The sequence below is a fragment of the Mesoplodon densirostris genome, chromosome 10 (genome assembly GCF_025265405.1).
Source record: "Mesoplodon densirostris isolate mMesDen1 chromosome 10, mMesDen1 primary haplotype, whole genome shotgun sequence".
In the NCBI taxonomy this organism is placed as follows: Eukaryota; Metazoa; Chordata; class Mammalia; order Artiodactyla; family Ziphiidae; genus Mesoplodon; species Mesoplodon densirostris.
This window is the reverse complement of record NC_082670.1, coordinates 49,851,850-49,923,938: the sequence shown is the minus strand read 5'-3', so window position 1 is coordinate 49,923,938 and position 72,089 is coordinate 49,851,850.

Sequence of the window (72,089 nt, the reverse complement as noted above, 5' to 3'; positions counted from 1 at the left end):
CACCAAAGACCTACAGAATGCCAAGAGAAGACTACTCAACATTCTGTCATAACGTACATGGGAAAAGGGTCCCAGGAAGAACAGACATATGTATATGTGTAAAAGAACCACATCTTGCACACCTACAACAAGCCAAACGTTGTAATCAAACTTGCTGTAATAGAAAATAAAAAATTAAATTAAAAACACGAACAAGAAGTAGTGAGACAAACTTGAGGGGCTTTCTCCTGGCACATTCCATTCTAAATTCCAATCTAGAACACGACTTCCATTGAGGTTCTGTTGCCTTAGTAACCAGATTTGCTAAGGGAGAACTGCTGCCACCTTGTGGCCGTTTCACACAACAGCAGCTTTAATCCCAGCGCTAATAGTCAGTGGATATTCCAAATCATTGCAGGCCTGTAAATGACACCTGCCCTGAAAACAAATCCTTGGGTCATATATCGACCAAATAGTTCAAAAGACGTCCTTATTTCAAAACGACAGTTTTAAGAGGCATATTTCACGCATATTAGTGTTCTGCTTCTTTTGCTTTCTTTCTTTTTTGGTTAAAAAAAACGGGAATGGAAAAAGGCAACCCTCAGAATGGGCGAAAACGTTTGCAAACGAATCAATGGACAAAGGTTTATTCTCCAATATATATAAACAGCTCACGCAGCTTAATATTAATAAAACAAACAACCCAATACAAAAATGGGCTGAAGATCTAAATAGACGTTTCTTCAAAGAAGTCACAGAGACGGCCAAGACGCACATGAAAAGCTGGTCAACACCACTAATTATTAGAGAAATGCAAATCAAAACGACAATGAGGTATCACCTCACAACTGTTAGCATCGGCGTCATCAGAAAATCTACAAACAACAAATTCTGGGGAGGGTGTGGACAAAAGGAACCCTCTTCCACTATTGGTTGGAATGTAAATTGATACAGTCACTATGGAGAACAGTATGGAGTTTCCTTAAAGAAACTAGAAATAGAATTACCATAGGATCCAGCAATCCCACTTCTGGGCATATACCCAGAGAAAACCATAAATCAAAAAGACACATTCACCACAATGTTCATTGCAGCACTATTTACAATAGCCAGGTAATGGAAGCAACCTAAATGCCCACAGACAGAAGAATGGATAAAGATGTGGTACATATATAAAATGGGATATGACTCAGCCATGAAAAGGAAGGAAACTATGTTATTTGTAGAGAAGTCGGTGGATCTAGAGACTGTCATACAGAATGAAGTAAGTCAGAAAGAGCAAAACAAATATTCTGTCTTAATGCATGTATGTGGAACCTAGATATATGGTACAGATGAACAGGTTTGCAGGGCAGAAATAGAGAAACAGAGGTAGAGAACAAACGTATGGACACCAAGTCGGGGAAGCCATGGGGTGTTGGTGGTCAGATGAGTTGAGAGATAGGTATTGACCTGTATATATGTATATGAATAAAATAGATAACTAATAATAACCTGCTGTATAGAAAAATAAATACAATTAAACTTCAAAATTTTAGAAATAAAATTTAAAAATAAAACAGAAAAAAGTTCTTCCCTTCACACAGATGTATTTATATGAATGAATTATTTCCATGCTTATATCAATAAATACATAAAAGATGAATAAATTATAACTTGAACCAAAAAAGAAAAAAAAACCTGAACCCAGCAGTTATACAGAGGAAAACCCTATCAGGGCACTTGCTCCAGCGGTAAACAATTCTGAAATTGGTCAGAGGTGGGGAATCATCTCCCATACAGCCAGCAGCCCTGCCCCGCCCACGCAAGGAGCGTCCTCATTGCAAAGCTGGGGGACCGTGCCGAGGCCTCTGTGAGTAAACGTGAGCTGAGCCCCAGGCCAGCTGCTGCTGAACTGTTCCCACCCTTCCCAGGAAAAACACCTCAATATGTACAAGGGCTTGAAAGCCTAGAGAAAGGGCCGTGGAGCCACACCAGTGACAGCACGCAGGCCAACTTGGTGCCTGCAGGCCAGCCAGGATGGTCCTGGCCCCGGGCGCTCTTCTGGAAGCTTTCCATTTCCCTGGCTGAGATACCCCTCCTGTCCCGGCCACCACTCCTTGTGTTCCTTCCTCAACTCAGCCCGGAGAGAAATTCCAGCGGAAGTTATGTGTGACACATCCTCTTCTTTACAGGTGGCAGCCTGGCAACTCCTGCAGAAAGTCCAGCAGAGCCCCACTCACACCGGGCCACCAACAAAGCCGTGGACCCTCACACCATCCCAGCAGCACAGCCCCGAGACTGCTGACGGGGCAGAGAATATGGAGTCAGGCACAGCTGCAGGGGCTATTGCTGCCTGGAGTGCTGTTTCTATTGACCTCAACCCAGGCACACCTGGGGAGAGCTTGCCAGCAGGGTCAGGCTGCCCAGGTCAGCTAATCCTCAGCCCTCAGGGAATCACATTGCAGAAAATGGACCTCGCTAAGACAGAATATTAGCCAAGGGAAAAAAGGGCACAATGCCATTTGCAGCACCGTAGATGAGTCTACAGGTAATCACGTGACTTGTAGTAAGTCAGAAAGTGAAAGACACATATCGTAGGATATCACTTATAGGTGTTACCTAAAAACGGATACCAGGGCAGATATTTCCACGGAGAAGGGCAATCACAGATTCATTAAACAAACTTATGGTTCACCAATGGAAAGGTGTGAGGATTGGATCATTACGATATTGGGGTTAAGAGACATATACAAACACAGGTGAAATATATAATCACCAAAGACCTACGGAATGCCAAGAGAAGACTACTCAACATTCTGTCATAACGTACATGGGAAAAGGGTCCCAGGAAGAACAGACATATGTATATGTGTAAAAGAACCACATCTTGCACACCTACAACAAGCCAAACGTTGTAATCAAACTTGCTGTAATAAAAAATTAAAAATTAAATTGAAAACACGAACAAGAAGTAGTGAGACAAACTTGAGGGGCTTTCTCCTGGCACATTCCATTCTAAATTCCAATCTAGAACACGGCTTCCATTGAGGCTCTGTTGCCCTAGTAAACAGATTTGCTAAGGGAGAACTTCTGCCACCTTGTGGCCGTTTCACACAACAGCAGCTTTAATCCCAGCGCTAATGGTCAGTGGATATTCCAAATCATTGAGGCCTGTAAATGACACCTGCCCTGAAAACAAATCCTGGGGTCATATATCGACCAAAAAGTTCAAAAGACGTCCATATTTCAAAACGACAGTTTCAAGAGGAATATTTCACGCACATTAGTGTTCTGCTTCTTTTGCTTTCTTTCTTTTTTGGTTAAAAAAAACGGGAATGGAAAAAGGCAACCCTCAGAATGGGCGAAAACATTCGCAAACGAATCAATGGACAAAGGTTTAATCTCCAATATATATAAACAGCTCACGCAGCTTAATATTAATAAAACAAACAACCCAATACAAAAATGGGCAGAAGATCTAAATAGACGTTTCTTCAAAGAAGTCACAGAGACGGCCAAGACGCACATGAAAAGCTGCTCAACACCACTAATTATTAGAGAAATGCAAATCAAAACGACAATGAGGTATCACCTCACACCTGTTAGAATCGGCGTCATCAGAAAATCTACAAACAACAAATTCTGGGGAGGGTGTGGACAAAAGGAACCCTCTTCCACTATTGGTGGGAAGGTAAATTGATACAGTCACTATGGAGAACAGTATGGAGTTTCCTTAAAGAAACTAGAAATAGAATTACCATAGAATCCAGCAATCCCACTTCTGGGCATATACCCAGAGAAAACCATAAATCAAAAACACACATTCACCACAATGTTCATTGCAGCACTATTTACAATAGCCAGGTAATGGTAGCAACCTAAATGCCCACAGACAGAAGAATGGATAAAGATGTGGTACATATATAAAATGGGATATGACTCAGCCATGAAAAGGAAGGAAACTATGTTATTTGTAGAGAAGTCGGTGGATCTAGAGACTGTCATACAGAATGAAGTAACTCAGAATGAGCAAAACAAATATTCTGTCTTAATGCATGTATGTGGAACCTAGATATATGGTACAGATGAACAGGTTTGCAGGGCAGAAATAGAGAAACAGAGGTAGAGAACAAACGTATGGACACCATGTCGGGGAAGCCATGGGGTGTTGGTGGTCAGATGAGTTGGGAGATAGGTATTGACCTGTATATATGTATATGAATAAAATAGATAACTAATAATAACCTGCTGTATAGAAAAATAAATATAATTAAACTTCAAAATTTTTAGAAGTAAAATTTAAAAATAAAACAGAAAAAAGTTCTTCCCTTCACACAGATGTATTTCTATGAATGAATTATTTCCATGCTTATATCAATAAATACATAAAAGATGAATAAATTCTAACTTGAACCATAAAAGAAAAAAAAAACCTGAACCCGGCAGTTATACAGAGGAAAACCCTATCAGGGCACTTGCTCCAGCGGTAAACAATTCTGAAATTGGTCAGAGGTGGGGAATCATCTCCCATACAGCCAGCAGCCCGGCCCCCCCACGCAAGGAGCGTCCTCATTGCAAAGCTGGGGGACCGTGCCGAGGCCTCTGTGAGTAAACGTGAGCTGAGCCCCAGGCCAGCTGCTGCTGAACTGTTCCCACCCTTCCCAGGTAAAACACCTGAATATGTACAAGGGCTTGAAAGCCTAGAGGAAGGGCCGTGGAGCCACACCAGTGACAGCACGCAGGCCAACTTGGTGCCTGCAGGCCAGCCAGGATGGTCCTGGCCCCGGGCGCTCTTCTGGAAGCTTTCCATTTCCCTGGCTGAGATACCCCTCCTGTCCCGGCCACCACTCCTTGTTTTCCTTCCTCACCTCAGCCCGGAGAGAAATTCCAGCGGAGGTTATGGGTGACACATCCTCTTCTTTACAGGTGGCAGCCTGGCAACTCCTGCAGAAAGTCCAGCAGAGCCCCACTCACACCGGGCCACCAACAAAGCCGTGGACCCTCACACCCTCCCACCAGCACAGCCCCGAGACTGCTGACGGGGCAGAGAATATGGAGTCAGGCACAGCTGCAGGGGCTATTGCTGCCTGGAGTGCTGTTTCTATTGACCTCAACCCAGGCACACCTGGGGAGGGCTTGCCGGCAGGGTCAGGCTGCCCAGGTCAGCTAATCCTCAGCCCTCAGGGAATCACATTGCAGAAAATGGACCTCGCTAAGACAGAATATTAGCCAAGGAAAAAAAGGGCACAATGCCATTTGCAGCACCGTAGATGAGTCTACAGGTAATCACGTGACTTGTAGTAAGTCAGAAAGTGAAAGACACATATCCTAGGATATAACTTATAGCTGTTACCTAAAAACGGATACCAGGGCAGATATTTCCACGGAGAAGGGCAATCACAGATTCATTAAACAAACTTATGGTTCACCAATGGAAAGGTGTGAGGATTGGATTCATTACGATATAGGGGTTAAGAGACATATACAAACACAGGTGAAATATATAATCACCAAAGACCTACGGAATGCCAAGAGAAGACTACTCAACATTCTGTCATAACGTACATGGGAAAAGGGTCCCAGAAAGAACAGACATATGTATATGTGTAAAAGAACCACATCTTGCACACCTACAACAAGCCAAACGTTGTAATCAAACTTGCTGTAATAAAAAATTAAAAATTAAATTGAAAACACGAACAAGAAGTAGTGAGACAAACTTGAGGGGCTTTCTCCTGGCACATTCCATTCTAAATTCCAATCTAGAACACGGCTTCCATTGAGGCTCTGTTGCCCTAGTAAACAGATTTGCTAAGGGAGAACTGCTGCCACCTTGTGGCCGTTTCACACAACAGCAGCTTTAATCCCAGCGCTAATGGTCAGTGGATATTCCAAATCATTGAGGCCTGTAAATGACACCTGCCCTGAAAACAAATCCTGGGGTCATATATCGACCAAAAAGTTCAAAAGAGGTCCATATTTCAAAACGACAGTTTCAAGAGGAATATTTCACGCACATTAGTGTTCTGCTTCTTTTGCTTTCTTTCTATTTTGGTTAAAAAAAAACGGGAATGGAAAAAGGCAACCCTCAGAATGGGCGAAAACATTCGCAAACGAATCAATGGACAAAGGTTTAATCTCCAATATATATAAACAGCTCACGCAGCTTAATATTAATAAAACAAACAACCCAATACAAAAATGGGCAGAAGATCTAAATAGACGTTTCTTCAAAGAAGTCACAGAGATGGCCAAGATGCACATGAAAAGCTGCGCAACACCACTAATTATTAGAGAAATGCAAATCAAAACGACAATGAGGTATCACCTCACACCTGTTAGAATCGGCGTCATCAGAAAATCTACAAACAACAAATTCTGGGGAGGGTGTGGACAAAAGGAACCCTCTTCCACTATTGGTGGGAAGGTAAATTGATACAGTCACTATGGAGAACAGTATGGAGTTTCCTTAAAGAAACTAGAAATAGAATTACCATAGAATCCAGCAATCCCACTTCTGGGCATATACCCAGAGAAAACCATAAATCAAAAACACACATTCACTACAATGTTCATTGCAGCACTATTTACAATAGCCAGGTAATGGAAGCAACCTAAATGCCCACAGACAGAAGAATGGATAAAGATGTGGTACATATATAAAATGGGATATGACTCAGCCATGAAAAGGAAGGAAACTATGTTATTTGTAGAAAAGTCGGTGGATCTAGAGACTGTCATACAGAATGAAGTAACTCAGAATGAGCAAAACAAATATTCTGTCTTAATGCATGTATGTGGAACCTAGATATATGGTACAGATGAACAGGTTTGCAGGGCAGAAATAGAGAAACAGAGGTAGAGAACAAACGTATGGACACCAAGTCGGGGAAGCCATGGGGTGTTGGTGGTCAGATGAGTTAGGAGATAGGTATTGACCTGTATATATGTATATGAATAAAATAGATAACTAATAATAACCTGCTGTATAGAAAAATAAATATAATTAAACTTCAAAATTTTTAGAAGTAAAATTTAAAAATAAAACAGAAAAAAGTTCTTCCCTTCACACAGATGTATTTCTATGAATGAATTATTTCCATGCTTATATCAATAAATACATAAAAGATGAATAAATTCTAACTTGAACCAAAAAAGAAAAAAAAAACCTGAACCCAGCAGTTATACAGAGGAAAACCCTATCAGGGCACTTGCTCCAGCGGTAAACAATTCTGAAATTGGTCAGAGGTGGGGAATCATCTCCATACAGCCAGCAGCCCTGCCCCCCCCACGCAAGTAGCGTCCTCATTGCAAAGCTGGGGGACCCTGCCGAGGCCTCTGTGAGTAAACGTGAGCTGAGCCCCAGGCCACCTGCTGCTGAACTGTTCCCACCCTTCCCAGGTAAAACACCTGAATATGTACAAGGGCTTGAAAGCCTAGAGGAAGGGCCGTGGAGCCACACCAGCGACAGCACGCAGGCCAACTTGGTGCCTGCAGGCCAGCCAGGATGGTCCTGGCCCCGGGAGCTCTTCTGGAAGTTTTCCATTTCCCTGGCTGAGATACCCCTCCTGTCCTGGCCCCCACTCCTTTTTTTCCTTCCTCACCTCAGCCCGGAGAGAAATTCCAGTGGAAGTTATGGGTGACACATCCTCTTCTTTACAGGTGGCAGCCTGGCAACTCCTGCAGAAAGTCCAGCAGAGCCCCACTCACACCGGGCCACCAACAAAGCCGTGGACCCTCACACCCTCCCTATAGCACAGCACCGAGACTGCTGACGGGGCAGAGAATATGGAGTCAGGCACAGCTGCAGGGGCTATTGCTGCCTGGAGTGCTGTTTCTATTGACCTCAACCCAGGCACACCTGGGGAGGGCTTGCCGGCAGGGTCAGGCTGCCCAGGTCAGCTAATCCTCAGCCCTCAGGGAATCACATTGCAGAAAATGGACCTCGCTAAGACAGAATATTAGCCAAGGAAAAAAAGGGCACAATGCCATTTGCAGCACCGTAGATGAGTCTACAGGTAATCACGTGACTTGTAGTAAGTCAGAAAGTGAAAGACACATATCCTAGGATATCACTTATAGGTGTTACCTAAAAACGGATACCAGGGCAGATATTTCCACGGAGAAGGGCAATCACAGATTCATTAAACAAACTTATGGTTCACCAATGGAAAGGTGTGAGGATTGGATTCATTACGATATTGGGGTTAAGAGACATATACAAACACAGGTGAAATATATAATCACCAAAGACCTACGGAATGCCAAGAGAAGACTACTCAACATTCTGTCATAACGTACATGGGAAAAGGGTCCCAGAAAGAACAGACATATGTATATGTGTAAAAGAACCACATCTTGCACACCTACAACAAGCCAAACGTTGTAATCAAACTTGCTGTAATAAAAAATTAAAAATTAAATTGAAAACACGAACAAGAAGTAGTGAGACAAACTTGAGGGGCTTTCTCCTGGCACATTCCATTCTAAATTCCAATCTAGAACACGGCTTCCATTGAGGCTCTGTTGCCCTAGTAAACAGATTTGCTAAGGGAGAACTGCTGCCACCTTGTGGCCGTTTCACACAACAGCAGCTTTAATCCCAGCGCTAATGGTCAGTGGATATTCCAAATCATTGAGGCCTGTAAATGACACCTGCCCTGAAAACAAATCCTGGGGTCATATATCGACCAAAAAGTTCAAAAGACGTCCATATTTCAAAACGACAGTTTCAAGAGGAATATTTCACGCACATTAGTGTTCTGCTTCTTTTGCTTTCTTTCTTTTTTGGTTAAAAAAAAAGGGGAATGGAAAAAGGCAACCCTCAGAATGGGCGAAAACATTCGCAAACGAATCAATGGACAAAGGTTTAATCTCCAATATATATAAACAGCTCACGCAGCTTAATATTAATAAAACAAACAACCCAATACAAAAATGGGCAGAAGATCTAAATAGACGTTTCTTCAAAGAAGTCACAGAGACGGCCAAGACGCACATGAAAAGCTGCTCAACACCACTAATTATTAGAGAAATGCAAATCAAAACGACAATGAGGTATCACCTCACACCTGTTAGAATCGGCGTCATCAGAAAATCTACAAACAACAAATTCTGGGGAGGGTGTGGACAAAAGGAACCCTCTTCCACTATTGGTGGGAAGGTAAATTGATACAGTCACTATGGAGAACAGTATGGAGTTTCCTTAAAGAAACTAGAAATAGAATTACCATAGAATCCAGCAATCCCACTTCTGGGCATATACCCAGAGAAAACCATAAATCAAAAACACACATTCACTACAATGTTCATTGCAGCACTATTTACAATAGCCAGGTAATGGAAGCAACCTAAATGCCCACAGACAGAAGAATGGATAAAGATGTGGTACATATATAAAATGGGATATGACTCAGCCATGAAAAGGAAGGAAACTATGTTATTTGTAGAGAAGTCGGTGGATCTAGAGACTGTCATACAGAATGAAGTAACTCAGAATGAGCAAAACAAATATTCTGTCTTAATGCATGTATGTGGAACCTAGATATATGGTACAGATGAACAGGTTTGCAGGGCAGAAATAGAGAAACAGAGGTAGAGAACAAACGTATGGACACCAAGTCGGGGAAGCCATGGGGTGTTGGTGGTCAGATGAGTTAGGAGATACGTATTGACCTGTATATATGTATATGAATAAAATAGATAACTAATAATAACCTGCTGTATAGAAAAATAAATATAATTAAACTTCAAAATTTTTAGAAATAAAATTTAAAAATAAAACAGAAAAAAGTTCTTCCCTTCACACAGATGTATTTATATGAATGAATTATTTCCATGCTTATATCAATAAATACATAAAAGATGAATAAATTCTAACTTGAACCAAAAAAGAAAAAAAAAACCTGAACCCAGCAGTTATACAGAGGAAAACCCTATCAGGGCACTTGCTCCAGCGGTAAACAATTCTGAAATTGGTCAGAGGTGGGGAATCATCTCCCATACAGCCAGCAGCCCTGCCCCCCCCACGCAAGGAGCGTCCTCATTGCAAAGCTGGGGGACCGTGCCGAGGCCTCTGTGAGTAAACGTGAGCTGAGCCCCAGGCCAGCTGCTGCTGAACTGTTCCCACCCTTCCCAGGTAAAACACCTGAATATGTACAAGGGCTTGAAAGCCTAGAGGAAGGGCCGTGGAGCCACACCAGTGACAGCACGCAGGCCAACTTGGTGCCTGCAGGCCAGACAGGATGGTCCTGGCCCCGGGAGCTCTTCTGGAAGCTTTCCATTTCCCTGGCTGAGATACCCCTCCTGTCCCGGCCCCCACTCCTTGTTTTCCTTCCTCACCTCAGCCCGGAGAGAAATTCCAGCAGAGGTTATGGGTGACACATCCTCTTCTTTACAGGTGGCAGCCTGGCAACTCCTGCAGAAAGTCCAGCAGAGCCCCACTCACACCGGGCCACCAACCAAGCCGTGGACCCTCACACCCTCCCACCAGCACAGCCCCGAGACTGCTGACGGGGCAGAGAATATGGAGTCAGGCACAGCTGCAGGGGCTATTGCTGCCTGGAGTGCTGTTTCTATTGACCTCAACCCAGGCACACCTGGGGAGGGCTTGCCGGCAGGGTCAGGCTGCCCAGGTCAGCTAATCCTCAGCCCTCAGGGAATCACATTGCAGAAAATGGACCTCGCTAAGACAGAATATTAGCCAAGGAAAAAAAGGGCACAATGCCATTTGCAGCACCGTAGATGAGTCTACAGGTAATCATGTGACTTGTAGTAAGTCAGAAAGTGAAAGACACATATCCTAGGATATCACTTATTGGTGTTACCTAAAAACGGATACCAGGGCAGATATTTCCACGGAGAAGGGCAATCACAGATTCATTAAACAAACTTATGGTTCACCAATGGAAAGGTGTGAGGATTGGATCATTATGATATTGGGGTTAAGAGACATATACAAACACAGGTGAAATATATAATCACCAAAGACCTACGGAATGCCAAGAGAAGACTACTCAACATTCTGTCATAACGAACATGGGAAAAGGGTCCCAGGAAGAACAGACATATGTATATGTTTAAAAGAACCACATCTTGCACACCTACAACAAGCCAAACGTTGTCATCAAACTTGCTGTAATAAAAAACTTAAAAATTAAATTGAAAACACGAACAAGAAGTCGTGAGACAAACTTGAGGGGCTTTCTCCTGGCACATTCCATTCTAAATTCCAATCTAGAACACGGCTTCCATTGAGGCTCTGTTGCCCTAGTAAACAGATTTGCTAAGGGAGAACTGCTGCCACCTTGTGGCCGTTTCACACAACAGCAGCTTTAATCCCAGCGCTAATGGTCAGTGGATATTCCAAATCATTGAGGCCTGTAAATGACACCTGCCCTGAAAACAAATCCTGGGGTCATATATCGACCAAAAAGTTCAAAAGACGTCCATATTTCAAAACGACAGTTTCAAGAGGAATATTTCACGCACATTAGTGTTCTGCTTCTTTTGCTTTCTTTCTTTTTTGGTTAAAAAAAAACGGGAATGGAAAAAGGCAACCCTCAGAATGGGCGAAAACATTCGCAAACGAATCAATGGACAAAGGTTTAATCTCCAATATATATAAACAGCTCACGCAGCTTAATATTAATAAAACAAACAACCCAATACAAAAATGGGCAGAAGATCTAAATAGACGTTTCTTCAAAGAAGTCACAGAGACGGCCAAGACGCACATGAAAAGCTGCTCAACACCACTAATTATTAGAGAAATGCAAATCAAAACGACAATGAGGTATCACCTCACACCTGTTAGAATCGGCGTCATCAGAAAATCTACAAACAACAAATTCTGGGGAGGGTGTGGACAAAAGGAACCCTCTTCCACTATTGGTGGGAAGGTAAATTGATACAGTCACTATGGAGAACAGTATGGAGTTTCCTTAAAGAAACTAGAAATAGAATTACCATAGAATCCAGCAATCCCACATCTGGGCATATACCCAGAGAAAACCATAAATCAAAAACACACATTCACCACAATGTTCATTGCAGCACTATTTACAATAGCCAGGTAATGGAAGCAACCTAAATGCCCACAGACAGAAGAATGGATAAAGATGTGGTACATATATAAAATGGGATATGACTCAGCCATGAAAAGGAAGGAAACTATGTTATTTGTAGAGAAGTCGGTGGATCTAGAGACTGTCATACAGAATGAAGTAACTCAGAATGAGCAAAACAAATATTCTGTCTTAATGCATGTATGTGGAACCTAGATATATGGTACAGATGAACAGGTTTGCAGGGCAGAAATAGAGAAACAGAGGTAGAGAACAAACGTATGGACACCATGTCGGGGAAGCCATGGGGTGTTGGTGGTCAGATGAGTTGGGAGATAGGTATTGACCTGTATATATGTATATGAATAAAATAGATAACTAATAATAACCTGCTGTATAGAAAAATAAATATAATTAAACTTCAAAATTTTTAGAAGTAAAATTTAAAAATAAAACAGAAAAAAGTTCTTCCCTTCACACAGATGTATTTCTATGAATGAATTATTTCCATGCTTATATCAATAAATACATAAAAGATGAATAAATTCTAACTTGAACCATAAAAGAAAAAAAAAACCTGAACCCGGCAGTTATACAGAGGAAAACCCTATCAGGGCACTTGCTCCAGCGGTAAACAATTCTGAAATTGGTCAGAGGTGGGGAATCATCTCCCATACAGCCAGCAGCCCGGCCCCCCCACGCAAGGAGCGTCCTCATTGCAAAGCTGGGGGACCGTGCCGAGGCCTCTGTGAGTAAACGTGAGCTGAGCCCCAGGCCAGCTGCTGCTGAACTGTTCCCACCCTTCCCAGGTAAAACACCTGAATATGTACAAGGGCTTGAAAGCCTAGAGGAAGGGCCGTGGAGCCACACCAGTGACAGCACGCAGGCCAACTTGGTGCCTGCAGGCCAGCCAGGATGGTCCTGGCCCCGGGCGCTCTTCTGGAAGCTTTCCATTTCCCTGGCTGAGATACCCCTCCTGTCCCGGCCACCACTCCTTGTTTTCCTTCCTCACCTCAGCCCGGAGAGAAATTCCAGCGGAGGTTATGGGTGACACATCCTCTTCTTTACAGGTGGCAGCCTGGCAACTCCTGCAGAAAGTCCAGCAGAGCCCCACTCACACCGGGCCACCAACAAAGCCGTGGACCCTCACACCCTCCCACCAGCACAGCCCCGAGACTGCTGACGGGGCAGAGAATATGGAGTCAGGCACAGCTGCAGGGGCTATTGCTGCCTGGAGTGCTGTTTCTATTGACCTCAACCCAGGCACACCTGGGGAGGGCTTGCCGGCAGGGTCAGGCTGCCCAGGTCAGCTAATCCTCAGCCCTCAGGGAATCACATTGCAGAAAATGGACCTCGCTAAGACAGAATATTAGCCAAGGAAAAAAAGGGCACAATGCCATTTGCAGCACCGTAGATGAGTCTACAGGTAATCACGTGACTTGTAGTAAGTCAGAAAGTGAAAGACACATATCCTAGGATATCACTTATAGGTGTTACCTAAAAACGGATACCAGGGCAGATATTTCCACGGAGAAGGGCAATCACAGATTCATTAAACAAACTTATGGTTCACCAATGGAAAGGTGTGAGGATTGGATTCATTACGATATAGGGGTTAAGAGACATATACAAACACAGGTGAAATATATAATCACCAAAGACCTACGGAATGCCAAGAGAAGACTACTCAACATTCTGTCATAACGTACATGGGAAAAGGGTCCCAGAAAGAACAGACATATGTATATGTGTAAAAGAACCACATCTTGCACACCTACAACAAGCCAAACGTTGTAATCAAACTTGCTGTAATAAAAAATAAAAAATTAAATTGAAAACACGAACAAGAAGTAGTGAGACAAACTTGAGGGGCTTTCTCCTGGCACATTCCATTCTAAATTCCAATCTAGAACACGGCTTCCATTGAGGCTCTGTTGCCCTAGTAAACAGATTTGCTAAGGGAGAACTGCTGCCACCTTGTGGCCGTTTCACACAACAGCAGCTTTAATCCCAGCGCTAATGGTCAGTGGATATTCCAAATCATTGAGGCCTGTAAATGACACCTGCCCTGAAAACAAATCCTGGGGTCATATATCGACCAAAAAGTTCAAAAGAGGTCCATATTTCAAAACGACAGTTTCAAGAGGAATATTTCACGCACATTAGTGTTCTGCTTCTTTTGCTTTCTTTCTATTTTGGTTAAAAAAAAACGGGAATGGAAAAAGGCAACCCTCAGAATGGGCGAAAACATTCGCAAACGAATCAATGGACAAAGGTTTAATCTCCAATATATATAAACAGCTCACGCAGCTTAATATTAATAAAACAAACAACCCAATACAAAAATGGGCAGAAGATCTAAATAGACGTTTCTTCAAAGAAGTCACAGAGATGGCCAAGATGCACATGAAAAGCTGCGCAACACCACTAATTATTAGAGAAATGCAAATCAAAACGACAATGAGGTATCACCTCACACCTGTTAGAATCGGCGTCATCAGAAAATCTACAAACAACAAATTCTGGGGAGGGTGTGGACAAAAGGAACCCTCTTCCACTATTGGTGGGAAGGTAAATTGATACAGTCACTATGGAGAACAGTATGGAGTTTCCTTAAAGAAACTAGAAATAGAATTACCATAGAATCCAGCAATCCCACTTCTGGGCATATACCCAGAGAAAACCATAAATCAAAAACACACATTCACTACAATGTTCATTGCAGCACTATTTACAATAGCCAGGTAATGGAAGCAACCTAAATGCCCACAGACAGAAGAATGGATAAAGATGTGGTACATATATAAAATGGGATATGACTCAGCCATGAAAAGGAAGGAAACTATGTTATTTGTAGAAAAGTCGGTGGATCTAGAGACTGTCATACAGAATGAAGTAACTCAGAATGAGCAAAACAAATATTCTGTCTTAATGCATGTATGTGGAACCTAGATATATGGTACAGATGAACAGGTTTGCAGGGCAGAAATAGAGAAACAGAGGTAGAGAACAAACGTATGGACACCAAGTCGGGGAAGCCATGGGGTGTTGGTGGTCAGATGAGTTAGGAGATAGGTATTGACCTGTATATATGTATATGAATAAAATAGATAACTAATAATAACCTGCTGTATAGAAAAATAAATATAATTAAACTTCAAAATTTTTAGAAGTAAAATTTAAAAATAAAACAGAAAAAAGTTCTTCCCTTCACACAGATGTATTTCTATGAATGAATTATTTCCATGCTTATATCAATAAATACATAAAAGATGAATAAATTCTAACTTGAACCAAAAAAGAAAAAAAAAACCTGAACCCAGCAGTTATACAGAGGAAAACCCTATCAGGGCACTTGCTCCAGCGGTAAACAATTCTGAAATTGGTCAGAGGTGGGGAATCATCTCCATACAGCCAGCAGCCCTGCCCCCCCCACGCAAGTAGCGTCCTCATTGCAAAGCTGGGGGACCCTGCCGAGGCCTCTGTGAGTAAACGTGAGCTGAGCCCCAGGCCACCTGCTGCTGAACTGTTCCCACCCTTCCCAGGTAAAACACCTGAATATGTACAAGGGCTTGAAAGCCTAGAGGAAGGGCCGTGGAGCCACACCAGCGACAGCACGCAGGCCAACTTGGTGCCTGCAGGCCAGCCAGGATGGTCCTGGCCCCGGGAGCTCTTCTGGAAGTTTTCCATTTCCCTGGCTGAGATACCCCTCCTGTCCTGGCCCCCACTCCTTTTTTTCCTTCCTCACCTCAGCCCGGAGAGAAATTCCAGTGGAAGTTATGGGTGACACATCCTCTTCTTTACAGGTGGCAGCCTGGCAACTCCTGCAGAAAGTCCAGCAGAGCCCCACTCACACCGGGCCACCAACAAAGCCGTGGACCCTCACACCCTCCCTATAGCACAGCACCGAGACTGCTGACGGGGCAGAGAATATGGAGTCAGGCACAGCTGCAGGGGCTATTGCTGCCTGGAGTGCTGTTTCTATTGACCTCAACCCAGGCACACCTGGGGAGGGCTTGCCGGCAGGGTCAGGCTGCCCAGGTCAGCTAATCCTCAGCCCTCAGGGAATCACATTGCAGAAAATGGACCTCGCTAAGACAGAATATTAGCCAAGGAAAAAAAGGGCACAATGCCATTTGCAGCACCGTAGATGAGTCTACAGGTAATCACGTGACTTGTAGTAAGTCAGAAAGTGAAAGACACATATCCTAGGATATCACTTATAGGTGTTACCTAAAAACGGATACCAGGGCAGATATTTCCACGGAGAAGGGCAATCACAGATTCATTAAACAAACTTATGGTTCACCAATGGAAAGGTGTGAGGATTGGATTCATTACGATATTGGGGTTAAGAGACATATACAAACACAGGTGAAATATATAATCACCAAAGACCTACGGAATGCCAAGAGAAGACTACTCAACATTCTGTCATAACGTACATGGGAAAAGGGTCCCAGAAAGAACAGACATATGTATATGTGTAAAAGAACCACATCTTGCACACCTACAACAAGCCAAACGTTGTAATCAAACTTGCTGTAATAAAAAATTAAAAATTAAATTGAAAACACGAACAAGAAGTAGTGAGACAAACTTGAGGGGCTTTCTCCTGGCACATTCCATTCTAAATTCCAATCTAGAACACGGCTTCCATTGAGGCTCTGTTGCCCTAGTAAACAGATTTGCTAAGGGAGAACTGCTGCCACCTTGTGGCCGTTTCACACAACAGCAGCTTTAATCCCAGCGCTAATGGTCAGTGGATATTCCAAATCATTGAGGCCTGTAAATGACACCTGCCCTGAAAACAAATCCTGGGGTCATATATCGACCAAAAAGTTCAAAAGACGTCCATATTTCAAAACGACAGTTTCAAGAGGAATATTTCACGCACATTAGTGTTCTGCTTCTTTTGCTTTCTTTCTTTTTTGGTTAAAAAAAAAGGGGAATGGAAAAAGGCAACCCTCAGAATGGGCGAAAACATTCGCAAACGAATCAATGGACAAAGGTTTAATCTCCAATATATATAAACAGCTCACGCAGCTTAATATTAATAAAACAAACAACCCAATACAAAAATGGGCAGAAGATCTAAATAGACGTTTCTTCAAAGAAGTCACAGAGACGGCCAAGACGCACATGAAAAGCTGCTCAACACCACTAATTATTAGAGAAATGCAAATCAAAACGACAATGAGGTATCACCTCACACCTGTTAGAATCGGCGTCATCAGAAAATCTACAAACAACAAATTCTGGGGAGGGTGTGGACAAAAGGAACCCTCTTCCACTATTGGTGGGAAGGTAAATTGATACAGTCACTATGGAGAACAGTATGGAGTTTCCTTAAAGAAACTAGAAATAGAATTACCATAGAATCCAGCAATCCCACTTCTGGGCATATACACAGAGAAAACCATAAATCAAAAACACACATTCACTACAATGTTCATTGCAGCACTATTTACAATAGCCAGGTAATGGAAGCAACCTAAATGCCCACAGACAGAAGAATGGATAAAGATGTGGTACATATATAAAATGGGATATGACTCAGCCATGAAAAGGAAGGAAACTATGTTATTTGTAGAGAAGTCGGTGGATCTAGAGACTGTCATACAGAATGAAGTAACTCAGAATGAGCAAAACAAATATTCTGTCTTAATGCATGTATGTGGAACCTAGATATATGGTACAGATGAACAGGTTTGCAGGGCAGAAATAGAGAAACAGAGGTAGAGAACAAACGTATGGACACCAAGTCGGGGAAGCCATGGGGTGTTGGTGGTCAGATGAGTTAGGAGATACGTATTGACCTGTATATATGTATATGAATAAAATAGATAACTAATAATAACCTGCTGTATAGAAAAATAAATATAATTAAACTTCAAAATTTTTAGAAATAAAATTTAAAAATAAAACAGAAAAAAGTTCTTCCCTTCACACAGATGTATTTATATGAATGAATTATTTCCATGCTTATATCAATAAATACATAAAAGATGAATAAATTCTAACTTGAACCAAAAAAGAAAAAAAAAACCTGAACCCAGCAGTTATACAGAGGAAAACCCTATCAGGGCACTTGCTCCAGCGGTAAACAATTCTGAAATTGGTCAGAGGTGGGGAATCATCTCCCATACAGCCAGCAGCCCTGCCCCCCCCACGCAAGGAGCGTCCTCATTGCAAAGCTGGGGGACCGTGCCGAGGCCTCTGTGAGTAAACGTGAGCTGAGCCCCAGGCCAGCTGCTGCTGAACTGTTCCCACCCTTCCCAGGTAAAACACCTGAATATGTACAAGGGCTTGAAAGCCTAGAGGAAGGGCCGTGGAGCCACACCAGTGACAGCACGCAGGCCAACTTGGTGCCTGCAGGCCAGACAGGATGGTCCTGGCCCCGGGAGCTCTTCTGGAAGCTTTCCATTTCCCTGGCTGAGATACCCCTCCTGTCCCGGCCCCCACTCCTTGTTTTCCTTCCTCACCTCAGCCCGGAGAGAAATTCCAGCAGAGGTTATGGGTGACACATCCTCTTCTTTACAGGTGGCAGCCTGGCAACTCCTGCAGAAAGTCCAGCAGAGCCCCACTCACACCGGGCCACCAACCAAGCCGTGGACCCTCACACCCTCCCACCAGCACAGCCCCGAGACTGCTGACGGGGCAGAGAATATGGAGTCAGGCACAGCTGCAGGGGCTATTGCTGCCTGGAGTGCTGTTTCTATTGACCTCAACCCAGGCACACCTGGGGAGGGCTTGCCGGCAGGGTCAGGCTGCCCAGGTCAGCTAATCCTCAGCCCTCAGGGAATCACATTGCAGAAAATGGACCTCGCTAAGACAGAATATTAGCCAAGGAAAAAAAGGGCACAATGCCATTTGCAGCACCGTAGATGAGTCTACAGGTAATCATGTGACTTGTAGTAAGTCAGAAAGTGAAAGACACATATCCTAGGATATCACTTATTGGTGTTACCTAAAAACGGATACCAGGGCAGATATTTCCACGGAGAAGGGCAATCACAGATTCATTAAACAAACTTATGGTTCACCAATGGAAAGGTGTGAGGATTGGATCATTATGATATTGGGGTTAAGAGACATATACAAACACAGGTGAAATATATAATCACCAAAGACCTACGGAATGCCAAGAGAAGACTACTCAACATTCTGTCATAACGAACATGGGAAAAGGGTCCCAGGAAGAACAGACATATGTATATGTTTAAAAGAACCACATCTTGCACACCTACAACAAGCCAAACGTTGTCATCAAACTTGCTGTAATAAAAAACTTAAAAATTAAATTGAAAACACGAACAAGAAGTAGTGAGACAAACTTGAGGGGCTTTCTCCTGGCACATTCCATTCTAAATTCCAATCTAGAACACGGCTTCCATTGAGGCTCTGTTGCCCTAGTAAACAGATTTGCTAAGGGAGAACTGCTGCCACCTTGTGGCCGTTTCACACAACAGCAGCTTTAATCCCAGCGCTAATGGTCAGTGGATATTCCAAATCATTGAGGCCTGTAAATGACACCTACCCTGAAAACAAATCCTGGGGTCATATATCGACCAAAAAGTTCAAAAGACGTCCATATTTCAAAACGACAGTTTCAAGAGGAATATTTCACGCACATTAGTGTTCTGCTTCTTTTGCTTTCTTTCTTTTTTGGTTAAAAAAAAACGGGAATGGAAAAAGGCAACCCTCAGAATGGGCGAAAACATTCGCAAACGAATCAATGGACAAAGGTTTAATCTCCAATATATATAAACAGCTCATGCAGCTTAATATTAATAAAACAAACAACCCAATACAAAAATGGGCAGAAGATCTAAATAGACGTTTCTTCAAAGAAGTCACAGCGACGGCCAAGACGCACATGAAAAGCTGCTCAACACCACTAATTATTAGAGAAATGCAAATCAAAACGACAATGAGGTATCACCTCACACCTGTTAGAATCGGCGTCATCAGAAAATCTACAAACAACAAATTCTGGGGAGGGTGTGGACAAAAGGAACCCTCTTCCACTATTGGTGGGAAGGTAAATTGATACAGTCACTATGGAGAACAGTATGGAGTTTCCTTAAAGAAACTAGAAATAGAATTACCATAGAATCCAGCAATCCCACTTCTGGGCATATACCCAGAGAAAACCATAAATCAAAAACACACATTCACCACAATGTTCATTGCAGCACTATTTACAATAGCCAGGTAATGGAAGCAACCTAAATGCCCACAGACAGAAGAATGGATAAAGATGTGGTACATATATAAAATGGGATATGACTCAGCCATGAAAAGGAAGGAAACTATGTTATTTGTAGAGAAGTCGGTGGATCTAGAGACTGTCATACAGAATGAAGTAACTCAGAATGAGCAAAACAAATATTCTGTCTTAATGCATGTATGTGGAACCTAGATATATGGTACAGATGAACAGGTGTGCAGGGCAGAAATAGAGAAACAGAGGTAGAGAACAAACGTATGGACACCAAGTCGGGGAAGCCATGGGGTGTTGGTGGTCAGATGAGTTGGGAGATAGGTATTGACCTGTATATATGTATATGAATAAAATAGATAACTAATAATAACCTGCTGTATAGAAAAATAAATATAATTAAACTTCAAAATTTTTAGAAGTAAAATTTAAAAATAAAACAGAAAAAAGTTCTTCCCTTCACACAGATGTATTTCTATGAATGAATTATTTCCATGCTTATATCAATAAATACATAAAAGATGAATAAATTCTAACTTGAACCAAAAAAGAAAAAAAAAACCTGAACCCAGCAGTTATACAGAGGAAAACCCTATCAGGGCACTTGCTCCAGCGGTAAACAATTCTGAAATTGGTCAGAGGTGGGGAATCATCTCCCATACAGCCAGCAGCCCTGCCCCCCACCCCACGCAAGGAGCGTCCTCATTGCAAAGCTGGGGGACCGTGCCGAGGCCTCTGTGAGTAAACGTGAGCTGAGCCCCAGGCCAGCTGCTGCTGAACTGTTCCCACCCTTCCCAGGTAAAACACCTGAATATGTACAAGGGCTTGAAAGCCTAGAGGAAGGGCCGTGGAGCCACACCAGTGACAGCACGCAGCCCAACTTGGTGCCTGCAGGCCAGCCAGGATGGTCCTGGCCCCGGGCGCTCTTCTGGAAGTTTTCCATTTCCCTGGCTGAGATACCCCTCCTGTCCCGGCCACCACTCCTTGTTTTCCTTCCTCACCTCAGCCCGGAGAGAAATTCCAGCAGAGGTTATGGGTGACACATCCTCTTCTTTACAGGTGGCAGCCTGGCAACTCCTGCAGAAAGTCCAGCAGAGCCCCACTCACACCGGGCCACCAACAAAGCCGTGGACCCTCACACCCTCCCACCAGCACAGCCCCGAGACTGCTGACGGGGCAGAGAATATGGAGTCAGGCACAGCTGCAGGGGCTATTGCTGCCTGGAGTGCTGTTTCTATCGACCTCAACCCAGGCACACCTGGGGAGGGCTTGCCGGCAGGGTCAGGCTGCCCATGTCAGCTAATCCTCAGCCCTCAGGGAATCACATTGCAGAAAATGGACCTCGCTAAGACAGAATATTAGCCAAGGAAAAAAAGGGCACAATGCCATTTGCAGCACCGTAGATGAGTCTACAGGTAATCATGTGACTTGTAGTAAGTCAGAAAGTGAAAGACACATATCCTAGGATATCACTTATTGGTGTTACCTAAAAACGGATACCAGGGCAGATATTTCCACGGAGAAGGGCAATCACAGATTCATTAAACAAACTTATGGTTCACCAATGGAAAGGTGTGAGGATTGGATCATTATGATATTGGGGTTAAGAGACATATACAAACACAGGTGAAATATATAATCACCAAAGACCTACGGAATGCCAAGAGAAGACTACTCAACATTCTGTCATAACGAACATGGGAAAAGGGTCCCAGGAAGAACAGACATATGTATATGTTTAAAAGAACCACATCTTGCACACCTACAACAAGCCAAACGTTGTAATCAAACTTGCTGTAATAAAAAATTAAAAATTAAATTGAAAACACGAACAAGAAGTTGTGAGACAAACTTGAGGGGCTTTCTCCTGGCACATTCCATTCTAAATTCCAATCTAGAACACGGCTTCCATTGAGGCTCTGTTACCCTAGTAAACAGATTTGCTAAGGGAGAACTGCTGCCACCTTGTGGCCGTTTCACACAACAGCAGCTTTAATCCCAGCGCTAATGGTCAGTGGATATTCCAAATCATTGAGGCCTGTAAATGACACCTACCCTGAAAACAAATCCTGGGGTCATATATCGACCAAAAAGTTCAAAAGACGTCCATATTTCAAAACGACAGTTTCAAGAGGAATATTTCACGCACATTAGTGTTCTGCTTCTTTTGCTTTCTTTCTTTTTTGGTTAAAAAAAAAACGGGAATGGAAAAAGGCAGCCCTCAGAATGGGCGAAAACATTCGCAAACGAATCAATGGACAAAGGTTTAATCTCCAATATATATAAACAGCTCATGCAGCTTAATATTAATAAAACAAACAACCCAATACAAAAATGGGCAGAAGATCTAAATAGACGTTTCTTCAAAGAAGTCACAGAGACGGCCAAGACGCACATGAAAAGCTGCTCAACACCACTAATTATTAGAGAAATGCAAATCAAAACGACAATGAGGTATCACCTCACACCTGTTAGAATCGGCGTCATCAGAAAATCTACAAACAACAAATTCTGGGGAGGGTGTGGACAAAAGGAACCCTCTTCCACTATTGGTGGGAAGGTAAATTGATACAGTCACTATGGAGAACAGTATGGAGTTTCCTTAAAGAAACTAGAAATAGAATTACCATAGAATCCAGCAATCCCACTTCTGGGCATATACCCAGAGAAAACCATAAATCAAAAACACACATTCACCACAATGTTCATTGCAGCACTATTTACAATAGCCAGGTAATGGAAGCAACCTAAATGCCCACAGACAGAAGAATGGATAAAGATGTGGTACATATATAAAATGGGATATGACTCAGCCATGAAAAGGAAGGAAACTATGTTATTTGTAGAGAAGTCGGTGGATCTAGAGACTGTCATACAGAATGAAGTAACTCAGAATGAGCAAAACAAATATTCTGTCTTAATGCATGTATGTGGAACCTAAATATATGGTACAGATGAACAGGTGTGCAGGGCAGAAATAGAGAAACAGAGGTAGAGAACAAACGTATGGACACCAAGTCGGGGAAGCCATGGGGTGTTGGTGGTCAGATGAGTTGGGAGATAGGTATTGACCTGTATATATGTATATGAATAAAATAGATAACTAATAATAACCTGCTGTATAGAAAAATAAATATAATTAAACTTCAAAATTTTTAGAAGTAAAATTTAAAAATAAAACAGAAAAAAGTTCTTCCCTTCACACAGATGTATTTCTATGAATGAATTATTTCCATGCTTATATCAATAAATACATAAAAGATGAATAAATTCTAACTTGAACCAAAAAAGAAAAAAAAACCTGAACCCAGCAGTTATACAGAGGAAAACCCTATCAGGGCACTTGCTCCAGCGGTAAACAATTCTGAAATTGGTCAGAGGTGGGGAATCATCTCCCATACAGCCAGCAGCCCTCCCCCCCCCCACGCAAGGAGCGTCCTCATTGCAAAGCTGGGGGACCGTGCCGAGGCCTCTGTGAGTAAACGTGAGCTGAGCCCCAGGCCAGCTGCTGCTGAACTGTTCCCACCCTTCCCAGGTAAAACACCTGAATATGTACAAGGGCTTGAAAGCCTAGAGGAAGGGCCGTGGAGCCACACCAGTGACAGCACGCAGCCCAACTTGGTGCCTGCAGGCCAGCCAGGATGGTCCTGGCCCCGGGCGCTCTTCTGGAAGCTTTCCATTTCCCTGGCTGAGATACCCCTCCTGTCACGGCCCCCACTCCTTGTTTTCCTTCCTCACCTCAGCCCGGAGAGAAATTCCAGCGGAGGTTATGGGTGACACATCCTCTTCTTTACAGGTGGCAGCCTGGCAACTCCTGCAGAAAGTCCAGCAGAGCCCCACTCACACCGGGCCACCAACAAAGCCGTGGACCCTCACACCCTCCCACCAGCACAGCCCCGAGACTGCTGACGGGGCAGAGAATATGGAGTCAGGCACAGCTGCAGGGACTATTGCTGCCTGGAGTGCTGTTTCTATTGACCTCAACCCAGGCACACCTGGGGAGGGCTTGCCGGCAGGGTCAGGCTGCCCAGGTCAGCTAATCCTCAGCCCTCAGGGAATCACATTGCAGAAAATGGACCTCGCTAAGACAGAATATTAGGCAAGGAAAAAAAGGGCACAATGCCATTTGCAGCACCGTAGATGAGTCTACAGGTAATCATGTGACTTGTAGTAAGTCAGAAAGTGAAAGACACATATCGTAGGATATCACTTATAGGTGTTACCTAAAAACGGATACCAGGGCAGATATTTCCACGGAGAAGGGCAATCACAGATTCATTAAACAAACTTATGGTTCACCAATGGAAAGGTGTGAGGATTGGATCATTATGATATTGGGGTTAAGAGACATATACAAACACAGGTGAAATATATAATCACCAAAGACCTACAGAATGACAAGAGAAGACTACTCAACATTCTGTCATAACGTACATGGGAAAAGGGTCCCAGGAAGAACAGACATATGTATATGTTTAAAAGAACCACATCTTGCACACCTACAACAAGCCAAACGTTGTCATCAAACTTGCTGCAATAAAAAAGAAAAAATTAAATTGAAAACACGAACAAGAAGTAGTGAGACAAACTTGAGGGGCTTTCTCCTGGCACATTCCATTCTAAATTCCAATCTAGAACACGGCTTCCATTGAGGCTCTGTTGCCCTAGTAAACAGATTTGCTAAGGGAGAACTGCTGCCACCTTGTGGCCGTTTCACACAACAGCAGCTTTAATCCCAGCGCTAATGGTCAGTGGATATTACAAATCATTGAGGCCTGTAAATGACACCTGCCCTGAAAACAAATCCTGGGGTCATATATCGACCAAAAAGTTCAAAAGACGTCCATATTTCAAAACGACAGTTTCAAGAGGAATATTTCACGCACATTAGTGTTCTGCTTCTTTTGCTTTCTTTCTTTTTTGGTTAAAAAAAAACGGGAATGGAAAAAGGCAACCCACAGAATGGGCGAAAACATTCGCAAACGAATCAATGGACAAAGGTTTAATCTCCAATATATATAAACAGCTCACGCAGCTTAATATTAATAAAACAAACAACCCAATACAAAAATGGGCAGAAGATCTAAATAGACGTTTCTTCAAAGAAGTCACAGAGACGGCCAAGACGCACATGAAAAGCTGCTCAACACCACTAATTATTAGAGAAATGCAAATCAAAACGACAATGAGGTATCACCTCACACCTGTTAGAATCGGCGTCATCAGAAAATCTACAAACAACAAATTCTGGGGAGGGTGTGGACAAAAGGAACCCTCTTCCACTATTGGTGGGAAGGTAAATTGATACAGTCACTATGGAGAACAGTATGGAGTTTCCTTAAAGAAACTAGAGATAGAATTACCATAGAATCCAGCAATCCCACTTCTGGGCATATACCCAGAGAAAACCATAAATCAAAAACACACATTCACCACAATGTTCATTGCAGCACTATTTACAATAGCCAGGTAATGGAAGCAACCTAAATGCCCACAGACAGAAGAATGGATAAAGATGTGGTACATATATAAAATGGGATATGACTCAGCCATGAAAAGGAAGGAAACTATGTTATTTGTAGAGAAGTCGGTGGATCTAGAGACTGTCATACAGAATGAAGTAACTCAGAATGAGCAAAACAAATATTCTGTCTTAATGCATGTATGTGGAACCTAGATATATGGTACAGATGAACAGGTTTGCAGGGCAGAAATAGAGAAACAGAGGTAGAGAACAAACGTATGGACACCAAGTCGGGGAAGCCATGGGGTGTTGGTGGTCAGATGAGTTGGGAGATAGGTATTGACCTGTATATATATATATGAATAAAATAGATAACTAATAATAACCTGCTGTATAGAAAAATAAATATAATTAAACTTCAAAATTTTTAGAAGTAAAATTTAAAAATAAAACAGAAAAAAGTTCTTCCCTTCACACAGATGTATTTCTATGAATGAATTATTTCCATGCTTATATCAATAAATACATAAAAGATGAATAAATTCTAACTTGATCCAAAAAAGAAAAAAAAACCTGAACCCAGCAGTTATACAGAGGAAAACCCTATCAGGGCACTTGCTCCAGCGGTAAACAATTCTGAAATTGGTCAGAGGTGGGGAATCATCTCCCATACAGCCAGCAGCCCGGCCCCCCCACGCAAGGAGCGTCCATATTGCAAAGCTGGGGGACCGTGCCGAGGCCTCTGTGAGTAAACGTGAGCTGAGCCCCAGGCCAGCTGCTGCTGAACTGTTCCCACCCTTCCCAGGTAAAACACCTGAATATGTACAAGGGCTTGAAAGCCTAGAGGAAGGGCCGTGGAGCCACACCAGCGACAGCACGCAGGCCAACTTGGTGCCTGCAGGCCAGCCAGGATGGTCCTGGCCCCGGGAGCTCTTCTGGAAGCTTTCCATTTCCCTGGCTGAGATACCCCTCCTGTCCTGGCCCCCACTCCTTTTTTTCCTTACTCACCTCAGCCCGGAGAGAAATTCCAGCGGAAGTTATGGGTGACACATCCTCTTCTTTACAGGTGGCAGCCTGGCAACTCCTGCAGAAAGTCCAGCAGAGCCCCACTCACACCGGGCCACCAACAAAGCCGTGGACCCTCACACCCTCCCACCAGCACAGCCCCGAGACTGCGGACGGGGCAGAGAATATGGAGTCAGGCACAGCTGCAAGGGCTATTGCTGCCTGGAGTGCTGTTTCTATTGACCTCAACCCAGGCACACCTGGGGAGGGCTTGCCGACAGGGTCAGGCTGCCCAGGTCAGCTAATCCTCAGCCCTCAGGGAATCAAATTGCAGAAAATGGACCTCGCTAAGACAGAATATTAGCCAAGGAAAAAAAGGGCACAATGCCATTTGCAGCACCGTAGATGAGTCTACAGGTAATCACGTGACTTGTAGTAAGTCAGAAAGTGAAAGACACATATCGTAGGATATCACTTAAAGGTGTTACCTAAAAACGGATACCAGGGCAGATATTTCCACGGAGAAGGGCAATCACAGATTCATTAAACAAACTTATGGTTTACCAATGGAAAGGTGTGAGGATTGGATCATTATGATATTGGGGTTAAGAGACATATACAAACACAGGTGAAATATATAATCACCAAACACCTACAGAATGACAAGAGAAGACTACTCAACATTCTGTCATAACGTACATGGGAAAAGGGTCCCAGGAAGAACAGACATATGTATATGTTTAAAAGAACCACATCTTGCACACCTACAACAAGCCAAACGTTGTCATCAAACTTGCTGCAATAAAAAATTAAAAATTAAATTGAAAACACGAACAAGAAGTAGAGACAAACTTGAGGGGCTTTCTCCTGGCACATTCCATTCTAAATTCCAATCTAGAACACGGCTTCCATTGAGGCTCTGTTGCCCTAGTAAACAGATTTGCTAAGGGAGAACTGCTGCCACCTTGTGGCCGTTTCACACAACAGCAGCTTTAATCCCAGCGCTAATGGTCAGTGGATATTCCAAATCATTGAGGCCTGTAAATGACACCTGCCCTGAAAACAAATCCTGGGGTCATATATCGACCAAAAAGTTCAAAAGACGTCCATATTTCAAAACGACAGTTTCAAGAGGAATATTTCACGCACATTAGTGTTCTGCTTCTTTTGCTTTCTTTCTTTTTTGGTTAAAAAAATACGGGAATGGAAAAAGGCAACCCTCAGAATGGGCGAAAACATTCGCAAACGAATCAATGGACAAAGGTTTAATCTCCAATATATATAAACAGCTCACGCAGCTTAATATTAATAAAACAAACAACCCAATACAAAAATGGGCAGAAGATCTAAATAGACGTTTCTTCAAAGAAGTCACAGAGACGGCCAAGACGCACATGAAAAGCTGCTCAACACCACTAATTATTAGAGAAATGCAAATCAAAACGACAATGAGGTATCACCTCACACCTGTTAGAATCGGCGTCATCAGAAAATCTACAAACAACAAATTCTGGGGAGGGTGTGGACAAAAGGATCCCTCTTCCACTATTGGTGGGAAGGTAAATTGATACAGTCACTATGGAGAACAGTATGGAGTTTCCTTAAAGAAACTAGAAATAGAATTACCATAGAATCCAGCAATCCCACTTCTGGGCATATACCCAGAGAAAACCATAAATCAAAAACACACATTCACCACAATGTTCATTGCAGCACTATTTACAATAGCCAGGTAATGGAAGCAACCTAAATGCCCACAGACAGAAGAATGGATAAAGATGTGGTACATATATAAAATGGGATATGACTCAGCCATGAAAAGGAAGGGAACTATGTTATTTGTAGAGAAGTCGGTGGATCTAAAGACTGTCATACAGAATGAAGTAACTCAGAATGAGCAAAACAAATATTCTGTCTTAATGCATGTATGTGGAACCTAGATATATGGTACAGATGAACAGGTTTGCAGGGCAGAAATAGAGAAACAGAGGTAGAGAACAAACGTATGGACACCAAGTCGGGGAAGCCATGGGGTGTTGGTGGTCAGATGAGTTGGGAGATAGGTATTGACCTGTATATATGTATATGAATAAAATAGATAACTAATAATAACCTGCTGTATAGAAAAATAAATATAATTAAACTTCAAAATTTTTAGAAGTAAAATTTAAAAATAGAACAGAAAAAAGTTCTTCCCTTCACACAGATGTATTTCTATGAATGAATTATTTCCATGCTTATATCAATAAATACATAAAAGATGAATAAATTCTAACTTGAACCAAAAAAGAAAAAAAAACCTGAACCCAGCAGTTATACAGAGGAAAACCCTATCAGGGCACTTGCTCCAGCGGTAAACAATTCTGAAATTGGTCAGAGGTGGGGAATCATCTCCCATACAGCCAGCAGCCCGGCCTCCCCACGCAAGGAGCGTCCTCATTGCAAAGCTGGGGGACCGTGCCGAGGCCTCTGTGAGTAAAAGTGAGCTGAGCCCCAGGCCAGCTGCTGCTGAACTGTTCCCACCCTTCCCAGGTAAAACACCTGAATATGTACAAGGGATTGAAAGCCTAGAGGAAGGGCCGTGGAGCCACACCAGTGACAGCATGCAGGCCAACTTGGTGCCTGCAGGCCAGCCAGGATGGTCCTGGCCCCGGGCGCTCTTCTGGAAGCTTTCCATTTCCCTGCCTGAGATACCCCTCCTGTCCCGGCCCCCACTCCTTTTTTTCCTTCCTCACCTCAGCCCGGAGAGAAATTCCAGCGGAAGTTATGGGTGACACATCCTCTTCTTTACAGGTGGCAGCCTGGCAACTCCTGCAGAAAGTCCAGCAGAGCCCCACTCACACCGGGCCACCAACAAAGCCGTGGACCCTCACACCCTCCAACCAGCACAGCCCCGAGACTGCTGACGGGGCAGAGAATATGGAGTCAGGCACAGCTGCAGGGGCTATTGCTGCCTGGAGTGCTGTTTCTATTGACCTCAACCCAGGCACACCTGGGGAGGGCTTGCCGGCAGGGTCAGGCTGCCCAGGTCAGCTATTCCTCAGCCCTTAGGGAATCACATTGCAAAAAATGGACCTCACTAAGACAGAATATTAGCCAAGGAAAAAAAGGGCACAATGCCATTTGCAGCACCGTAGATGAGTCTACAGGTAATCATGTGACTTGAAGTAAGTCAGAAAGTGACAGACACATATCGGAGGATATCACTTATAGGTGTTACCTAAAAACGGATACCAGGGCAGATATTTCCACGGAGAAGGGCTATCACAGATTCATTGAACAAACTTATGGTTCACCAATGGAAAGGTGTGAGGATTGGATTCATTACGATATTGGGGTTAAGAGACATATACAAACACAGGTGAAATATATAATCACCAAAGACCTACGGAATGCCAAGAGAAGACTACTCAACATTCTGTCATAACGTACATGGGAAAAGGGTCCCAGGAAGAACAGACATATGTATATGTGTAAAAGAACCACATCTTGCACACCTACAACAAGCCAAACGTTGTCATCAAACTTGCTGTAATAAAAAATAAAAAATTAAATTAAAAACACAAACAAGAAGTAGTGAGACAAACTTGAGGAGCTTTCTCCTGGCACATTCCATTCTAAATTCCAATCTAGAACAGGACTTCCATTGAGGCTCTGTTGCCTTAGTAACCAGATTTGCTAAGGGAGAACTGCTGCCACCTTGTGGCCGTTTCACACAACAGCAGCTTTAATCCCAGCGCTAATGGTCTGTGGATATTCCAAATCCTTGCTGGCCTGTAAATGACACCTGCCCTGAAAACAAATCCTGGGGTCATATATCGACCAAAAAGTTCAAAAGACGTCCATATTTCAAAACGACAGTTTCAAGAGGCATATTTCACGCACATTAGTGTTCTTCTTCTTTTGCTTTCTTTCTTTTTTGGTTAAAAAAAAAACGGGAATGGAAACAGGCAACCCTCAGAATGGGCGAAAACGTTCGCAAATGAATCAATGGACAAAGGTTTAATCTCCAATATATATAAACAGCTCACGCAGCTTAATATTAATAAAACAAACAACCCAATACAAAAATGGGCAGAAGATCTAAATAGACGTTTCTTCAAAGAAGTCACAGAGACGGCCAAGACGCAGATGAAAAGCTGCTCAACACCACTAATTATTTGAGAAATGCAAATCACAATGACAATGAGGTATAACGTCACACCTGTTAGAATCTGCGTCATCAGAAAATCTACAAACAACAAATTCTGGGGAGGGTGTGGACAAAAGGAACCCTCTTCCACTATTGGTGGGAAGGTAAATTGATACAGTCACTATGGAGAACAGTATGGAGTTTCCTTAAAGAAACTAGAAATAGAATTACCATAGGATCCAGCAATCCCACTTCTGGGCATATACCCAGAGAAAACCATAAATCAAAAACACACATTCACCACAATGTTCATTGCAGCACTATTTACAATAGCCAGGTAATGGAAGCAACCTAAATGCCCACAGACAGAAGAATGGATAAAGATGTGGTACATATATAAAATGGGATATGACTCAGCCATGAAAAGGAAGGAAACTATGTTATTTGTAGAGAAGTCGGTGGATCTAGAGACTGTCATACAGAATGAAGTAAGTCAGAATGAGCAAAACAAATATTCTGTCTTAATGCATGTATGTGGAACCTAGATATATGGTACAGATGAACAGGTTTGCAGGGCAGAAATAGAGAAACAGAGGTAGAGAACAAACGTATGGACACCAAGTCGGGGAAGCCATGGGGTGTTGGTGGTCAGATGAGTTGGGAGATAGGTATTGACCTGTATATATGTATATGAATAAAATAGATAACTAATAATAACCTGCTGTATAGAAAAATAAATGTAATTAAACTTCAAAATTTTTAGAAATAAAATTTAAAAATAAAACAGAAAAAAGTTCTTCCCTTCACACAGATGTATTTCTATGAATGAATTATTTCCATGCTTATATCAATAAATACATAAAAGATGAATAAATTCTAACTTGAACCAAAAAAGAAAAGAAAAACCTGAACCCAGCAGTTATACAGAGGAAAACCCTATCAGGGCACTTGCTCCAGCGGTAAACAATTCTGAAATTGGTCAGAGGTGGGGAATCATCTCCCATACAGCCAGCAGCCCGGCCCCCCCACGCAAGGAGCATCCTCATTGCAAAGCTGGGGGACCGTGCCGAGGCCTCTGTGAGTAAACGTGAGCTGAGCCCCAGGCCAGCTGCTGCTGAACTGTTCCCACCCTTCCCAGGTAAAACACCTGAATATGTACAAGGGCTTGAAAGCCTAGAGGAAGGGCCGTGGAGCCACACCAGTGACAGCACGCAGGCCAACTTGGTGCCTGCAGGCCAGCCAGGATGGTCCTGGCCCCGGGCGCTCTTCTGGAAGCTTTCCATTTCCCTGGCTGAGATACCCCTCCTGTCCCGGCCCCCACTCCTTGTTTTCCTTCCTCACCTCAGCCCGGAGAGAAATTCCAGCGGAGGTTATGGGTGACACATCCTCTTCTTTACAGGTGGCAGCCTGGCAACTCCTGCAGAAAGTCCAGCAGAGCCCCACTCACACCGGGCCACCAACAAAGCCGTGGACCCTCACACCCTCCCACCAGCACAGCCCCGAGACTGCTGACGGGGCAGAGAATATGGAGTCAGGCACAGCTGCAGGGGCTATTGCTGCCTGGAGTGCTGTTTCTATTGACCTCAACCCAGGCACACCTGGGGAGGGCTTGCCGGCAGGGTCAGGCTGCCCAGGTCAGCTAATCCTCAGCCCTCAGGGAATCACATTGCAGAAAATGGACCTCGCTAAGACAGAATATTAGCCAAGGAAAAAAAGGGCACAATGCCATTTGCAGCACCGTAGATGAGTCTACAGGTAATCACGTGACTTGTAGTAAGTCAGAAAGTGAAAGACACATATCGTAGGATATCACTTATAGGTGTTACCTAAAAACGGATACCAGGGCAGATATTTCCACGGAGAAGGGCAATCACAGATTCATTAAACAAACTTATGGTTCACCAATGGAAAGGTGTGAGGATTGGATCATTATGATATTGGGGTTAAGAGACATATACAAACACAGGTGAAATATATAATCACCAAAGACCTACAGAATGACAAGAGAAGACTACTCAACATTCTGTCATAACGTACATGGGAAAAGGGTCCCAGGAAGAACAGACATATGTATATGTTTAAAAGAACCACATCTTGCACACCTACAACAAGCCAAACGTTGTAATCAAACTTGCTGCAATAAAAAATAAAAAATTAAATTGAAAACACGAACAAGAAGTAGTGAGACAAACTTGAGGGGCTTTCTCCTGGCACATTCCATTCTAAATTCCAATCTAGAACACGGCTTCCATTGAGGCTCTGTTGCCCTAGTAAACAGATTTGCTAAGGGAGAACTGCTGCCACCTTGTGGCCGTTTCACACAACAGCAGCTTTAATCCCAGCGCTAATGGTCAGTGGATATTCCAAATCATTGAGGCCTGTAAATGACACCTGCCCTGAAAACAAATCCTGGGGTCATATATCGACCAAAAAGTTCAAAAGACGTCCATATTTCAAAACGACAGTTTCAAGAGGAATATTTCACGCACATTAGTGTTCTGCTTCTTTTGCTTTCTTTCTTTTTTGGTTAAAAAAAAACGGGAATGGAAAAAGGCAACCCTCAGAATGGGCGAAAACATTCGCAAAGGAATCAATGGACAAAGGTTTAATCTCCAATATATATAAACAGCTCACGCAGCTTAATATTAATAAAACAAACAACCCAATACAAAAATGGGCAGAAGATCTAAATAGACGTTTCTTCAAAGAAGTCACAGAGACGGCCAAGACGCACATGAAAAGCTGCTCAACACCACTAATTATTAGAGAAATGCAAATCAAAACGACAATGAGGTATCACCTCACACCTGTTAGAATCGGCGTCATCAGAAAATCTACAAACAATAAATTCTGGGGAGGGTGTGGACAAAAGGATCCCTCTTCCACTATTGGTGGGAAGGTAAATTGATACAGTCACTATGGAGAACAGTATGGAGTTTCCTTAAAGAAACTAGAAATAGAATTACCATAGAATCCAGCAATCCCACTTCTGGGCATATACCCAGAGAAAACCATAAATCAAAAACACACATTCACCACAATGTTCATTGCAGCACTATTTACAATAGCCAGGTAATGGAAGCAACCTAAATGCCCACAGACAGAAGAATGGATAAAGATGTGGTACATATATAAAATGGGATATGACTCAGCCATGAAAAGGAAGGAAACTATGTTATTTGTAGAGAAGTCGGTGGATCTAGAGACTGTCATACAGAATGAAGTAACTCAGAATGAGCAAAACAAATATTCTGTCTTAATGCATGTATGTGGAACCTAGATATATGGTACAGATGAACAGGTTTGCAGGCCAGAAATAGAGAAACAGAGGTAGAGAACAAACGTATGGACACCAAGTCGGGGAAGCCATGGGGTGTTGGTGGTCAGATGAGTTGGGAGATAGGTATTGACCTGTATATATGTATATGAATAAAATAGATAACTAATAATAACCTGCTGTATAGAAAAATAAATATAATTAAACTTCAAAATTTTTAGAAGTAAAATTTAAAAATAAAACAGAAAAAAGTCCTTCCCTTCACACAGATGTATTTCTATGAATGAATTATTTCCATGCTTATATCAATAAATACATAAAAGATGAATAAATTCTAACTTGAACCAAAAAAGAAAAAAAAAACCTGAACCCAGCAGTTATACAGAGGAAAACCCTATCAGGGCACTTGCTCCAGCGGTAAACAATTCTGAAATTGGTCAGAGGTGGGGAATCATCTCCCATACAGCCAGCAGCCCTGCCCCCCCCACGCAAGGAGCGTCCTCATTGCAAAGCTGGGGGACCGTGCCGAGGCCTCTGTGAGTAAACGTGAGCTGAGCCCCAGGCCAGCTGCTGCTGAACTGTTCCCACCCTTCCCAGGTAAAACACCTGAATATGTACAAGGGCTTGAAAGCCTAGAGGAAGGGCCGTGGAGCCACACCAGTGACAGCACGCAGGCCAACTTGGTGCCTGCAGGCCAGCCAGGATGGTCCTGGCCCCGGGCGCTCTTCTGGAAGCTTTCCATTTCCCTGGCTGAGATACCCCTCCTGTCCCGGCCCCCACTCCTTGTTTTCCTTCCTCACCTCAGCCCGGAGAGAAATTCCAGCAGAGGTTATGGGTGACACATCCTCTTCTTTACAGGTGGCAGCCTGGCAACTCCTGCAGAAAGTCCAGCAGAGCCCCACTCACACCGGGCCACCAACAAAGCCGTGGACCCTCACACCCTCCCACCAGCACAGCCCCGAGACTGCTGACGGGGCAGAGAATATGGAGTCAGGCACAGCTGCAGGGGCTATTGCTGCCTGGAGTGCTGTTTCTATTGACCTCAACCCAGGCACACCTGGGGAGGGCTTGCCGGCAGGGTCAGGCTGCCCAGGTCAGCTAATCCTCAGCCCTCAGGGAATCACATTGCAGAAAATGGACCTCGCTAAGACAGAATATTAGCCAAGGAAAAAAAGGGCACAATGCCATTTGCAGCACCGTAGATGAGTCTACAGGTAATCACGTGACTTGTAGTAAGTCAGAAAGTGAAAGACACATATCGTAGGATATCACTTATAGGTGTTACCTAAAAACGGATACCAGGGCAGATATTTCCACGGAGAAGGGCAATCAGAGATTCATTAAACAAACTTATGGTTCACCAATGGAAAGGTGTGAGGATTGGATCATTATGATATTGGGGTTAAGAGACATATACAAACACAGGTGAAATATATAATCACCAAAGACCTACAGAATGCCAAGAGAAGACTACTCAACATTCTGTCATAACGAACATGGGAAAAGGGTCCCAGGAAGAACAGACATATGTATATGTTTAATAGAACCACATCTTGCACACCTACAACAAGCCAAACGTTGTAATCAAACTTTCTGTAATAAAAAATAAAAAATTAAATTAAAAACACGAACAAGAAGTAGTGAGACAAACTTGAGGGGCTTTCTCCTGGCACATTCCATTCTAAATTCCAATCTAGAACACGACTTCCATTGAGGCTCTGTTGCCTTAGTAACCAGATTTGCTAAGGGAGAACTGCTGCCACCTTGTGGCCGTTTCACACAACAGCAGCTTTAATCCCAGCGCTAATAGTCAGTGGATATTCCAAATCATTGCAGGCCTGTAAATGACACCTGCACTGAAAACAAATCCTTGGGTCATATATCGACCAAATAGTTCAAAAGACGTCCTTATTTCAAAATGACAGTTTTAAGAGGTATATTTCACGCACATTAGTGTTCTGCTTCTTTTGCTTTCTTTCTTTTTTGGTTAAAAAAAACGGGAATGGAAAAAGGCAACCCTCAGAATGGGCGAAAACGTTCGCAAACGAATCAATGGACAAAGGTTTAATCTCCAATATATATAAACAGCTCACGAAGCTTAATATTAATAAAACAAACAACCCAATACAAAAATGGCCTGAAGATCTAAATAGACGTTTCTTCAAAGAAGTCACAGAGACGGCCAAGACGCACATGAAAAGCTGCTCAACACCACTAATTATTAGAGAAATGCAAATCAAAACGACAATGAGGTATCACCTCACACCTGTTAGCATCGGCGTCATCAGAAAATCTACAAACAACAAATTCTGGGGAGGGTGTGGACAAAAGGAACCCTCTTCCACTATTGGTGGGAAGGTAAATTGATACAGTCACTATGGAGAACAGTATGGAGTTTCCTTAAAGAAACTAGAAATAGAATTACCATAGGATCCAGCAATCCCACTTCTGGGCATATACCCAGAGAAAACCATAAATCAAAAACACACATTCACCACAATGTTCATTGCAGCACTATTTACAATAGCCAGGTTATAGAAGAAACCTAAATGCCCACAGACAGACGAATGGATAAAGATGTGGTACATATATAAAATGGGATATGACTCAGCCATGAAAAGGAAGGAAACTATGTTATTTGTAGAGAAGTCGGTGGATCTAGAGACTGGCATACAGAATGAAGTAAGTCAGAAAGAGCAAAACAAATATTCTCTCTTCATGCATGTATGAGGAACCTAGATATATGGTACAGATGAACAGCTTTGCAGGGCAGAAATAGAGAAACAGAGGTAGAGAACAAACGTATGGACACCAAGTCGGGGAAGCCATGGGGTGTTGGTGGTCAGATGAGTTGGGAGATAGGTATTGACCTGTATATATGTATATGAATAAAAGAGATAAGTAATAATAACCTGCTGTATAGAAAAATAAATATAATTAAACTTCAAAATTTTAGACATAAAATTTAAAAATAAAACACAAAAAAGTTCTTCCCTTCACACAGATGTATTTCTATGAATGAATTATTTCCATGCTTATATCAATAAATACATAAAAGATGAATAAATTCTAACTTGAACCAAAAAAGAAAAAAAAACCTGAACCCAGCAGTTATACAGAGGAAAACCCTATCAGGGCACTTGCTCCAGCGGTAAACAATTCTGAAATTGGTCAGAGGTGGGGAATCATCTCCCATACAGCCAGCAGCCCTGCCCCCCCCACGCAAGGAGCGTCCTCATTGCAAAGTTGGGGGACCGAGCCGAGGCCTCTGTGAGTAAACGTGAGCTGAGCCCCAGGCCAGCTGCTGCTGAACTGTTCCCACCCTTCCCAGGTAAAACACCTGAATATGTACAAGGGATTGAAAGCCTAGAGGAAGGGCCGTGGAGCCACACCAGTGACAGCACGCAGGCCAACTTGGTGCCTGCAGGCCAGCCAGGATGGTCCTGACCCCGGGCGCTCTTCTGGAAGCTTTCCATTTCCCTGGCTGAGATACCCCTCCTGTCCCGGCCCCCACTCCTTGTTTTCCTTCCTCACCTCAGCCCGGAGAGAAATTCCAGCGGAGGTTATGGGTGACACATCCTCTTCTTTACAGGTGGCAGCCTGGCAACTCCTGCAGAAAGTCCAGCAGAGCCCCACTCACACCGGGCCACCAACAAAGCCGTGGACCCTCACACCCTCCCACCAGCACAGCCCCGAGACTGCTGACGGGGCAGAGAATATGGAGTCAGGCACAGCTGCAGGGGCTATTGCTGCCTGGAGTGCTGTTTCTATTGACCTCAACCCAGGCACACCTGGGGAGGTCTTGCCGGCAGGGTCAGGCTGCCCAGGTCAGCTAATCCTCAGCCCTCAGGGAATCACATTGCAGAAAATGGACCTCGCTAAGACAGAATATTAGCCAAGGAAAAAAAGAGCACAATGCCATTTGCAGCACCGTAGATGAGTCTACAGGTAATCACGTGACTTGTAGTAAGTCAGAAAGTGAAAGACACATATCATAGGATATCACTTATAGGTGTTACCTAAAAACGGATACCATGGCAGATATTTCCACGGAGAAGGGCAATCACAGATTCATTAAACAAACTTATGGTTCACCAATGGAAAGGTGTGAGGATTGGATCATTATGATATTGGGGTTAAGAGACATATACAAACACAGGTGAAATATGTAATCACCAAAGACCTACAGAATGCCAAGAGAAGACTACTCAACATTCTGTCATAACGTACATGGGAAAAGGGTCCCAGGAAGAACAGACTTATGTATATGTTTAAAAGAACCACATCTTGCACACCTACAACAAGCCAAACGTTGTCATCAAACTTGCTGCAATAAAAAATTAAAAATTAAATTGAAAACACGAACAAGAAGTAGTGAGACAAACTTGAGGGGCTTTCTCCTGGCACATTCCATTCTAAATTCCAATCTAGAACACGGCTTCCATTGAGGCTCTGTTGCCCTAGTAAACAGATTTGCTAAGGGAGAACTGCTGCCACCTTGTGGCCGTTTCACACAACAGCAGCTTTAATCCCAGCGCTAATGGTCAGTGGATATTCCAAATCATTGAGGCCTGTAAATGACACCTGCCCTGAAAACAAATCCTGGGGTCATATATCGACCAAATAGTTCAAAAGACGTCCTTATTTCAAAACGACAGTTTTAAGAGGCATATTTCACGCATATTAGTGTTCTGCTTCTTTTGCTTTCTTTCTTTTTTGGTTAAAAAATAACGGGAATGGAAAAAGGCAACCCTCAGAATGGGCGAAAACGTTCGCACACGAATCGATGGACGAAGGTTTAATCTCCAATATATATAAACAGCTCACGCAGCTTAATATTAATAAAACAAACAACCCAATACAAAAATGGGCTGAAGATCTAAATAGACGTTTCTTCAAAGAAGTCACAGAGACGGCCAAGACGCACATGCAAAGCTGCTCAACACCACTAATTATTAGAAAAATGCAAATCAAAACGACAATGAGGTATCACCTCACACCTGTTAGCATCGGCGTCATCAGAAAATCTACAAACAACAAATTCTGGGGAGGGTGTGGACAAAAGGAACCCTCTTCCACTATTGGTGGGAAGGTAAATTGATACAGTCACTATGGAGAACAGTATGGAGTTTCCTTAAAGAAACTAGAAATAGAATTACCATAGAATCCAGCAATCCCACTTCTGGGCATATACCCAGAGAAAACCATAAATCAAAAACACACATTCACCACAATGTTCATTGCAGCACTATTTACAATAGCCAGGTAATGAAAGCAACCTAAATGCCCACAGACAGACGAATGGATAAAGATGTGGTACATATATAAAATGGGATATGACTCAGCCATGAAAAGGAAGGAAACTGTTATTTGTAGAGAAGTCGGTGGATCTAGAGACTGTCATACAGAATGAAGTAAGTCAGAAAGAGCAAAACAAATATTCTGTCTTCATGCATGTATGTGGAACCTAGATATATGGTACAGATGAACAGGTTTGCAGGGCAGAAATAGAGAAACAGAGGTAGAGAACAAACGTATGGACACCAAGTCGGGGAAGCCATGGGGTGTTGGTGGTCAGATGAGTTGGGAGATAGGTATTGACCTGTATATATGTATATGAATAAAAGAGATAACTAATAATAACCTGCTGTATAGAAAAATAAATATAATTAAACTTCAAAATTTTAGAAATAAAATTTAAAAATAAAACACAAAAAATTTCTTCCCTTCACACAGATGTATTTCTATGAATGAATTATTTCCATGCTTATATCAATAAATACATAAAAGATGAATAAATTCTAACTTGAACCAAAAAAGAAAAAAAAAACCTGAACCCAGCAGTTATACAGAGGAAAACCCTATCAGGGCACTTGCTCCAGCGGTAAACAATTCTGAAATTGGTCAGAGGTGGGGAATCATCTCCCATACAGCCAGCAGCCCGGCCCCCCCACACAAGGAGCGTCCTCATTGCAAAGTTGGGGGACCGTGCCGAGGCCTCTGTGAGTAAACGTGAGCTGAGCCCCAGGCCAGCTGCTGCTGAACTGTTCCCACCCTTCCCAGGTAAAACACCTGAATATGTACAAGGGCTTGAAAGCCTAGAGGAAGGGCCGTGGAGCCACACCAGTGACAGCACGCAGGCCAACTTGGTGCCTGCAGGCCAGCCAGGATGTTCCTGGCCCCGGGCGCTCTTCTGGAAGTTTTCCATTTCCCTGGCTGAGATACCCCTCCTGTCCCGGCCCCCACTCCTTGTTTTCCTTCCTCAACTCAGCCCGGAGAGAAATTCCAGCGGAGGTTATGGGTGACACATCCTCTTCTTTACAGGTGGCAGCCTGGCAACTCCTGCAGAAAGTCCAGCAGAGCCCCACTCACACCGGGCCACCAACAAAGCCGTGGACCCTCACACCCTCCCACCAGCACAGCCCCGAGACTGCTGATGGGGCAGAGAATATGGAGTCAGGCACAGCTGCAGGGGCTATTGCTGCCTGGAGTGCTGTTTCTATTGACCTCAACCCAGGCACACCTGGGGAGGGCTTGCCGGCAGGGTCAGGCTGCCCAGGTCAGCTAATCTTCAGTCCTCAGGGAATCACATTGCAGAAAATGGACCTCGCTAAGACAGAATATTAGCCAAGGGAAAAAAAGGGCACAATTCCATTTGCAGCACCATAGATGAGTCTACAGGTAATCACGTGACTTGTAGTAAGTCAGAAAGTGAAAGACACATATCATAGGATATCACTTATAGGTGTTACCTAAAAACGGATACCAGGGCAGATATTTCCACGGAGAAGGGCAATCACAGATTCATTAAACAAACTTATGGTTCACCAATGGAAAGGTGTGAGGATTGGATCATTATGATATTGGGGTTAAGAGACATATACAAACACAGGTGAAATATGTAATCACCAAAGACCTACAGAATGCCAAGAGAAGACTACTCAACATTCTGTCATAACGTACATGGGAAAAGGGTCCCAGGAAGAACAGACTTATGTATATGTTTAAAAGAACCACATCTTGCACACCTACAACAAGCCAAACGTTGTCATCAAACTTGCTGCAATAAAAAATTAAAAATTAAATTGAAAACACGAACAAGAAGTAGTGAGACAAACTTGAGGGGCTTTCTCCTGGCACATTCCATTCTAAATTCCAATCTAGAACACGGCTTCCATTGAGGCTCTGTTGCCCTAGTAAACAGATTTGCTAAGGGAGAACTGCTGCCACCTTGTGGCCGTTTCACACAACAGCAGCTTTAATCCCAGCGCTAATGGTCAGTGGATATTCCAAATCATTGAGGCCTGTAAATGACACCTGCCCTGAAAACAAATCCTGGGGTCATATATCGACCAAAAAGTTCAAAAGACGTCCATATTTCAAAACGACAGTTTCAAGAGGAATATTTCACGCACATTAGTGTTCTGCTTCTTTTGCTTTCTTTCTTTTTTGGTTAAAAAAAAACGGGAATGGAAAAAGGCAACCCTCAGAATGGGCGAAAACATTCGCAAACGAATCAATGGACAAAGGTTTAATCTCCAATATATATAAACAGCTCACGCAGCTTAATATTAATAAAACAAACAACCCAATACAAAAATGGGCAGAAGATCTAAATAGACGTTTCTTCAAAGAAGTCACAGAGACGGCCAAGACGCACATGAAAAGCTGCACAACACCACTAATTATTAGAGAAATGCAAATCAAAACGACAATGAGGTATCACCTCACACCTGTTAGCATCAGCGTCATCAGAAAATCTACAAACAACAAATTCTGGGGAGGGTGTGGACAAAAGGAACCCTCTTCCACTATTGGTGGGAAGGTAAATTGATACAGTCACTATGGAGAACAGTATGGAGTTTCCTTAAAGAAAATAGAAATAGAATTACCGTAGGATCCCGCAATCCCACTTCTGGGCATATACCCAGAGAAAACCATAAATCAAAAACACACATTCACCACAATGTTCATTGCAGCACTATTTACAATAGCCAGGTAATGGAAGCAACCTAAATGCCCACAGACAGAAGAATGGATAAAGATGTGGTACATATATAAAATGGGATATGACTCAGCCATGAAAAGGAAGGAAACTATGTTATTTGTAGAGAAGTCGGTGGATCTAGAGACTGTCATACAGAATGAAGTAAGTCAGAAAGAGCAAAACAAATATTCTGTCTTCATGCATGTATGTGGAACCTAGATATATGGTACAGATGAACAGGTTTGCAGGGCAGAAATAGAGAAACAGAGGTAGAGGACAAACGTATGGACACCAAGTCGGGGAAGCCATGGGGTGTTGGTGGTCAGATGAGTTGGGAGATAGGTATTGACCTGTATATATGTATATGAATAAAAGAGATAACTAATAATAACCTGCTGTATAGAAAAATAAATATAATTAAACTTCAAAATTTTAGAAATAAAATTTAAAAATAAAACACAAAAAATTTCTTCCCTTCACACAGATGTATTTCTATGAATGAATTATTTCCATGCTTATATCAATAAATACATAAAAGATGAATAAATTCTAACTTGAACCAAAAAAGAAAAAAAAACCTGAACCCAGCAGTTATACAGAGGAAAACCCTATCAGGGCACTTGCTCCAGCGGTAAACAATTCTGAAATTGGTCAGAGGTGGGGAATCATCTCCCATACAGCCAGCAGCCCGGCCCCCCCACACAAGGAGCGTCCTCATTGCAAAGTTGGGGGACCGTGCCGAGGCCTCTGTGAGTAAACGTGAGCTGAGCCCCAGGCCAGCTGCTGCTGAACTGTTCCCACCCTTCCCAGGTAAAACACCTGAATATGTACAAGGGCTTGAAAGCCTAGAGGAAGGGCCGTGGAGCCACACCAGTGACAGCACGCAGGCCAACTTGGTGCCTGCAGGCCAGCCAGGATGGTCCTGGCCCCGGGAGCTCTTCTGGAAGGTTTCCATTTCCCTGGCTGTGATACCCCTCCTGTCCTGGCCCCCACTCCTTTTTTTCCTTACTCACCTCATCCCGGAGAGAAATTCCAGCGGAAGTTATGGGTGACACATCCTCTTCTTTACAGGTGGCAGCCTGGCAACTCCTGCAGAAAGTCCAGCAGAGCCCCACTCACACCGGGCCACCAACAAAGCCGTGGACACTCACACCCTCCCACCAGCACAGCCCCGAGACTGCTGACGGGGCAGAGAATATGGAGTCAGGCACAGCTGCAGGGGCTATTGCTGCCTGGAGTGCTGTTTCTATTGACCTCAACCCAGGCACACCTGGGGAGGGCTTGCCGGCAGGGTCAGGCTGCCCAGGTCAGCTAATCCTCATCCCTCAGGGAATCAAATTGCAGAAAATGGACCTCGCTAAGACAGAATATTAGCCACGGAAAAAAAGGGCACAATGCCATTTGCAGCACCGTAGATGAGTCTACAGGTAATCACGTGACTTGTAGTAAGTCAGAAAGTGAAAGACACATATCATAGGATATCACTTAAAGGTGTTACCTAAAAACGGATACCAGGGCAGATATTTCCACGGAGAAGGGCAATCACAGATTCATTAAACAAACTTATGGTTCACCAATGGAAAGGTGTGAGGATTGGATCATTATGATATTGGGGTTAAGAGACATATACAAACACAGGTGAAATATATAATCACCAAAGACCTACAGAATGCCAAGAGAAGACTACTCAACATTCTGTCATAACGTACATGGGAAAAGGGTCCCAGGAAGAACAGACATATGTATATGTTTAAAAGAACCACATCTTGCACACCTACAACAAGCCAAACGTTGTCATCAAACTTGCTGCAATAAAAAATTAAAAATTAAATTGAAAACACGAACAAGAAGTAGTGAGACAAACTTGAGGGGCTTTCTCCTGGCACATTCCATTCTAAATTCCAATCTAGAACACGGCTTCCATTGAGGCTCTGTTGCCCTAGTAAACAGATTTGCTAAGGGAGAACTGCTGCCACCTTGTGGCCGTTTCACACAACAGCAGCTTTAATCCCAGCGCTAATGGTCAGTGGATATTCCAAATCATTGAGGCCTGTAAATGACACCTGCCCTGAAAACAAATCCTGGGGTCATATATCGACCAAAAAGTTCAAAAGACGTCCATATTTCAAAACGACAGTTTCAAGAGGAATATTTCACGCACATTAGTGTTCTGCTTCTTTTGCTTTCTTTCTTTTTTGGTTAAAAAAAAACGGGAATGGAAAAAGGCAACCCTCAGAATGGGCGAAAACATTCGCAAACGAATCAATGGACAAAGGTTTAATCTCCAATATATATAAACAGCTCACGCAGCTTAATATTAATAAAACAAACAACCCAATACAAAAATGGGCAGAAGATCTAAATAGACGTTTCTTCAAAGAAGTCACAGAGACGGCCAAGACGCACATGAAAAGCTGCTCAACACCACTAATTATTAGAGAAATGCAAATCAAAACGACAATGAGGTATCACCTCACACCTGTTAGAATCGGCGTCATCAGAAAATCTACAAACAACAAATTCTGGGGAGGGTGTGGACAAAAGGAACCCTCTTCCACTATTGGTGGGAAGGTAAATTGATACAGTCACTATGGAGAACAGTATGGAGTTTCCTTAAAGAAACTAGAAATAGAATTACCATAGAATCCAGCAATCCCACTTCTGGGCATATACCCAGAGAAAACCATAAATCAAAAACACACATTCACCACAATGTTCATTGCAGCACTATTTACAATAGCCAGGTAATGGAAGCAACCTAAATGCCCACAGACAGAAGAATGGATAAAGATGTGGTACATATATAAAATGGGATATGACTCAGCCATGAAAAGGAAGGAAACTATGTTATTTGTAGAGAAGTCGGTGGATCTAGAGACTGTCATACAGAATGAAGTAACTCAGAATGAGCAAAACAAATATTCTGTCTTCATGCATGTATGTGGAACCTAGATATATGGTACAGATGAACAGGTTTGCAGGGCAGAAATAGAGAAACAGAGGTAGAGAACAAACGTATGGACACCAAGTCGGGGAAGCCATGGGGTGTTGGTGGTCAGATGAGTTGGGAGATAGGTATTGACCTGTATATATGTATATGAATAAAATAGATAACTAATAATAACCTGCTGTATAGAAAAATAAATATAATTAAACTTCAAAATTTTTAGAAGTAAAATTTAAAAATAAAACAGAAAAAAGTTCTTCCCTTCACACAGATGTATTTCTATGAATGAATTATTTCCATGCTTATATCAATAAATACATAAAAGATGAATAAATTCTAACTTGAACCAAAAAAGAAAAAAAAAACCTGAACCCAGCAGTTATACAGAGGAAAACCCTATCAGGGCACTTGCTCCAGCGGTAAACAATTCTGAAATTGGTCAGAGGTGGGGAATCATCTCCCATACAGCCAGCCGCCCGGTCCCCCCCACGCAAGGAGCGTCCTCATTGCAAAGCTGGGGGACCGTGCCGAGGCCTCTGTGAGTAAACGTGAGCTGAGCCCCAGGCCAGCTGCTGCTGAACTGTTCCCACCCTTCCCAGGTAAAACACCTGAATATGTACAAGGGCTTGAAAGCCTAGAGGAAGGGCCGTGGAGCCACACCAGTGACAGCACGCAGGCCAACTTGGTGCCTGCAGGCCAGCCAGGATGGTCCTGGCCCCGGGCGCTCTTCTGGAAGTTTTCCATTTCCCTGGCTGAGATACCCCTCCTGTCCCGGCCCCCACTCCTTGTTTTCCTTCCTCACCTCAGCCCGGAGAGAAATTCCAGCGGAGGTTATGGGTGACACATCCTCTTCTTTACAGGTGGCAGCCTGGCAACTCCTGCAGAAAGTCCAGCAGTGCCCCACTCACACCGGGCCACCAACAAAGCCGTGGACCCTCACACCCTCCCACCAGCACAGCCCCGAGACTGCTGACGGGGCAGAGAATATGGAGTCAGGCACAGCTGCAGGGGCTATTTCTGCCTGGAGTGCTGTTTCTATTGACCTCAACCCAGGCACACCTGGGGAGGGCTTGCCGGCAGGGTCAGGCTGCCCAGGTCAGCTAATCCTCAGCCCTCAGGGAATCACATTGCAGAAAATGGACCTCGCTAAGACAGAATATTAACCAAGGAATAAAAGGGCACAATGCCATTTGCAGCACCGTAGATGAGTCTACAGGTAATCACGTGACTTGTAGTAAGTCAGAAAGTGAAAGACACATATCGTAGGATATCACTTATAGGTGTTACCTAAAAACGGATACCAGGGCAGATATTTCCACGGAGAAGGGTAATCACAGATTCATTAAACAAACTTATGATTCACCAATGGAAAGGTGTGAGGATTGGATCATTATGATATTGGGGTTAAGAGACATATACAAACACAGGTGAAATATATAATCACCAAAGACCTACAGAATGCCAAGAGAAGACTACTCAACATTCTGTCATAACGAACATGGGAAAAGGGTCCCAGGAAGAACAGACATATGTATATGTTTAAAAGAACCACATCTTGCACACCTACAACAAGCCAAACGTTGTCATCAAACTTGCTGCAATAAAAAATTAAAAATTAAATTGAAAACACGAACAAGAAGTAGTGAGACAAACTTGAGGGGCTTTCTCCTGGCACATTCCATTCTAAATTCCAATCTAGAACACGGCTTCCATTGAGGCTCTGTTGCCCTAGTAAACAGATTTGCTAAGGGAGAACTGCTGCCACCTTGTGGCCGTTTCACACAACAGCAGCTTTAATCCCAGCGCTAATGGTCAGTGGATATTCCAAATCATTGAGGCCTGTAAATGACACCTGCCCTGAAAACAAATCCTGGGGTCATATATCGACCAAAAAGTTCAAAAGACGTCCATATTTCAAAACGACAGTTTCAAGAGGAATATTTCACGCACAGTAGTGTTCTGCTTCTTTTGCTTTCTTTCTTTTTTGGTTAAAAAAAACGGGAATGGAAAAAGGCAACCCTCAGAATGGGCGAAAACATTCGCAAACGAATCAATGGACAAAGGTTTAATCTCCAATATATATAAACAGCTCACGCAGCTTAATATTAATAAAACAAACAACCCAATACAAAAATGGGCAGAAGATCTAAATAGACGTTTCTTCAAAGAAGTCACAGAGACGGCCAAGACGCACATGAAAAGCTGCACAACACCACTAATTATTAGAGAAATGCAAATCAAAACGACAATGAGGTATCACCTCACACCTGTTAGCATCAGCGTCATCAGAAAATCTACAAACAACAAATTCTGGGGAGGGTGTGGACAAAAGGAAGCCTCTTCCACTATTGGTGGGAAGGTAAATTGATACAGTCACTATGGAGAACAGTATGGAGTTTCCTTAAAGAAACTAGAAATAGAATTACCATAGGATCCCGCAATCCCACTTCTGGGCATATACCCAGAGAAAACCATAAATCAAAAACACACATTCACCACAATGTTCATTGCAGCACTATTTACAATATCCAGGTAATGGTAGCAACCTAAATGCCCACAGACAGACGAATGGATAAAGATGTCGTACATATATAAAATGGGATATGACTCAGCCATGAAAAGGAAGGAAACTATGTTATTTGTAGAGAAGTCGGTGGATCTAGAGACTGTCATACAGAATGAAGTAACTCAGAATGAGCAAAACAAATATTCTGTCTTAATGCATGTATGTGGAACCTAGATATATGGTACAGATGAACAGGTTTGCAGGCCAGAAATAGAGAAACAGAGGTAGAGAACAAACGTATGGACACCAAGTCGGGGAAGCCATGGGGTGTTGGTGGTCAGATGAGTTGGGAGATAGGTATTGACCTGTATATATGTATATGAATAAAATAGATAACTAATAATAACCTGCTGTATAGAAAAATAAATATAATTAAACTTCAAAATTTTTAGAAGTAAAATTTACAAATAAAACAGAAAAAAGTTCTTCCCTTCACACAGATGTATTTCTATGAATGAATTATTTCCATGCTTATATCAATAAATACATAAAAGATGAATAAATTCTAACTTGAACCAAAAAAGAAAAAAAAACCTGAACCCAGCAGTTATACAGAGGAAAACCCTATCAGGGCACTTGCTCCAGCGGTAAACAATTCTGAAATTGGTCAGAGGTGGGGAATCATCTCCCATAGAGCCAGCAGCCCTGCCCCCCCCACGCAAGGAGCGTCCTCATTGCAAAGCTGGGGGACCGTGCCGAGGCCTCTGTGAGTAAACGTGAGCTGAGCCCCAGGCCAGCTGCTGCTGAACTGTTCCCACCCTTCCCAGGTAAAACACCTGAATATGTACAAGGGCTTGAAAGCCTAGAGGAAGGGCCGTGGAGCCACACCAGTGACAGCACGCAGGCCAACTTGGTGCCTGCAGGCCAGCCAGGATGGTCCTGGCCCCGGGCGCTCTTCTGGAAGCTTTCCATTTCCCTGGCTGAGATACGCCTCCTTTCCCGGCCACCACTCCTTTTTTTCCTTCCTCACCTCAGCCCGGAGAGAAATTCCAGCGGAGGTTATGGGTGACACATCCTCTTTTTACAGGTGGCAGCCTGGCAACTCCTGCAGAAAGTCCAGCAGAGCCCCACTCACACCGGGCCACCAACAAAGCCGTGGACCCTCACACCCTCCCACTAGCACAGCACCGAGACTGCTGACGGGGCAGAGAATATGGAGTCAGGCACAGCTGCAGGGGCTATTGCTGTCTGGAGTGCTGTTTCTATTGACCTCAACCCAGGCACACCTGGGGAGGGCTTGCCGGCAGGGTCAGGCAGCCCAGGTCAGCTAATCCTCAGCCCTCAGGGAATCACATTGCAGAAAATGGACCTCGTTAAGACAGAATATTAGCCGAGGAAAAAAAGGGCACAATGCCATTTGCAGCACCGTAGATGAGTCTACAGGTAATCATGTGACTTGTAGTAAGTCAGAAAGTGAAAGACACATATCCTAGGATATCACTTAAAGGTGTTACCTAAAAACGGATACCAGGGCAGATATTTCCACGGAGAAGGGCAATCACAGATTCATTAAACAAACTTATGGTTCACCAATGGAAAGGTGTGAGGATTGGATTCATTACGATATTGGGGTTAAGAGACATATACAAACACAGGTGAAATATATAATCACCAAAGACCTACAGAATGCCAAGAGAAGACTACTCAACATTCTGTCATAACGTACATGGGAAAAGGGTCCCAGAAAGAACAGACATATGTATATGTGTAAAAGAACCACATCTTGCACACCTACAACAAGCCAAACGTTGTCATCAAACTTGCTGCAAAAAAAAATTAAAAATTAAATTGAAAACACGAACAAGAAGTAGTGAGACAAACTTGAGGGGCTTTCTCCTGGCACATTCCATTCTAAATTCCAATCTAGAACACGGCTTCCATTGAGGCTCTGTTGCCCTAGTAAACAGATTTGCTAAGGGAGAACTGCTGCCACCTTGTGGCCGTTTCACACAACAGCAGCTTTAATCCCAGCGCTAATGGTCAGTGGATATTCCAAATCATTGAGGCCTGTAAATGACACCTGCCCTGAAAACAAATCCTGGGGTCATATATCGACCAAAAAGTTCAAAAGACGTCCATATTTCAAAACGACAGTTTCAAGAGGAATATTTCACGCACATTAGTGTTCTGCTTCTTTTGCTTTCTTTCTTTTTTGGTTAAAAAAAACGGGAATGGAAAAAGGCAACCCTCAGAATGGGCGAAAACATTCGCAAACGAATCAATGGACAAAGGTTTAATCTCCAATATATATAAACAGCTCACGCAGCTTAATATTAATAAAACAAACAACCCAATACAAAAATGGGCAGAAGATCTAAATAGACGTTTCTTCAAAGAAGTCACAGAGACGGCCAAGACGCACATGAAAAGCTGCTCAACACCACTAATTATTAGAGAAATGCAAATCAAAACGACAATGAGGTATCACCTCACACCTGTTAGAATCGGCGTCATCAGAAAATCTACAAACAACAAATTCTGGGGAGGGTGTGGACAAAAGGAACCCTCTTCTACTATTGGTGGGAAGGTAAATTGATACAGTCACTATGGAGAACAGTATGGAGTTTCCTTAAAGAAACTAGAAATAGAATTACCATAGAATCCAGCAATCCCACTTCTGGGCATATACCCAGAGAAAACCATAAATCAAAAACACACATTCACCACAATGTTCATTGCAGCACTATTTACAATAGCCAGGTAATGGAAGCAACCTAAATGCCCACAGACAGAAGAATGGATAAAGATGTGGTACATATATAAAATGGGATATGACTCAGCCATGAAAAGGAAGGAAACTATGTTATTTGTAGAGAAGTCGGTGGATCTAGAGACTGTCATACAGAATGAAGTAACTCAGAATGAGCAAAACAAATATTGTGTCTTAATGCATGTATGTGGAACCTAGATATATGGTACAGATGAACAGGTTTGCAGGCCAGAAATAGAGAAACAGAGGTAGAGAACAAACGTATGGACACCAAGTCGGGGAAGCCATGGGGTGTTGGTGGTCAGATGAGTTGGGAGATAGGTATTGACCTGTATATATGTATATGAATAAAATAGATAACTAATAATAACCTGCTGTATAGAAAAATAAATATAATTAAACTTCAAAATTTTTAGAAGTAAAATTTACAAATAAAACAGAAAAAAGTTCTTCCCTTCACACAGATGTATTTCTATGAATGAATTATTTCCATGCTTATATCAATAAATACATAAAAGATGAATAAATTCTAACTTGAACCAAAAAAGAAAAAAAAACCTGAACCCAGCAGTTATACAGAGGAAAACCCTATCAGGGCACTTGCTCCAGCGGTAAACAATTCTGAAATTGGTCAGAGGTGGGGAATCATCTCCCATAGAGCCAGCAGCCCTGCCCCCCCCACGCAAGGAGCGTCCTCATTGCAAAGCTGGGGGACCGTGCCGAGGCCTCTGTGAGTAAACGTGAGCTGAGCCCCAGGCCAGCTGCTGCTGAACTGTTCCCACCCTTCCCAGGTAAAACACCTGAATATGTACAAGGGCTTGAAAGCCTAGAGGAAGGGCCGTGGAGCCACACCAGTGACAGCACGCAGGCCAACTTGGTGCCTGCAGGCCAGCCAGGATGGTCCTGGCCCCGGGCGCTCTTCTGGAAGCTTTCCATTTCCCTGGCTGAGATACGCCTCCTTTCCCGGCCACCACTCCTTTTTTTCCTTCCTCACCTCAGCCCGGAGAGAAATTCCAGCGGAGGTTATGGGTGACACATCCTCTTTTTACAGGTGGCAGCCTGGCAACTCCTGTAGAAAGTCCAGCAGAGCCCCACTCACACCGGGCCACCAACAAAGCCGTGGACCCTCACACCCTCCCACTAGCACAGCACCGAGACTGCTGACGGGGCAGAGAATATGGAGTCAGGCACAGCTGCAGGGGCTATTGCTGTCTGGAGTGCTGTTTCTATTGACCTCAACCCAGGCACACCTGGGGAGGGCTTGCCGGCAGGGTCAGGCTGCCCAGGTCAGCTAATCCTCAGCCCTCAGGGAATCACATTGCAGAAAATGGACCTCGTTAAGACAGAATATTAGCCAAGGAAAAAAAGGGCACAATGCCATTTGCAGCACCGTAGATGAGTCTACAGGTAATCATGTGACTTGTAGTAAGTCAGAAAGTGAAAGACACATATCCTAGGATATCACTTAAAGGTGTTACCTAAAAACGGATACCAGGGCAGATATTTCCACGGAGAAGGGCAATCACAGATTCATTAAACAAACTTATGGTTCACCAATGGAAAGGTGTGAGGATTGGATTCATTACGATATTGGGGTTAAGAGACATATACAAACACAGGTGAAATATATAATCACCAAAGACCTACAGAATGCCAAGAGAAGACTACTCAACATTCTGTCATAACGTACATGGGAAAAGGGTCCCAGAAAGAACAGACATATGTATATGTGTAAAAGAACCACATCTTGCACACCTACAACAAGCCAAACGTTGTCATCAAACTTGCTGCAAAAAAAAATTAAAAATTAAATTGAAAACACGAACAAGAAGTAGTGAGACAAACTTGAGGGGCTTTCTCCTGGCACATTCCATTCTAAATTCCAATCTAGAACATGGCTTCCATTGAGGCTCTGTTGCCCTAGTAAACAGATTTGCTAAGGGAGAACTGCTGCCACCTTGTGGCCGTTTCACACAACAGCAGCTTTAATCCCAGCGCTAATGGTCAGTGGATATTCCAAATCATTGAGGCCTGTAAATGACACCTGCCCTGAAAACAAATCCTGGGGTCATATATCGACCAAAAAGTTCAAAAGACGTCCATATTTCAAAACGACAGTTTCAAGAGGAATATTTCACGCACATTAGTGTTCTGCTTCTTTTGCTTTCTTTCTTTTTTGGTTAAAAAAAACGGGAATGGAAAAAGGCAACCCTCAGAATGGGCGAAAACATTCGCAAACGAATCAATGGACAAAGGTTTAATCTCCAATATATATAAACAGCTCACGCAGCTTAATATTAATAAAACAAACAACCCAATACAAAAATGGGCAGAAGATCTAAATAGACGTTTCTTCAAAGAAGTCACAGAGACGGCCAAGACGCACATGAAAAGCTGCTCAACACCACTAATTATTAGAGAAATGCAAATCAAAACGACAATGAGGTATCACCTCACACCTGTTAGAATCGGCGTCATCAGAAAATCTACAAACAACAAATTCTGGGGAGGGTGTGGACAAAAGGAACCCTCTTCTACTATTGGTGGGAAGGTAAATTGATACAGTCACTATGGAGAACAGTATGGAGTTTCCTTAAAGAAACTAGAAATAGAATTACCATAGAATCCAGCAATCCCACTTCTGGGCATATACCCAGAGAAAACCATAAATCAAAAACACACATTCACCACAATGTTCATTGCAGCACTATTTACAATAGCCAGGTAATGGAAGCAACCTAAATGCCCACAGACAGAAGAATGGATAAAGATGTGGTACATATATAAAATGGGATATGACTCAGCCATGAAAAGGAAGGAAACTATGTTATTTGTAGAGAAGTCGGTGGATCTAGAGACTGTCATACAGAATGAAGTAACTCAGAATGAGCAAAACAAATATTCTGTCTTCATGCATGTATGTGGAACCTAGATATATGGTACAGATGAACAGGTTTGCAGGCCAGAAATAGAGAAACAGAGGTAGAGAACAAACGTATGGACACCAAGTCGGGGAAGCCATGGGGTTTTGGTGGTCAGATGAGTTGGGAGATAGGTATTGACCTGTATATATGTATATGAATAAAATAGATAACTAATAATAACCTGCTGTATAGAAAAATAAATATAATTAAACTTCAAAATTTTTAGAAGTAAAATTTAAAAATAAAACAGAAAAAAGTTCTTCCCTTCACACAGATGTATTTCTATGAATGAATTATTTCCATGCTTATATCAATAAATACATAAAAGATGAATAAATTCTAACTTGAACCAAAAAAGAAAAAAAAAACCTGAACCCAGCAGTTATACAGAGGAAAACCCTATCAGGGCACTTGCTCCAGCGGTAAACAATTCTGAAATTGGTCAGAGGTGGGGAATCATCTCCCATACAGCCAGCAGCCCGGCCCCCCCACGCAAGGAGCGTCCATATTGCAAAGCTGGGGGACCGTGCCGAGGCCTCTGTGAGTAAACGTGAGCTGAGCCCCAGGCCAGCTGCTGCTGAACTGTTCCCACCCTTCCCAGGTAAAACACCTGAATATGTACAAGGGCTTGAAAGCCTAGAGGAAGGGCCGTGGAGCCACACCAGTGACAGCACGCAGGCCAACTTGGTGCCTGCAGGCCAGCCAGGATGGTCCTGGCCCCGGGCGCTCTTCTGGAAGCTTTCCATTTCCCTGCCTGAGATACCCCTCCTGTCCCGGCCCCCACTCCTTGTTTTCCTTCCTCACCTCAGCCCGGAGAGAAATTCCAGCGGAGGTTATGGGTGACACATCCTCTTCTTTACAGGTGGCAGCCTGGCAACTCCTGCAGAAAGTCCAGCAGAGCCCCACTCACACCGGGCCACCAACAAAGCCGTGGACCCTCACACCCTCCCACCAGCACAGCCCCGAGACTGCTGACGGGGCAGAGAATATGGAGTCAGGCACAGCTGCAGGGGCTATTGCTGCCTGGAGTGCTGTTTCTATTGACCTCAACCCAGGCACACCTGGGGAGGGCTTGCCGGCAGGGTCAGGCTGCCCAGGTCAGCTAATCCTCATCCCTCAGGGAATCAAATTGCAGAAAATGGACCTCGCTAAGACAGAATATTAGACAAGGAAAAAAAGGGCACAATGCCATTTGCAGCACCGTAGATGAGTCTACAGGTAATCACGTGACTTGTAGTAAGTCAGAAAGTGAAAGACACATATCGTAGGATATCACTTATAGGTGTTACCTAAAAACGGATACCAGGGCAGATATTTCCACGGAGAAGGGCAATCACAGATTCATTAAACAAACTTATGGTTCACCAATGGAAAGGTGTGAGGATTGGATCATTATGATATTGGGGTTAAGAGACATATACAAAAACAGGTGAAATATATAATCACCAAAGACCTACAGAATGCCAAGAGAAGACTACTCAACATTCTGTCATAACGTACATGGGAAAAGGGTCCCAGGAAGAACAGACATATGTATATGTTTAAAAGAACCACATCTTGCACACCTACAACAAGCCAAACGTTGTCATCAAACTTGCTGTAATAAAAAATTAAAAATTAAATTGAAAACACGAACAAGAAGTAGTGAGACAAACTTGAGGGGCTTTCTCCTGGCACATTCCATTCTAAATTCCAATCTAGAACACGGCTTCCATTGAGGCTCTGTTGCCCTAGTAAACAGATTTGCTAAGGGAGAACTGCTGCCACCTTGTGACCGTTTCACACAACAGCAGCTTTAATCCCAGCGCTAATGGTCAGTGGATATTCCAAATCATTGAGGCCTGTAAATGACACCTGCCCTGAAAACAAATCCTGGGGTCATATATCGACCAAAAAGTTCAAAAGACGTCCATATTTCAAAACGACAGTTTCAAGAGGAATATTTCACGCACATTAGTGTTCTGCTTCTTTTGCTTTCTTTCTTTTTTGGTTAAAAAAAACGGGAATGGAAAAAGGCAACCCTCAGAATGGGCGAAAACATTCACAAACGAATCAATGGACAAAGGTTTAATCTCCAATATATATAAACTGCTCACGCAGCTTAATATTAATAAAACAAACAACCCAATACAAAAATGGGCAGAAGATCTAAATAGACGTTTCTTCAAAGAAGTCACAGAGACGGCCAAGACGCACATGAAAAGCTGCTCAACACCACTAATTATTAGAGAAATGCAAATCAAAACGACAATGAGGTATCACCTCACACCTGTTAGAATCGGCGTCATCAGAAAATCTATAAACAACAAATTCTGGGGAGGGTGTGGACAAAAGGAACCCTCTTCCACTATTGGTGGGAAGGTAAATTGATACAGTCACTATGGAGAACAGTATGGAGTTTCCTTAAAGAAACTAGAAATAGAATTACCATAGGATCCAGCAATCCCACTTCTGGGCATATACCCAGAGAAAACCATAAATCAAAAACACACATTCACCACAATGTTCATTGCAGCACTATTTACAATAGCCAGGTAATGGAAGCAACTTAAATGCCCACAGACAGAAGAATGGATAAAGATGTGGTACATATATAAAATGGGATATGACTCAGCCATGAAAAGGAAGGAAACTATGTTATTTGTAGAGAAGTCGGTGGATCTAGAGACTGTCATACAGAATGAAGTAACTCAGAATGAGCAAAACAAATATTCTGTCTTAATGCATGTATGTGGAACCTAGATATATGGTACAGATGAACAGGTTTGCAGGGCAGAAATAGAGAAACAGAGGTAGAGAACAAACGTATGGACACCAAGTCAGGGAAGCCATGGGGTGTTGGTGGTCAGATGAGTTGGGAGATAGGTATTGACCTGTATATATGTATATGAATAAAATAGATAACTAATAATAACCTGCTGTATAGAAAAATAAATGTAATTAAACTTCAAAATTTTTAGAAATAAAATTTAAAAATAAAACAGAAAAAAGTTCTTCCCTTCACACAGATGTATTTCTATGAAGGAATTATTTCCATGCTTATATCAATAAATACATAAAAGATGAATAAATTCTAACTTGAACCAAAAAAGAAAAAAAAAACCTGAACCCAGCAGTTATACAGAGGAAAACCCTATCAGGGCACTTGCTCCAGCGGTAAAGAATTCTGAAATTGGTCAGAGGTGGGGAATCATCTCCCATACAGCCAGCAGCCCTGCCCACCCCACGCAAGGAGCGTCCTCATTGCAAAGCTGGGGGACCGTGCCGAGGCCTCTGTGAGTAAACGTGAGCTGAGCCCCAGGCCAGCTGCTGCTGAACTGTTCCCACCCTTCCCAGGTAAAACACCTGAATATGTACAAGGGCTTGAAAGCCTAGAGGAAGGGCCGTGGAGCCACACCAGTGACAGCACGCAGGCCAACTTGGTGCCTGCAGGCCAGCCAGGATGGTCCTGGCCCCGGGCGCTCTTCTGGAAGCTTTCCATTTCCCTGCCTGAGATACCCCTCCTGTCCCGGCCACCACTCCTTGTTTTCCTTCCTCACCTCAGCCCGGAGAGAAATTCCAGTGGAGGTTATGGGTGACACATCCTCTTCTTTACAGGTGGCAGCCTGGCAACTCCTGCAAAAAGTCCAGCAGAGCCCCACTCACACCGGGCCACCAACAAAGCCGTGGACCCTCACACCCTCCCACCAGCACAGCCCCGAGACTGCTGACGGGGCAGAGAATATGGAGTCAGGCACAGCTGCAGGGGCTATTGCTGCCTGGAGTGCTGTTTCTATTGACCTCAACCCAGGCACACCTGGGGAGGGCTTGCCGGCAGGGTCAGGCTGCCCAGGTCAGCTAATCCTCAGCCCTCAGGGAATCACATTGCAGAAAATGGACCTCGCTAAGACACAATATTAGACAAGGAAAAAAAGGGCACAATGCCATTTGCAGCACCGTAGATGAGTCTACAGGTAATCACGTGACTTGTAGTAAGTCAGAAAGTGAAAGACACATATCGTAGGATATCACTTATAGGTGTTACCTAAAAACGGATACCAGGGCAGATATTTCCACGGAGAAGGGCAATCACAGATTCATTAAACAAACTTATGGTTCACCAATGGAAAGGTGTGAGGATTGGATTCATTACGATATTGGGGTTAAGAGACATATACAAACACAGGTGAAATATATAATCACCAAAGACCTACAGAATGCCAAGAGAAGACTACTCAACATTCTGTCATAACGTACATGGGAAAAGGGTCCCAGAAAGAACAGAATTATGTATATGGGTAAAAGAACCATATCTTGCACACCTACAACAAGCCAAACGTTGTAATCAAACTTGCTGTAATAAAAAATAAAAAATTAAATTAAAAACACGAAAAAGAAGTAGTGAGACAAACTTGAGGGGCTTTCTCCTGGCACATTCCATTCTAAATTCCAATCTAGAACACGGCTTCCATTGAGGCTCTGTTGCCCTAGTAAACAGATTTGCTAAGGGAGAACTGCTGCCACCTTGTGGCCGTTTCACACAACAGCAGCTTTAATCCCAGCGCTAATGGTCAGTGGATATTCCAAATCATTGAGGCCTGTAAATGACACCTGCCCTGAAAACAAATCCTGGGGTCATATATCGACCAAAAAGTTCAAAAGACGTCCATATTTCAAAACGACAGTTTCAAGAGGAATATTTCACGCACATTAGTGTTCTGCTTCTTTTGCTTTCTTTCTTTTTTGGTTAAAAAAAACGGGAATGGAAAAAGGCAACCCTCAGAATGGGCGAAAACATTCGCAAACGAATCAATGGACAAAGGTTTAATCTCCAATATATATAAACAGCTCACGCAGCTTAATATTAATAAAACAAACAACCCAATACAAAAATGGGCAGAAGATCTAAATAGACGTTTCTTCAAAGAAGTCACAGAGACGGCCAAGACGCACATGAAAAGCTGCACAACACCACTAATTATTAGAGAAATGCAAATCAAAACGACAATGAGGTATCACCTCAAACCTGTTAGCATCAGCGTCATCAGAAAATCTACAAACAACAAATTCTGGGGAGGGTGTGGACAAAAGGAAGCCTCTTCCACTATTGGTGGGAAGGTAAATTGATACAGTCACTATGGAGAACAGTATGGAGTTTCCTTAAAGAAACTAGAAATAGAATTACCATAGGATCCCGCAATCCCACTTCTGGGCATATACCCAGAGAAAACCATAAATCAAAAACACACATTCACCACAATGTTCATTGCAGCACTATTTACAATATCCAGGTAATGGAAGCAACCTAAATGCCCACAGACAGACGAATGGATAAAGATGTGGTACATATATAAAATGGGATATGACTCAGCCATGAAAAGGAAGGAAACTATGTTATTTGTAGAGAAGTCGGTGGATCTAGAGACTGTCATACAGAATGAAGTAACTCAGAATGAGCAAAACAAATATTCTGTCTTAATGCATGTATGTGGAACCTAGATATATGGTACAGATGAACAGGTTTGCAGGCCAGAAATAGAGAAACAGAGGTAGAGAACAAACGTATGGACACCAAGTCGGGGAAGCCATGGGGTGTTGGTGGTCAGATGAGTTGGGAGATAGGTATTGACCTGTATATATGTATATGAATAAAATAGATAACTAATAATAACCTGCTGTATAGAAAAATAAATATAATTAAACTTCAAAATTTTTAGAAGTAAAATTTACAAATAAAACAGAAAAAAGTTCTTCCCTTCACACAGATGTATTTCTATGAATGAATTATTTCCATGCTTATATCAATAAATACATAAAAGATGAATAAATTCTAACTTGAACCAAAAAAGAAAAAAAAACCTGAACCCAGCAGTTATACAGAGGAAAACCCTATCAGGGCACTTGCTCCAGCGGTAAACAATTCTGAAATTGGTCAGAGGTGGGGAATCATCTCCCATAGAGCCAGCAGCCCTGCCCCCCCCACGCAAGGAGCGTCCTCATTGCAAAGCTGGGGGACCGTGCCGAGGCCTCTGTGAGTAAACGTGAGCTGAGCCCCAGGCCAGCTGCTGCTGAACTGTTCCCACCCTTCCCAGGTAAAACACCTGAATATGTACAAGGGCTTGAAAGCCTAGAGGAAGGGCCGTGGAGCCACACCAGTGACAGCACGCAGGCCAACTTGGTGCCTGCAGGCCAGCCAGGATGGTCCTGGCCCCGGGCGCTCTTCTGGAAGCTTTCCATTTCCCTGGCTGAGATACGCCTCCTTTCCCGGCCACCACTCCTTTTTTTCCTTCCTCACCTCAGCCCGGAGAGAAATTCCAGCGGAGGTTATGGGTGACACATCCTCTTTTTACAGGTGGCAGCCTGGCAACTCCTGCAGAAAGTCCAGCAGAGCCCCACTCACACCGGGCCACCAACAAAGCCGTGGACCCTCACACCCTCCCACTAGCACAGCACCGAGACTGCTGACGGGGCAGAGAATATGGAGTCAGGCACAGCTGCAGGGGCTATTGCTGTCTGGAGTGCTGTTTCTATTGACCTCAACCCAGGCACACCTGGGGAGGGCTTGCCGGCAGGGTCAGGCTGCCCAGGTCAGCTAATCCTCAGCCCTCAGGGAATCACATTGCAGAAAATGGACCTCGTTAAGACAGAATATTAGCCAAGGAAAAAAAGGGCACAATGCCATTTGCAGCACCGTAGATGAGTCTACAGGTAATCATGTGACTTGTAGTAAGTCAGAAAGTGAAAGACACATATCCTAGGATATCACTTAAAGGTGTTACCTAAAAACGGATACCAGGGCAGATATTTCCACGGAGAAGGGCAATCACAGATTCATTAAACAAACTTATGGTTCACCAATGGAAAGGTGTGAGGATTGGATTCATTACGATATTGGGGTTAAGAGACATATACAAACACAGGTGAAATATATAATCACCAAAGACCTACAGAATGCCAAGAGAAGACTACTCAACATTCTGTCATAACGTACATGGGAAAAGGGTCCCAGAAAGAACAGACATATGTATATGTGTAAAAGAACCACATCTTGCACACCTACAACAAGCCAAACGTTGTCATCAAACTTGCTGCAAAAAAAAATTAAAAATTAAATTGAAAACACGAACAAGAAGTAGTGAGACAAACTTGAGGGGCTTTCTCCTGGCACATTCCATTCTAAATTCCAATCTAGAACACGGCTTCCATTGAGGCTCTGTTGCCCTAGTAAACAGATTTGCTAAGGGAGAACTGCTGCCACCTTGTGGCCGTTTCACACAACAGCAGCTTTAATCCCAGCGCTAATGGTCAGTGGATATTCCAAATCATTGAGGCCTGTAAATGACACCTGCCCTGAAAACAAATCCTGGGGTCATATATCGACCAAAAAGTTCAAAAGACGTCCATATTTCAAAACGACAGTTTCAAGAGGAATATTTCACGCACATTAGTGTTCTGCTTCTTTTGCTTTCTTTCTTTTTTGGTTAAAAAAAACGGGAATGGAAAAAGGCAACCCTCAGAATGGGCGAAAACATTCGCAAACGAATCAATGGACAAAGGTTTAATCTCCAATATATATAAACAGCTCACGCAGCTTAATATTAATAAAACAAACAACCCAATACAAAAATGGGCAGAAGATCTAAATAGACGTTTCTTCAAAGAAGTCACAGAGACGGCCAAGACGCACATGAAAAGCTGCTCAACACCACTAATTATTAGAGAAATGCAAATCAAAACGACAATGAGGTATCACCTCACACCTGTTAGAATCGGCGTCATCAGAAAATCTACAAACAACAAATTCTGGGGAGGGTGTGGACAAAAGGAAGCCTCTTCTACTATTGGTGGGAAGGTAAATTGATACAGTCACTATGGAGAACAGTATGGAGTTTCCTTAAAGAAACTAGAAATAGAATTACCATAGAATCCAGCAATCCCACTTCTGGGCATATACCCAGAGAAAACCATAAATCAAAAACACACATTCACCACAATGTTCATTGCAGCACTATTTACAATAGCCAGGTAATGGAAGCAACCTAAATGCCCACAGACAGAAGAATGGATAAAGATGTGGTACATATATAAAATGGGATATGACTCAGCCATGAAAAGGAAGGAAACTATGTTATTTGTAGAGAAGTCGGTGGATCTAGAGACTGTCATACAGAATGAAGTAAGACAGAATGAGCAAAACAAATATTCTGTCTTAATGCATGTATGTGGAACCTAGATATATGGTACAGATGAACAGGTTTGCAGGGCAGAAATAGAAAAACAGAGGTAGAGAACAAACGTATGGACACCAAGTCGGGGAAGCCATGGGGTTTTGGTGGTCAGATGAGTTGGGAGATAGGTATTGACCTGTATATATGTATATGAATAAAATAGATAACTAATAATAACCTGCTGTATAGAAAAATAAATATAATTAAACTTCAAAATTTTTACAACTAAAATTTAAAAATAAAACAGAAAAAAGTTCTTCCCTTCATACAGATGTATTTCTATGAATGAATTATTTCCATGCTTATATCAATAAATACATAAAAGATGAATAAATTCTAACTTGAACCAAAAAAGAAAAAAAAACCTGAACCCAGCAGTTATACAGAGGAAAACCCTATCAGGGCACTTGCTCCAGCGGTAAACAATTCTGAAATTGGTCAGAGGTGGGGAATCATCTCCCATACAGCCAGCAGCCCGGCCCCCCCACGCAAGGAGTGTCCACATTGCAAAGCTGGGGGACCGTGCCGAGGCCTCTGTGAGTAAACGTGAGCTGAGCCCCAGGACAGCTGCTGCTGAACTGTTCCCACCCTTCCCAGGTAAAACACCTGAATATGTACAAGGGCTTGAAAGCCTAGAGGAAGGGCCGTGGAGCCACACCAGCGACAGCACGCAGGCCAACTTGGTGCCTGCAGGCCAGCCAGGATGGTCCTGGTCCCGGGAGCTCTTCTGGAAAGTTTCCATTTCCCTGGCTGAGATACCCCTCCTGTCCTGGCCCCCACTCCTTTTTTTCCTTCCTCACCTCAGGCCGGAGAGAAATTCCAGCGGAAGTTATGGGTGACACATCCTCTTCTTTACAGGTGGCAGCCTGGCAACTCCTGCAGAAAGTCCAGCAGAGCCCCACTCACACCGGGCCACCAACAAAGCCGTGGACCCCCACACCCTCCCACTAGCACAGCACCGAGACTGTTGACGGGGCAGAGAATATGGAGTCAGGCACAGCTGCAGGGGCTATTGCTGCCAGGAGTGCTGTTTCTATTGACCTCAACCCAGGCACACCTGGGGAGGGCTTGCCGGCAGGGTCAGGCTGCCCAGGTCAGCTAATCCTCAGCCCTCAGGGAATCACATTGCAGAAAATGGACCTCGCTAAGACAGAATATTAGCCAAGGAAAAAAAGGGCACAATGCCATTTGCAGCACCGTAGATGAGTCTACAGGTAATCACGTGACTTGTAGTAAGTCAGAAAGTGAAAGACACATATCCTAGGATATCACTTAAAGGTGTTACCTAAAAACGGATACCAGGGCAGATATTTCCACGGAGAAGGGCAATCACAGATTCATTAAACAAACTTATGGTTCACCAATGGAAAGGTGTGAGGATTGGATTCATTACGATATTGGGGTTAAGAGACATATACAAACACAGGTGAAATATATAATCACCAAAGACCTACAGAATGCCAAGAGAAGACTACTCAACATTCTGTCATAACGTACATGGGAAAAGGGTCCCAGGAAGAACAGACATATGTATATGTTTAAAAGAACCACATCTTGCACACCTACAACAAGCCAAACGTTGTAATCAAACTTGCTGTAATAAAAAATTAAAAATTAAATTGAAAACACGAACAAGAAGTAGTGAGACAAACTTGAGGGGCTTTCTCCTGGCACATTCCATTCTAAATTCCAATCTAGAACACGGCTTCCATTGAGGCTCTGTTGCCCTAGTAAACAGATTTGCTAAGGGAGAACTGCTGCCACCTTGTGGCCGTTTCACACAACAGCAGCTTTAATCCCAGCGCTAATGGTCAATGGATATTCCAAATCATTGAGGCCTGTAAATGACACCTGCCCTGAAAACAAATCCTGGGGTCATATATCGACCAAAAAGTTCAAAAGACGTCCATATTTCAAAACGACAGTTTCAAGAGGAATATTTCACGCACATTAGTGTTCTGCTTCTTTTGCTTTCTTTCTTTTTTGGTTAAAAAAAACGGGAATGGAAAAAGGCAACCCTCAGAATGGGCGAAAACATTCGCAAACGAATCAATGGACAAAGGTTTAATCTCCAATATATATAAACAGCTCACGCAGCTTAATGTTAATAAAACAAACAACCCAATACAAAAATGGGCAGAAGATCTAAATAGACGTTTCTTCAAAGAAGTCACAGAGACGGCCAAGACGCACATGAAAAGCTGCTCAACACCACTAACTATTAGAGAAATGCAAATCAAAACGACAATGAGGTATCACCTCACACCTGTTAGAATCGGCGTCATCAGAAAATCTACAAACAACAAATTCTGGGGAGGGTGTGGACAAAAGGAACCCTCTTCCACTATTGGTGGGAAGGTAAATTGATACAGTCACTATGGAGAACAGTATGGAGTTTCCTTAAAGAAACTAGAAATAGAATTACCATAGAATCCAGCAATCCCACTTCTGGGCATATACCCAGAGAAAACCATAAATCAAAAACACACATTCACCACAATGTTCATTGCAGCACTATTTACAATAGCCAGGTAATGGAAGCAACCTAAATGCCCACAGACAGAAGAATGGATAAAGATGTGGTACATATATAAAATGGGATATGACTCAGCCATGAAAAGGAAGGAAACTATGTTATTTGTAGAGAAGTCGGTGGATCTAGAGACTGTCATACAGAATGAAGTAACTCAGAATGAGCAAAACAAATATTCTGTCTTAATGCATGTATGTGGAACCTAGATATATGGTACAGATGAACAGGTTTGCAGGGAAGAAATAGAGAAACAGAGGTAGAGAACAAACGTATGGACACCAAGTCGGGGAAGCCATGGGGTGTTGGTGGTCAGATGAGTTGGGAGATAGGTATTGACCTGTATATATGTATATGAATAAAATAGATAACTAATAATAACCTGCTGTATAGAAAAATAAATATAATTAAACTTCAAAATTTTTACAACTAAAATTTAAAAATAAAACAGAAAAAAGTTCTTCCCTTCACACAGATGTATTTCTATGAATGAATTATTTCCATGCTTATATCAATAAATACATAAAAGATGAATAAATTCTAACTTGAACCAAAAAAGAAAAAAAAAACCTGAACCCAGCAGTTATACAGAGGAAAACCCTATCAGGGCACTTGCTCCAGCGGTAAACAATTCTGAAATTGGTCAGAGGTGGGGAATCATCTCCCATTCAGCCAGCAGCCCTGCCCCCCCCACGCAAGGAGCGTCCTCATTGCAAAGCTGGGGGACCGTGCCAAGGCCTCTGTGAGTAAACGTGAGCTGAGCCCCAGGCCAGCTGCTGCTGAACTGTTCCCACCCTTCCCAGGTAAAACACCTGAATATGTACAAGGGCTTGAAAGCCTAGAGGAAGGGCCGTGGAGCCACACCAGTGACAGCACGCAGGCCAACTTGGTGCCTGCAGGCCAGCCAGGATGGTCCTGGCCCCGGGCGCTCTTCTGGAAGCTTTCCATTTCCCTGGCTGAGATACGCCTCCTGTCCCGGCCACCACTCCTTTTTTTCCTTCCTCACCTCAGCCCGGAGAGAAATTCCAGCGGAGGTTATGGGTGACACATCCTCTTCTTTACAGGTGGCAGCCTGGCAACTCCTGCAGAAAGTCCAGCAGAGCCCCACTCACACCGGGCCACCAACAAAGCCGTGGACCCTCACACCCTCCCACCAGCAGAGCCCCGAGACTGCTGACGGGGCAGAGAATATGGAGTCAGGCACAGCTGCAGGGGCTATTGCTGCCTGGAGTGCTGTTTCTATTGACCTCAACCCAGGCACACCTGGGGAGGGCTTGCCGGCAGGGTCAGGCTGCCCAGGTCAGCTAATCCTCAGCCCTCAGGGAATCACATTGCAGAAAATGGACCTCGCTAAGACAGAATATTAGCCAAGGAAAAAAAGGGCACAATGCCATTTGCAGCACCGTAGATGAGTCTACAGGTAATCACGTGACTTGTAGTAAGTCAGAAAGTGAAAGACACATATCGTAGGATATCACTTATAGGTGTTACCTAAAAACGGATACCAGGGCAGATATTTCCACGGAGAAGGGCAATCACAGATTCATTAAACAAACTTATGGTTCACCAATGGAAAGGTGTGAGGATTGGATCATTATGATATTGGGGTTAAGAGACATATACAAACACAGGTGAAATATATAATCACCAAAGACCTACAGAATGCCAAGAGAAGACTACTCAACATTCTGTCATAACGTACATGGGAAAAGGGTCCCAGGAAGAACAGACATATGTATATGTTTAAAAGAACCACATCTTGCACACCTACAACAAGCCAAACGTTGTCATCAAACTTGCTGTAATAAAAAATTAAAAATTAAATTGAAAACACGAACAAGAAGTAGTGAGACAAACTTGAGGGGCTTTCTCCTGGCACATTCCATTCTAAATTCCAATCTAGAACACGGCTTCCATTGAGGCTCTGTTGCCCTAGTAAACAGATTTGCTAAGGGAGAACTGCTGCCACCTTGTGGCCGTTTCACACTACAGCAGCTTTAATCCCAGCGCTAATGGTCAGTGGATATTCCAAATCATTGAGGCCTGTAAATGACACCTGCCCTGAAAACAAATCCTGGGGTCATATATCGACCAAAAAGTTCAAAAGACGTCCATATTTCAAAACGACAGTTTCAAGAGGAATATTTCACGCACATTAGTGTTCTGCTTCTTTTGCTTTCTTTCTTTTTTGGTTAAAAAAAAACGGGAATGGAAAAAGGCAACCCTCAGAATGGGCGAAAACATTCGCAAACGAATCAATGGACAAAGGTTTAATCTCCAATATATATAAACAGCTCACGCAGCTTAATATTAATAAAACAAACAACCCAATACAAAAATGGGCAGAAGATCTAAATAGACGTTTCTTCAAAGAAGTCACAGAGACGGCCAAGACGCACATGAAAAGCTGCTCAACACCACTAATTATTAGAGAAATGCAAATCAAAACGACAATGAGGTATCACCTCACACCTGTTAGAATCGGCGTCATCAGAAAATCTACAAACAACAAATTCTGGGGAGGGTGTGGACAAAAGGAACCCTCTTCCACTATTGGTGGGAAGGTAAATTGATACAGTCACTATGGAGAACAGTATGGAGTTTCCTTAAAGAAACTAGAAATAGAATTACCATAGAATCCAGCAATCCCACTTCTGGGCATATACCCAGAGAAAACCATAAATCAAAAACACACATTCACCACAATGTTCATTGCAGCACTATTTACAATAGCCAGGTAATGGAAGCAACCTAAATGCCCACAGACAGACGAATGGATAAAGATGTGGTACATATATAAAATGGGATATGACTCAGCCATGAAAAGGAAGGAAACTATGTTATTTGTAGAGAAGTCGGTGGATCTAGAGACTGTCATACTGAATGAAGTAAGTCAGAAAGAGCAAAACAAATATTCTGTCTTCATGCATGTATGTGGAACCTAGATATATGGTACAGATGAACAGGTTTGCAGGGCAGAAATAGAGAAACAGAGGTAGAGAACAAACGTATGGACACCAAGTCGGGGAAGCCATGGGGTGTTGGTGGTCAGATGAGTTGGGAGATAGGTATTGACCTGTATATATGTATATGAATAAAATAGATAACTAATAATAACCTGATGTATAGAAAAATAAATATAATTAAACTTCAAAATTTTTAGAAGTAAAATTTAAAAATAAAACAGAAAAATGTTCTTCCCTTCACACAGATGTATTTCTATGAATGAATTATTTCCATGCTTATATCAATAAATACATAAAAGATGAATAAATTCTAACTTGAACCAAAAAAGAAAAAAAAAACCTGAACCCAGCAGTTATACAGAGGAAAACCCTATCAGGGCACTTGCTCCAGCGGTAAACAATTCTGAAATTGGTCAGAGGTGGGGAATCATCTCCCATACAGCCAGCAGCCCGGCCCCGCCACACAAGGAGCGTCCTCATTGCAAAGCTGGGGGACCGTGCCAAGGCCTCTGTGAGTAAACGTGAGCTGAGCCCCAGGCCAGCTGCTGCTGAACTGTTCCCACCCTTCCCAGGTAAAACACCTGAATATGTACAAGGGCTTGAAAGCCTAGAGGAAGGGCCGTGGAGCCACACCAGTGACAGCACGCAGGCCAACTTGGTGCCTGCAGGCCAGCCAGGATGGTCCTGGCCCCGGGCGCTCTTCTGGAAGCTTTCCATTTCCCTGCCTGAGATACCCCTCCTGTCCCGGCCACCACTCCTTGTTTTCCTTCCTCACCTCAGCCCGGAGAGAAATTCCAGCGGAGGTTATGGGTGACACATTCTCTTCTTTACAGGTGGCAGCCTGGCAACTCCTGCAGAAAGTCCAGCAGAGCCCCACTCACACCGGGCCACCAACAAAGCCGTGGACCCTCACACCCTCCCACCAGCACAGCCCCGAGACTGCTGACGGGGCAGAGAATATGGAGTCAGGCACAGCTGCAGGGGCTATTGCTGCCTGGAGTGCTGTTTCTATTGACCTCAACCCAGGCACACCTGGGGAGGGCTTGCCGGCAGGGTCAGGCTGCCCAGGTCAGCTAATCCTCAGCCCTCAGGGAATCACATTGCAGAAAATGGACCTCGCTAAGACAGAATATTAGACAAGGAAAAAAAAGGGCACAATGCCATTTGCAGCACCGTAGATGAGTCTACACGTAATCACGTGACTTGTAGTAAGTCAGAAAGTGAAAGACACATATCGTAGGATATCACTTATAGGTGTTACCTAAAAACGGATACCAGGGCAGATATTTCCACGGAGAAGGGCAATCACAGATTCATTAAACAAACTTATGGTTCACCAATGGAAAGGTGTGAGGATTGGATCATTATGATATTGGGGTTAAGAGACATATACAAACACAGGTGAAATATATAATCACCAAAGACCTACAGAATGCCAAGAGAAGACTACTCAACATTCTGTCATAACGTACATGGGAAAAGGGTCCCAGGAAGAACAGACATATGTATATGTTTAAAAGAACCACATCTTGCACACCTACAACAAGCCAAACGTTGTAATCAAACTTGCTGTAATAAAAAATTAAAAATTAAATTGAAAACACGAACAAGAAGTAGTGAGACAAACTTGAGGGGCTTTCTCCTGGCACATTCCATTCTAAATTCCAATCTAGAACACGGCTTCCATTGAGGCTCTGTTGCCCTAGTAAACAGATTTGCTAAGGGAGAACTGCTGCCACCTTGTGGCCGTTTCACACAACAGCAGCTTTAATCCCAGCGCTAATGGTCAGTGGATATTCCAAATCATTGAGGCCTGTAAATGACACCTGCCCTGAAAACAAATCCTGGGGTCATATATCGACCAAATAGTTCAAAAGACGTCCTTATTTCAAAACGACAGTTTTAAGAGGCATATTTCACGCATATTAGTGTTCTGCTTCTTTTGCTTTCTTTCTTTTTTGGTTAAAAAAAAACGGGAATGGAAAAAGGCAACCCTCAGAATGGGCGAAAACGTTCGCAAACGAATCAATGGACAAAGGTTTAATCTCCAATATATATAAACAGCTCACGCAGCTTAATATTAATAAAACAAACAACCCAATACAAAAATGGGCTGAAGATCTAAATAGACGTTTCTTCAAAGAAGTCACAGAGACGGCCAAGACGCACATGAAAAGCTGCTCAACACCACTAATTATTAGAGAAATGCAAATCAAAACGACAATGAGGTATCACCTCACACCTGTTAGAATCGGCGTCATCAGAAAATCTACAAACAACAAATTCTGGGGAGGGTGTGGACAAAAGGAAGCCTCTTCCACTATTGGTGGGAAGGTAAATTGATACAGTCACTATGGAGAACAGTATGGAGTTTCCTTAAAGAAACTAGAAATAGAATTACCATAGAATCCAGCAATCCCACTTCTGGGCATATACCCAGAGAAAACCATAAATCAAAAACACACATTCACCACAATGTTCATTGCAGCACTATTTACAATAGCCAGGTAATGGAAGCAACCTAAATGCCCACAGACAGAAGAATGGATAAAGATGTGGTACATATATAAAATGGGATATGACTCAGCCATGAAAAGGAAGGAAACTATGTTATTTGTAGAGAAGTCGGTGGATCTAGAGACTGTCATACAGAATGAAGTAACTCAGAATGAGCAAAACAAATATTCTGTCTTAATGCATGTATGTGGAACCTAGATATATGGTACAGATGAACAGGTTTTACAGGGAAGAAATAGAGAAACAGAGGTAGAGAACAAACGTATGGACACCAAGTCGGGGAAGCCATGGGGTGTTGGTGGTCAGATGAGTTGGGAGATAGGTATTGACCTGTATATATGTATATGAATAAAAGAGATAACTAATAATAACCTGCTGTATAGAAAAATAAATATAATTAAACTTCAAAATTTTTAGAAGTAAAATTTAAAAATAAAACAGAAAAAAGTTCTTCCCTTCACACAGATGTATTTCTATGAATGAATTATTTCCATGCTTATATCAATAAATACATAAAAGATGAATAAATTCTAACTTGAACCAAAAAAGAAAAAAAAAACCTGAACCCAGCAGTTATACAGAGGAAAACCCTATCAGGGCACTTGCTCCAGCGGTAAAGAATTCTGAAATTGGTCAGAGGTGGGGAATCATCTCCCATTCAGCCAGCAGCCCTGCCCCCCCCACGCAAGGAGCGTCCTCATTGCAAAGCTGGGGGACCGTGCCGAGGCCTCTGTGAGTAAACGTGAGCTGAGCCCCAGGCCAGCTGCTGCTGAACTGTTCCCACCCTTCCCAGGTAAAACACCTGAATATGTACAAGGGCTTGAAAGCCTAGAGGAAGGGCCGTGGAGCCACACCAGTGACAGCACGCAGGCCAACTTGGTGCCTGCAGGCCAGCCAGGATGGTCCTGGCCCCGGGCGCTCTTCTGGAAGCTTTCCATTTCCCTGGCTGAGATACGCCTCCTGTCCCGGCCACCACTCCTTTTTTTCCTTCCTCACTTCAGCCCGGAGAGAAATTCCAGCGGAGGTTATGGGTGACACATCCTCTTCTTTACAGGTGGCAGCCTGGCAACTCCTGCAGAAAGTCCAGCAGAGCCCCACTCACACCGGGCCACCAACAAAGCCGTGGACCCTCACACCCTCCCACCAGCAGAGCCCCGAGACTGCTGACGGGGCAGAGAATATGGAGTCAGGCACAGCTGCAGGGGCTATTGCTGCCTGGAGTGCTGTTTCTATTGACCTCAACCCAGGCACACCTGGGGAGGGCTTGCCGGCAGGGTCAGGCTGCCCAGGTCAGCTAATCCTCAGCCCTCAGGGAATCACATTGCAGAAAATGGACCTCGCTAAGACAGAATATTAGCCAAGGAAAAAAAGGGCACAATGCCATTTGCAGCACCGTAGATGAGTCTACAGGTAATCACGTGACTTGTAGTAAGTCAGAAAGTGAAAGACACATATCGTAGGATATCACTTATAGGTGTTACCTAAAAACGGATACCAGGGCAGATATTTCCACGGAGAAGGGCAATCACAGATTCATTAAACAAACTTATGGTTCACCAATGGAAAGGTGTGAGGATTGGATCATTATGATATTGGGGTTAAGAGACATATACAAACACAGGTGAAATATATAATCACCAAAGACCTACAGAATGCCAAGAGAAGACTACTCAACATTCTGTCATAACGTACATGGGAAAAGGGTCCCAGGAAGAACAGACATATGTATATGTTTAAAAGAACCACATCTTGCACACCTACAACAAGCCAAACGTTGTCATCAAACTTGCTGTAATAAAAAATTAAAAATTAAATTGAAAACACGAACAAGAAGTAGTGAGACAAACTTGAGGGGCTTTCTCCTGGCACATTCCATTCTAAATTCCAATCTAGAACACGGCTTCCATTGAGGCTCTGTTGCCCTAGTAAACAGATTTGCTAAGGGAGAACTGCTGCCACCTTGTGGCCGTTTCACACTACAGCAGCTTTAATCCCAGCGCTAATGGTCAGTGGATATTCCAAATCATTGAGGCCTGTAAATGACACCTGCCCTGAAAACAAATCCTGGGGTCATATATCGACCAAAAAGTTCAAAAGACGTCCATATTTCAAAACGACAGTTTCAAGAGGAATATTTCACGCACATTAGTGTTCTGCTTCTTTTGCTTTCTTTCTTTTTTGGTTAAAAAAAAACGGGAATGGAAAAAGGCAACCCTCAGAATGGGCGAAAACATTCGCAAACGAATCAATGGACAAAGGTTTAATCTCCAATATATATAAACAGCTCACGCAGCTTAATATTAATAAAACAAACAACCCAATACAAAAATGGGCAGAAGATCTAAATAGACGTTTCTTCAAAGAAGTCACAGAGACGGCCAAGACGCACATGAAAAGCTGCTCAACACCACTAATTATTAGAGAAATGCAAATCAAAACGACAATGAGGTATCACCTCACACCTGTTAGAATCGGCGTCATCAGAAAATCTACAAACAACAAATTCTGGGGAGGGTGTGGACAAAAGGAACCCTCTTCCACTATTGGTGGGAAGGTAAATTGATACAGTCACTATGGAGAACAGTATGGAGTTTCCTTAAAGAAACT